The following is a 60,382-nucleotide window of genomic DNA, read 5'->3' as shown; positions in this document are numbered from 1 at the left end:
CAGTATGACCGGTAGTACCTTTATCTCCATCTGAAGGTCTTCCACGAGACCTCTCTGAGTTGCTGGCCTTCTACGAGGACCTCCGCAGTACCAGGATGCTGCTTTCAGTGACCAAATCCTTAGAGGCCACCATGGGGACAGACCTCATGGAACCCCTGCTACACAATCTGCATCTCCATGTGCAGGTGGCGGAGTCCCCTTCAGTGCTCCAGAGGTTGGTCCTTGCAGAAGTCACCAGGATTGGAGACATCCTGAATTACAACCAGAGAGACTGGGTGGATCCTCTAGCGCTTGTCCAGAGCATGGGGCTTTCTACCTGTACTTCCTGGAGTGTACTTCAGGAGGAAGGGACACTTTGTTGCCTGCTGCTAGGGTTTATCTGGACTGGGTCCTAGGAGAGGGTGTGCCCCAGCATTCACTCCGGCTTTCCAGATTTCTCCCTCAGTTCCCAGCCCTGTGTGCCTTCTCAGCCACCCCACCCCCTTATCATCTGAGCTGGCTGCATGGATTGCAGCCAGTCCCCTTTCGAGCCATGCCAAAATGTCATCTATACGTACTCATGCTTCACACTCTTCACTTCCCCACCCTCATATCCCAACCACGTACCAAAGGGAAGGAACTCTTGCCACCAATAAACAGTTGGGAGCCCTGCTGGGCCAGTTTATACTCCCCCCTTGGTTCTGCGATCCAGCAGAGATATTAGCTGAAGAATCCTCCACAGTGCTGTGATAGAAGGCATGTACTAAGCATGGTTCATCCATATTTCTGACACTTGCCCCTTCTGTGATATGAGGGAGACGCTGGTGCATGTCTGTCTTGAGTGCGCCAAGTTGCAGCCCCTCTTTCAGCTCCTCCAGAACCTCTTTTGAGCTTCGAGCTGCACTTTCCCCCTCACTTATTGGTCTTTGTGGGGTTACAGATGGGGTGTGCAAAAATGTGGGATTTAATCATCCACCTTCTGGCTATGGCTAAGGAGGGCATTTATAATACCAGGGAGCAGAAGTTGGCTGAGGGAGCGACTGTGGGGCCTGTTTCTGTATATATTTGTGCATCCAGTGCAGAGTTCCACTGGGCAGCTTCCACTGGCTCTCTTGTTGCCTTCAAGGGGCAGTTGGCGTTGTTGGGGTGCTCTGCTCGGTGTTCCCGTCCAGTTCCCTCGTTTTAGCCCTTTGACCTTCACACCCTCTGCTGTTTTTTCTTTGATTTGTCCCATGAAATCATTTGGACTCCAGGATTCTATGGATCCTCCCTGTAGGATGGGAAAGAGTCCGTTAGATATGGGCTGACTTAAACCTGCCCACGTGCCGGACCCCAAAAGGAGCATGCAACAGCTTGCTTTTTCCAGAGAAAAACTCCATTTGCTTCAGCAGGGGCTGTAAATTTGGAGCCTAGCAGGGAACAGTCTAAGTGAGACAAGTACAGGAGTCAAGTCACTTTCCTCAGCTGAATTGCATGTTGGCAGCACCCCTAATCCAATGATGGAATTCTTCCAAAGAGCAACAGGCCTGCTGGTGAAGGAGGAACTCTAGCACATATTGCATGGGAGTGCAGATTAAAGGAAAACGTGGCTGCTGGCTATCATTTCTGGCAGCAGAGCTCATGAGGTCATGGCAGGAATAGCATTCTCTGTTATCTGTGCACTGGGCACGAGCATAAATCGGGATCCAGCTAGATGGGATATGTGGCATTGATGTAGTTGCTGAAGCAGTGAAACCAAAAATCTACCAGAGGGGATAGGACATAGAGGCTGTGTCTATATTGGCACCCTTTTCCGGAAATGCTTAAAACAGAACAGTTTTCCGTTATAAGTATTTCCAGAAAAAGCGCGTCTACATTGGCAGGATGCTTTTCCGGAAAAGCGTCCGTGCCAACGTAGACGCGCTTTTCCGCAAAAAAGCCCCGATCGTCATTTTTGCGATCGGGGCTTTTTTGCAGAAAAGAAATCTCTGCTGTCTACACTGGCCCTTCTCCGGAACAGTTTTCCGGAAAAGGACTTTTGCCCAAACGGGAGCAGCATAGTTTTTCCGGAAAAGCACTGATGATTTTACAGTACATCGCCATTGCTTTTCCAGAAAAGCAAGCGGCCAGTGTAGATAGCTTTCAAGTTATTCCGGAAAAGTGGCTGCTTTTCCAGAATAAGTGGCCCAATGTAGACACAGCCAGAATGTATTACAGCTGCATCTTGGATCCTCTTATTCCAGGATAGGGGAGAAGCAGTCAGCCCTTAAGCCCTCTTTCTTTCTTTGCCCACATTGTGAATTGTGTCTCTTGGAAACGAAGTTACTGTTCTCCTTTGCCCCATTTCTGGATGTTTTAATATGATAATGACTGATGGTGGAGAACATTGATCCCTGTTCTAATCAGGTGCTGTGATTCCCAATGTCCAGATTCAGGCTGTGTCTACGTTGTGCACCTTACAATGGCATACAGAGGCATCAGCATGGGATTGCAGGGTACTCCTCCCCGAGTTGCACTCACTGCCAGCCCTGCCCCCAGGGACTATAGAATAGTAGAATAATCACTAAGAATTCACCCGTTAATCAAAGATTTTATTACCCTTTATCTAACTCTTTGTAGACAAAGCTTTGGTGTTGCAGATGCTGCTAGGCTTGTAAAGCCTTGTTTGTAGTTTGGAAATTGCCTGCTGCTGATAACGCAGGCAGCACAATATCACTTAGATGCAAGTGTGACACAGGGCTAACTGTTAAGGCATCTCTTGTAGTGCAAACAAGGTGAACTACCCATTCAAAGCTTAGTTTCCTGCCTGTCACTGCTGCAGCTGCAACATACAGCTCTTATTGGTGCAGTTCTCCTTGCAATGAGGACAGTGCCCTCAATGTAACTGACCTTGCACACACACACACAACAGCCCAGAGGTGTTGGCCATTTAAATATATAGACAGTGACAAGCGGGGTAGAAAATCTATGGTCTATGGGCCGGATCCAGCCCGTTGCTTAATTTCATCCAGCCTGTGGCAGGTTTTGGTATACTCTCTTGCTCCAGCCCCATGGGACTTGAGCTGGTAATGCCAGCTTCGCCTGCCACAGTCAGGAAGTCGAAGCCTGCCCTTCTCCCCTATGGGGGTGGAGCTGTGGGTACTAGCTTGCCCTACTGGGTGAGTTTAACATTTCATATTTATCTGTCTCAAAACCCCCTCCCCAGCTAAATTATGTTGATTTTTACTTGTGTGTGGCCCACAATTGATTGATTTATATCTATGGGTCAATGGCCTGTGAAAGAAAAATGTTCTCTCCTCTCATCTTTCCCCTCCTCTCCCCCACTATAAAGCTTATAAGCGTTTTTAGTTTGCTCCACTAAAGGCTGATCTGCTGGTGGCCCATTTTTCCCTAGCTGTAGGTGTTCAAATACCATTATTTATTTTAAGGGGAAGCTGTACATAACAACTATATGATTAACACAGCTGCAAACTGAAGGAAAATGTCTCTTTGGACTCTTGCTCTCTCTCTTTCAGGAGGGGAAAAAAGGTTCCTTTTCAAACAGTGCAGCAGAGTTGTGGTTTGCTCTTCCTAAAAGAGTGTTCATGGAACAAGCAGTCTGTTACAATAACCCTGCTGCAACCACATTGTCAGGCTTAGCAAGTGAGGGACTTTAACCCAGGAGTTCAACTGCTATCTTGCTTCTCCCTCAACGGTTTTTATTGCACCATCATTTTGAATCTCTGAATTACTCATTCTGCTCTCATTTGTATAGATGAGCAGATAATGGCTACAACAGGAATTCAGCTACTGATAGCTTACGTCCTGGGGTGGCTTTGCTTTTTAGCGTTATTTCCCTCAAGACTCAAATTATGAGCATGGGATTTAAAGGAGAAAGTATAGCTAAGGGATTTATAGCATATCCAGATGCCAAATAAACAAAGATTGTGGCCACTTTTGTTATTTTTAATGTGTAATGGTTTGTTTCTGTCTTGGTGCTTCACTCATTCTTCACCATCACTAAAATGCTGCTAACTCATATCCACCTCCATTGCATCATATAGCACTCTGTAGGTATATAAGCAACTAGTCAACAGTCTGAAAAAGATTATTGGATAGTCAACTAGTCCCTCAACTAGTTGCTTCCTCCCCACTTGCTGCCTCTATTAGAGGAAGCAAGGAGGGTGAGCAGGAGCCGGTGCTGGGGGGAGCCGGCTCAAAATTCAGGTGCCCCCAGCACTGTCTCTGCAGGGGCCGAGGAATAGTGGGGACCAGGCGCGAACCAGGAATCCGATGATTCCCAGCTCATGCCCAGTCCCAGATGCTGTAACTCTGCTTTTTAAACATGTTAAGAACCTACTGGCTCTTAATACATTTAAAAGGCTTGTGCGCAACAAGTGGGGACCTGATGCAAGCCGGGAATCAGATGGCTGGACTGCACCAGGTCCCCTCGCTGCATACCAGACTTTTAAATATATTAAGAGCTGGCAGGCTCTCAAAACATTTTAAAATGCAGAGTTGCAGCAGAGTTAGCTCCTGGGAGCGGAAGCTAAACCCACTGCAGCTTCCCCGTTTATCGACTAATTGACTAGTCTATGGAAAATCCATTGACTGGTCGATTAGTTAATTAACCTATATATAACATCCCTAGCATACTGTAGCATACAAATGAATTAGTTGTTTGTGGGATTGGGTGATTTCACTCTCATAACCACTGTGACACTGTGCCCCCATATTTTTATGGAAATAGGTTTTTTTAAAATATGAATATACATAGAAAAAAAGGGACAAATAACCAATCATTCAAGAGCTGAGTGTGTAAATTCCATTTGTGTGCATGAATCATTCTTGTATGTGAAGTTAGAAATATAAAGTGTAAACTTGTTTATTAATCTAGGTTGTCTAGTGAAAGTCATTAGTGGTACTCAAGGAACATAATGGCCTGGTGCTCATGACAAGGATCTGTGAATAGTCTTGTTTTTTCCTATAAGCTTAAACTGTGGTTGGTCCTACAAAAACGTGACAATGCCACATGGTTCTGGAATCCATCTTGAATTTAGTATTGCACCACAGAGGTGAGGGAGGTGGGATAAAGACTTCCCTCTTTGGGGAAATTGTATTTAAGCAATGGGAAGCAAATTGTGACTACCTTTAGCTGGTTTCACTGACTGCTTCCCACCTCAAAGGGACACATGAAAGGACCTGGAAAGAAAAGAACTCTGACGAGAGGAGAAGCTGTTAGACCCAGGTCAGAGAAAAAGATCAGCTCTGGCCAGAAAAGACTACCTGAAATAAGGACCAGGATGAGAAAGTATTATTTGTAATAATCTCTGATATAATTAGGCTTGGCTTAGGCATGTTTTGATTATTTTAGTTTAATAACTTACTTTGCCTGTCATCACTTGCAACCACTTAAAACCTACTTTTTATATTGAATAAAATCAGTTTTGTTTATTATAAAACCCAATTGAAATGGTTACTGAGAGGGTAGAGGGAGGGAAACAACAGCTATGTATATCTCTTTCAGTAATAAAAAAGAGTAAACTTTTATACAGAATAAGATGGCTTTATTTGGGGTTTTGATCCCACAAGGCCTGCAGTTCTGGGTGCTATCAAATCCCTGTCATTGAGCTCTTAGAGCTGAGCTGTTCTGTGTGTCTGTTACTCTGCTGAGGGGCTGTTACCCCTACTCTGTGCCTTGGTTGTGGGAGACCAGAGCTTCTGGCTCAGCAGAACAGGATGGTGACGTACCCCAGAGGGCAGAGATGAATGATAGGTTCCTTGCTCCGTTTTGCTATGCATATTCACATTTAAAAACATGTTTCCATCAAAAATAAGGGGGCCAGTGTCACAGCAACCATCAGAGTGAACTCACCCAATCACACACGGTCTCAAGAGGCTCTCTGTAATCCAACCTATCACAAGCTCTGTACACTTGTTGCTAACCTGCTGGGATAAATAGGAGTTGAGCTAGTGTTTATGAGCTATTTGAACAACTATAATTAGTTAACGTAACTGGAAAAAGAGAGGAACAGTGAGAGCTCTTCACCTCCTGTGATTGTGATGATCAAAGCTCCGTGACCTTCACTCACGATTACAGAACAATAGCAGTTTTACACCAGGGTTCTCTCAGTGTAGCTATTGAGCTGTAATCTCAGTAGCATGGTAGGTGTGTCACTGAAGATTTAGAACTAGTGTAAGTTTCCTCTCTGTCATGTCCATTGTCTTGTACATTGGCACTGTGCAACTGGGTAGAGCTTTTGGCCAAACCAAACCAATGTCTGTTTCCATGGAAATAGGAGTGGAAATGGCAACTATCGGCTGACAACTGAAAGCTTGGGTCAGCTTTCGTGGCTGCCTGGAAGTGCTAGCTGTGCAGATGTCATCCAGCAACTCCTCTACTCAATGTGATGGAAATAGCTTTTTAGATAGTAAACTCTTTGGGGCTCATTCCATCTTGTGTGTTTGTGGCATGCCCAGTGCAATACGGCTCTGTTGTTGATTGAGGCCCTTTAATTCCATTATAAAACAGATATTAAACAAGGAAGGATGAACAAGTGTTTAACCTCCATGGTGGCTTCAGAGACTGGCACAGCTGGAAACATTCTTAAAAGAGTCATCATAGAATAATAGGACTAGAAGGGACCTCAAGAGGTCATCGAGTCCAGCCCCCCGTCCTCAAGACAGGACCAAGCTCCGTCTACACCATCCCTGACAGATGTCTATCTAACCTGTTCTTAAATATCTCCAGAGAGGGAGATTCCACAACCTCCCTTGGCAATTTATTCCAATATTTGACCACCCTGACAGGAATTTTTTCCTAACTGTGCATGGTGCATGGTGTACAGATAGCAGTCACTGCACACATGTGGCTCTAATGTATAGCCCACAGAATCATAGCTGGGGTAGTTTGCATGGTCCTCAGAGCCCACATGTATGTACATCCTTATTGATATAGGTTCCCCACCTGGTGTTTGGAGAATTAGCAAAGAAAAAAGGGTTTTATTAAGATCCCTCTAATACATGCCCCATGCTCCCAGACTGTGTGTTTTCAATGGAGCATGGCTTTTAATGTATTTTAGGAGAAATTGTAATGAGAATTTTAATTTCAAGTCAGTTGCAGGGGAATGGGATTATATTATCTGAGGTGACTCAGTCCTAGATTGACTTCATTTCATTTGTGCACTGCATCAGGCTGTTTAAGACATTAGAAGTTCTGCCTGCTCCTTCTCTAGAAAAGTCGGATTTCATGGCCAAGTCCTGTGATGCAGTAGGCCTCACCCATGTCCAGCCAGGCTTTATTTCTTAGAAGAGAGGATTAGGGAGGTAAGTGGGTCAGCAGGCTAGAAACAGAATGTCTGTGCGAGGTAAGATAAGGGGAATGCCCAGGGAAACACTTAGGATGGGCAGGGTAGCAATGGATAACATAAACCTGGCACGTAAGCTGAGGTAGTGTAAATTGTGAATGGACTGTGAATGCTGTACAGGATTTGATTTGTACAAAGCGATTTAAGCCAGTTACAAAATGGCTGATTGAGAGTAATTTGTACACCTATATAAAGGAAGAGATTTGCTGTGTAAGGTGTGATCAACTCAGTCTAGTTGTCAAATAAAGGAAGCTGAGTAATGAGACTGGAGCTGAACTCGGACTGTGGGGAACTGAGTGGAAGAGATATGAGAGAAACCCAGTGTACTCAATCCATGAAATAGGCCTCTTCTCTGCTAATTGGCTTGGGGCTGGTTGCTATACTGTTAGCAATGTGTTAAATGCTCTGTTTCTGTAGGATTTTGTTGGATTCTGGGTTTCTTCCAGCCACTGTCCATCCTGTCCCCCCATCTGTACTGGATTCAAAAAAAGTATGCTGTTGGTAAAGTGGGAATGGGAATTTTTGAAAGCAGTGCCTCCCACTGGTCAGAATTAGGAGGGAATATGGGGCCTCAAGAGAATTGGTCCTTTTGAAAGAGTTTGGAGGTTGTTTACAGAGCTGTCTTCTGCTGAGGACTCAAAAGTTAACCCTTTCATTCTTGTTGATTTATATTTGGAACCCAGCCTCTGACTATGGCATGAAGCTGCCAATCTTGCGGTCGAACACAGAGGATCAGATTCTGTACCAGACCGAGCGTTACAATGAGGAGACATTTGGTTATGAAGTCCCTGTCAAGGAGGAGGGTGACTACGTTGTGGTGTTGAAGTTTGCTGAAGTCTATTTTGCACAGTCCCAACAGAAGGTAAGCCAAGTCTCTCCCTGACCCACGAGCCTTTCTTGGTTATTTCTGGTGGTGCTATTTTCTGACTAGGGCTGTGTGTGCCAAGTTCTTGTAAGTAATTCAGGACTGAAAATCACCTTGTTGCCCCCTCTGCTGAGGGTGAGGATCTCGTGGGAGCTACACTGTGTGAGTTCCCTGCACTCTGATCTGCTAACCACCTAAACAACCTCCCCGAGTACTTTGCAGGCCTTTACTTTACCTTTCAGGTAATCCTCACTCCCTGAAATACCCTGTGAAGCGTTCCTGTACAGCAGTGGTCCCCAGCCATTTAAGGTTGCCGGGCGCCAGGGGGCGTGGCCGTTCATCCGCCGGGCGCCGGAGGGCGGGGCTCCCCCCATAGCCGCGTGCCCGGGGGCGGGACCCCCCTCCCATAGCCGTGCTCCTGGGGCCGGTGCCCCCTCCAAGGGCTGCACGCCCCCCAAGCGCCGCGTGTCCCCCCCCCCTCCAAGCACCGTGCCCCCGGGCCTGGCGCCCTCCCCCAAGTGCCGTGCGCCCCCCCCCCTCCAAGCGCCGCGCGCCCGGGGCCGGCGCTCCCCCTATGCGCCGTGTGCCCAGAACGCGGGCGGTCAATCCACGGTGCTCCCGGGGCTGGCGCTCACTGTGCGCCATGTGCCTGGGGCCAGGCCAGCCCTGAGCACTTGGCGGGCACACACAAATGCCCCTGCGGGCGCCATGGCGCCCACGGGCACCGTGTTGGGGACCACTGCTGTACAGCAACACTTTTCAAGATTGGATTGCGAGCCACCAGGGGACGCTGCTGGCATGCCCATGCTGCTTTGTTTACTTAATGTGTCGGTGGCTACAGAACCTTGCAGCTCCCTTGGCTGGAAATGGCAACCATAGCCAATAGGAGATGTGAGGCTCTGGCTACAGACATGTTAAGTTAATAAAGTGGTGCAGGCCCACCAATGGCTTACCCTAGTGGCCCAACAACCCAAGTTTGAAAAACACTGCTCTGCAGTATCTAGCCCCCATCATTGGACATGCTCAGAAATTACCAAGTTGGTTGTGTTGAGGGATGCATATTACACACCAACCTGTTAACTAAGTTGAATATTCATACTTTACTTCACAGCACTCAGGTTAATGTAAAGCAAGCCCAAGAAAAAGTGGATTAAGAGCAGAGATGTAAATATTACTTAGTAAAAAGTTAGTGGAAACAGATACATTTACAAATAATACAAAAGATTAACATGCTTCTGAGAATCTAATCATAACCTTAGTGAGCTATAGTTGGAGCCCTGAACAGATACAACATTTTCTCTCTGCATCTGTATTTGCAAAAAGGAGCTGCAAATTTTCTCAAATTTGCAGGGCTCTAGCTCTAGCCCTTTGGCTGAAGCATTTTTCTTACCTTCAAAATCCTTTCACCGCGTTTATAGATTTTTTCAGTCAAATCAGGATCCATATTTTCCCCCTCTATCAGGAGTGTTCCTCAGTAAAACAGGTCCCCAGAGCAAAGCTTTGAAGGGTATTCTTTTGAAGGGTAGCCCTAGGCAGAGTTCTTGTCCCCTGCTAGTGTGCAGGTGTTGTGGTGTTCATGCTGTCTTTCTCATCCTTTTGTTAATTTGCCTTTTCTGTTGACTTAATATGCAAATGAAGCTTGATTTACATCAGAGACTTAGGCAGAAAGGTTAATCAAAATTCCGTTGTCTAGGAAAATCTTGTTTATTAATCCTGCCTGATTTGCTGGGTTTAAGCATGTTTTCAGTATATGCATGCCATTTCTTAATTGTTCTTAATTATGATAACCAGTGTGATGTAAGTTTTCATTTGATACTTTACACTGCTTACAGGGCATTCTTTACAGATAAATACCATGACTGCAATGTGTTAGGTATAGTGAGTTTGTCAGGCCCAACAGGAATTGCTGTTACATGATAGTGAATCCTTTGCCCCAATGGCCATTAAGGGGCTCTTAGGGCCACAGCTCCCCTTTGCCTTCTGCCATATAAAACATATAACAGATGGTGAAGTGCTTGAGCAAGAGAAGCCACAGAAAGGGGTGAAAGAAATGTACTAAGGGGTTATAGTCATCTCTAACATAACTCCACTGGTGCCCTGGGGATGAATTTGCTCTTAAGTATGCATTCCAAAGTGATGCTGAATTCCCATATACCTTTCTGATATAAAGTAGAACTGGATGTACTTGTTTGTAAAGTCATGCCTTCAAACATGAAATGTGATTTAGGGATGGCAGTGTGTAAACAACTACATGATTAACTGTTAATCTTGGGCTCTCTATCAGAGGCAGCAAGTCGGGGGGAGGCAGGAGCCAGTGCCCCCCCCCCCCCCATACTGCAAATTCTGATAGGAAGCAGTGCAGAGAGTGAGGGGGGCAGATGAGAGCCAATATGCATGGGAGCCAAAGCCAGCTCTCTGCATATGCCAGCTCCATGGACCCACCTGACCCCTCCACCATTGCTACCTCCTACCGAGGTGGGCAGGGGGGAGGGAAGCAGGAGCCAGAGCAGGGGAGAAGCCTCCTTAAAAGCTGGCTCCACCAGCTCTGTGATGCGACCTGCTTCCTTCCTACCCTGCGCTGCTGCCTCTTTCATATGCAGTGGCACAGGGCAGCAGGTGGGAACTGGTCTGCACAGGAAGCTGTTTTTTAAATTGGCTCCCCTCATGGACCAGCTCCCACCTGCCACTCTGCACTGCTGCCCCAATTCAGAGGCAGCAACACGAGGTAACAGGAGGCTCCCCGCGAATTGGGCTGGGAGCGCATTGGCTGCCAGCCACACCCCCAGAGAGTATTGAATAGTTGTGTAACCACTAAAATTTGATGTGATTACATGACTATTCAGTTACACACTATCTAATATCCCTAATGTGACTGACACTTAATTTTTATACAGCATCTTTCTTCTGGAGACATCAAAACACATAATGATTCTTGCCCACCTTTGTAATTCGCATTTTGCAATTTGGGAAACTGAGGCACATGGGGATCAAGGCCACCCCATAACTCAATGGAAAAGCCGGAATTAGAACTCAAATCTACTGATTCCTAGTTTGTGCTGCTTCCCTATTTAGTGATTATTTCAAGCAGCAACATTAACTTATAGAAGCTGATCAGGAGCATGGAAATAATTGGATGTGAACAGAAGCCTTTCCTGATCAAATAGAATTCTGTAGGATTTTCAAGGACAAACCTACTTTATTTGCTTTCACTACACAGTTGTGATGGTATCCCAAGCTTGAGTCACTACAGCCCAGAGATTAACTTCCACTCTGTCAGCTATTCAGTCTTTTTCTCTAACTCATCCTCTTCCTTCTGCCCCAGTCTCATCAACATTTGTTTAAATAAGAACAGCCATACTGGGTCAGACCAAAGGTCCATCTAGGCCAGTATCCTGTCTGCCAACAGTGGCCAATGCCAGATGCCCCAGAGGGAGGGAACACAACAGGTAATCCTCACTTGATCCCTCCCCTGTCACCCACCTCCAGACAAACAGAGGCTAGGGACACCATTCCTACCCATCCTGGCTAATAGCCTTTGATGGACCTAACCTCCAGGAATCTATCTAGCTCTTTTTTGAACCCTGTTAAAGTCCTGGCCTTCACCACATCCTCTGGCAAGGAGCCTTCCTCTTTCTTTCCCTCACATCTCTCCCTCCCCCATTTTACAACCAAACTGGAATTAAACAGGCAAGAGCACAATTTTCAGAGATGTTGAGCACAGCTCTCACTCAAGTAAACCAGAGGTATGGGTGCATGGTAACTCTAAGCATAGGGCTGAGTAAAACTCCATGCAGTTCTCAGTACTGAACAGCAGTGATGGAGACATGTTAGAGGCAGGATACAAATTTATGTATTTGAAACCATTTGAAGGGCTTAAATGTTTAACTTCAGTCTATTTAAGGGTGCTGGGCCCTTCTCATCTAGGGGGTGGAGACGCTTCCATATGGACAGAGAATCTGCATTGGCATGTGCAGTCATATCTCTTTGAGGCTTACGGATTCCACTTAACTGGTGTGGGCTGGATCAACTCCTGGCCTGCTGTAGGCAAGGGGCTGTTCTAGCTCTATGGGGTGTGCTGCAGATGGAAGAGGGTGTTCCAGCCTGGCTGAACCAGCCCTTGTTGGTGACAGGCCCCATCCAGCCACGTCACAGGTGGAAAGGTGTTCTAGCCCAGCCGTCGGGGGAGGCACTCCATCTATCCTCTTTAACTGGTTAACCAAGTAAACATTACATTTAACCAGTTAACCAATTGCATGGGATTTTACACCTCTAGTTGCCTCTTTCATGAGCCTGGTTCCCCTCTGAGAGCACGTCTTCACTTGCTGCTCCAGAGATCGACCTTCGGGTGTTCGATTTAGTGGATCTAGTTAAGACCCGTAAATAGAAAGCTGAGGGCAGCTCCAGCCAGCGCCTGTACTCCTGGCAGTTGCATGAAGTAAGGGAAGCCAACGGGAACATTTGCTCCCGTCGGCCTCCTGCTGTGGGGATGCCGCCATGCTCAGCTTAAGGTAAGTCCACTGCAGCTGCGTATTCTATGTACCTTAAGCCGACCTTCTATGTGAGGTGTAGACCTGGCCTGATAACGCTCTGCAATCTCTTCCTTCCCAAAGGTGTTTGACGTGCGCTTGAATGGTCACGTGGTCGTGAAGGACTTGGACATTTTTGACCGAGTTGGACATAGCACAGCCCATGATGAGATCATTCCCATCAGCATCAGAAAGGGGAAGCTGAGTGTCCAGGGAGAGGTTTCCACGTTCACAGGGAAGCTCCACATTGAGTTCGTCAAGGTAATAAATCCTGACTAGTGAAAATTCTCTTCTTTCTCCCCCCTCTCATCTCCAGCTAATCCCTCCCATGTGGTGCAGTTGTGCATAAGGAGAGGGAAAGGAGGTGACTCTTGTGGGCGGAGGTATTCCTTTCTTTGTCCATGCAGCCCTGACCTCTGCCTTCCATTTCTCTAGGGATACTATGACAATCCAAAAATCTGTGCACTATACATTCTGCAAGGAACAGTGGATGGTAAGTTTAACTGAAAACCCTTCCTTTAGCTTGGGTAGCAACCCATTGCCTTTTAAACCATATGCATAGAGGCAGCTTTCACTGACCTGTCTCAGCCAGGCCCATCTCCCTCAGCTGTCCCCTGTAAAGACTTGTTCTAGCACATCACAGATATATTGTCACTCAAGGGCAGGAGGCTGCTTCATTTGGGAAGTAGGATGCGTGTCTGTTTCATGACCAAGGGTAGGGGTGTGTCTGACAATCAGTCAGTTTCATGATTTCAGACTTTAACAACTGACTCAACTTCAGGGTATTGTAACTGGGGGGGTCCTGATCCAAAAGGGTATTGTAGAGGGGTTGCAGGATTACATACTCACTTCTGTGCTGCCTGCAGAGCCCAGCTCTGAAGGCAGCAGTGGTGGAGTTTCCTGCAGCTGGAGGAGGCTCCCAGAGGTGAGTGATGTATTGTCCAGGGGCCCCTGGCCCATGTGTTAACTTAAAAATAATGAGTGCCTCAGTCCTGGCAGGAGATATGAGATGATAGCCCCAAGCCCCAGTAGGCGTAGTGGGGGCTAAAGCCCTGAACTTGGATGCTTTGAGTCCCAACAGGAGCCATTGAGGCTGAAGCTCTGAGCCGAGTCACCCCAAATCCCAGCTGGAGACAAGGGGACGGAAGCTTGAAGCTCAGTCAGGAGTGTGGGGGAAAGCGGGAAGCCCCCGGGGCTGGCAGCCCCATGAATCTAGGAAGGAGCCACAAGCTCTGAGTCCTAGCTGGAGCCCAGAGAGTAGCTGTTAGGAGGGGACAGAGCCAGAGCAGGAACTGCAGCAGGGGAAAAAGGAACTGAGAGCAACAACAGCAGCAATACCAAATCCCAGGTGTCTTCCTGAGCCGTTAGCAGGAACCTCAAGGGAAGGAGGGAACAGAAGTCCCAGCAGAAACCACCAGGAAAAGAGAAAGGGGATAGCAGCAGCAATCCCAGAGCTGGAGTCTTAAGTTCTGGAGCCATTGTGGGAGGGGATCTCCAAACTGCGCAGAAACATCAGGGGCTGGAGCTGCAATGGGGTGGTAGCCCTGAGCCCAGAAGTAGTTGTGAGGAGTAGCAGCTCAGAGTCATCGCAGAAGCTGCAAACTGCAGCAGCAGCAGCCCCCAGTCTGGGCTCCCCAAGCCTGAGCAGAGCCTGAAGCTTGGCTTTGGGGCTGCTGCAGCACAGAAGTGACCTAATTTCTGTGCTGCCTATAGGGATGGGTCTGATCTCCCTTCAATAACAGCTGAGCAGTAGAAGGAAAGATCCTGTCCCTCTCCAGTTTGGCTGATTTCCAAGAGATCGGACTTCACTAGGCAGGGCTAAATTCATGTGAAATTGGTAGGGCCCAACTTATCACAGCATTTTGAACCACAGGACTTGCTAGTCAGAGCACTCAACTGAGATCTTTGTCCAATGGTGGGTCTGCCTGTTACCCAGTGGGCAAGGAATTGGCCCAGTGGTCTGGTGGCAGCATTGTAACTTGCTGTGTGGGTATTTGAATTTAGGTCTCAGGCCAGAAAAGTCTGGGCTGTAGGTAGGGATATTAAATATTGGTTAATTGAATAGTCGATTAACCTCATGAATTCTTACCGGTTAGTCGATTATTCTATAGCCCTTTGGGAGTGGGACTGGCAGCCAGTGTGCTCTGGCCCTGCTCCCAAGGAGCACCTTGCTACTGTGTGCTGCTGCTGCCTCTGTATTAAAAAACAGCTCTTCTCGCAGAGCTCCTCTGTATTAAAAAAAACGCTCCTTTGATGAAGAGGCAGCAGCGCGAGCAGCCACCATCTGGGATGGGGGAGGGGGCCTGAGTTCCCAGACCCGGCATAAGCCAGAACTGAGCCAGGCTGCCTGCCCACCTAGTTCCTAATACACTTTAAATGCAGAACACAGTGGGAGTAGGTCCCAGACTTGGCACAAGCCGGGATTGAGCTGGGCTGCTAGCCAGCCTGCTAAAAAATTTATTTACCGGAGGGGAAGGGAGGGGAATGCATGTAGTTTATAGCATTAACCTATAAGCTTTTGCTTATTGTTTAATCAGTTAATCGACTATACTGTTACATCCCTAGTTGTGGGTTGGGATTCACATTGCTTTGATAGATACGCAGAGTGCCAATGGCAGATTATGGGGAAACTGCTGGGAGATAGGTCTCCCTTTACTGACTCGCAAGCACCTGGTTATCAAAGCAGTAAGTCTTGGTCCTGCCTGGGATCTTATAAGGCAGGGGTGGGGAATCTTTTTTGGGTTTTGGGGCTGCGGACCCACAGAAAAATCAGTTGGGGGCTCCACTCAAGTGAGAAGCAAAAAACCTCCCAAAAACCAACAAAACAAACAAACCAAGTCCTCACTGATGTGGCCCCCAACTGAAAAGGAGAAAGACACTCCCCCCCCCCCATTCTCCTTGCACACCAGATCCGGGGGGGCCCAGCCTAGTAGATTTTGTGTGCTCCAGCCCCCAGAGAAGATGGCAATGGGGCTGGAGTGCCAGTGCGGGCTCCCCAATTCTGGAGGGGAGCCCTGAGCTTTGGGGGCTGGATCCAGGCAAGCGGCGGATTAGGTTCCCCACTCCTTTTATAAGGCCACCAGAAGCAGTAGAGATTAGGGCAGATGTGCTTCTGTGGTGTAAAAGCTCTTCCTTAATAAGAGGCTGGAGAGTGATGTTGCTTTGTCCTCACAGGCAGGTACTGCATCATATACTAATATTTGCTTCACTTACTGAAAGGAGCCATCCAGGTATCTATGAATTAGGGCACTTACATTGGAGTGAGCGCTTTTGGCAGTGTGGGACTGTATTCCAGCTGGTAGGATGTGGGATGGGGCAGATCACAAAGGAACAGCTGGAATCAGTTGCCTGTTGCGATCCTGACAGCTCCTTGCAAAGTTCACAGTATGGAATTTCTTTCTTCCAACAGATGTTCCAAAGCTACAGCCTCATCCTGGCCTTGAGAAAAAGGAGGATGAAGAAGATGAAGAAGAGTATGATGAAGGCTCCAGCGTTAAAAAACAGGCCAATAAGAATCGGGTTCAGTCAGGCCCCCGGACACCAAACCCCTACGCCTCGGACAACAGCAGCCTCATGTTTCCTATATTGGTGGCCTTTGGTGTCTTCATTCCTACCCTCTTCTGCCTCTGCCGGTTGTGAGGGCAAGCCCCATGCAGAGATTCAGTAGCAGGGGCCGCAGGCCAGGAGGAAAGGAGTTGGACCAAATGCGGTTGCTTTCAGTTTCTCCATATGTTTCATAATTTAAGGGAAAAAAAAGTTCATTTGGAATGAACAGCAGGTACAGATTAAGGGGGGTGCTTGCCTTCCCCCAGCCACCGAGCAGCGAGGCCTTGGCTTCCCCTGTTGCACCATAAGCAGCATCCCCTCCTTTCCAAGGCACTTGAGATTAAACTGGATCTTTGCTGTCTGTCTGGGCTGTAAGAAGCTGATGCTCGCAAATTTTGATCCATATCCCACATGGAGAGGAAGCTGCGTGATCCAAGCACTGGGCCCTTATTCAGGGGGATACTTGCTCACAGTTTAAGAAGCTAAGCAGGGTAGCACTCTCTGAATGTTGCTTGGAAAACCAGCCTCTGACATGAGGCCTAGATATGTGCTTTGGTCAGAAGTGTGCACAGATGTTCTGGTGCCTTTGAGTGACTAACAGTGACAGGGGAAAGAGACTGGCTTTTCAACAGCTACCTGAATGTGTGTAACTAAATGCATGGTACTTCTCTGTCCTAAAGATACACAGGCTCAGACTTGCTGATGGGAAAGGCTTCAGCTTCAGAGTGAGAGTTGCAGAAAGAGCTGAGGGATTTATTACGCCTGATTTTCGGCACCTGTTGGGAGAGACTTTCCGAGTTTGAGAATTGCAGTGTTGCTGGGTTTTTTTTGCTGTGACCTGCAATAGCCTGGCTTCTTGCTGCAGTGTCTCTGCCCTAGAGGCATCTGGTTGCTGTATCAGTTGTGGCTTTTATTTCCTTTTTAATATTTTTCTGTGCAATGACTCACTTCAAGCCCACATTGCCCTCTAGTACACAATGTCTCCCATGACGGAGCAGAGAATTGGGTGACCAAAAAATGGAGGCTCTGAACCCCAAGTGCTTGTGCAACCCTGTTATGATCAGCCATCTGGCAACCATAAGACAGGGTAGTACAACCCTACCGGTACTTGGCACTGGCCCTCTACTCTTTCTGCATCAGCTGCAGTGACCTGATCCACTCTGCAATAATATGAGGCTGCAGTTTGTACCTACCCTTCACTATCTTGCATAGGCTTCGGAATATTAGGGTTGTGCCAGACAATTGGAGGTTGACAAGTGCCTCTTGAAATGGAAGAGCATGTCCATCCAAGGTGGAGAAGCACACAGTTGGAAACTGCTGTAGATCAATCTGATCAGCTTCCATGGTCAACTGGTGATGGGTTTGCGCTACCCTGTTTGCTTCCCACCACTGATAGCTTAACAAGTCGGCTCTGCTCCAGCCTGGAAATTATGTGTTCTCAAAGTGGAGGTGGCAGGAAGGGCTCCTTGGCTCTGGGTCTGAGCCTGGTGTAATTAGGAGAACAGTGTGGAGAAACAAAAGCCTGCAATGTGCCATCCACACAATTCCTGATCTGAAACTGGAGGACCTTGGGCCACAGGCTCCACTTAAGATCTGATTCTGCAAGGTGCTGAGCAGCTTCAGCTCCCATTGACTTATGGGAAATGTCAGTGCTCCCTTCCTCACAGGAAGTGCCCAGCAACTTGCAGAGTCAGGCTAGGGGGTACTCTTTGGTGCTTAAGTCTTGAGGCACAATCCGTGTCTGCTTTCATTGTAATAACATCCATCCTCTAGATCCTCAGGGCAGAATTCTCTTTGCCTTGGGCTAAATCTGTCTCTTCTGCCACTTGACTGAGTGGTAATCCCCCAGCTGCTCCTCCGTGGATTCTGGCTTTTCCTATCCATTGCTTTTGAGCACACCTGCTTTACTCACACCTGGCCTTTTGATAAGCTAGACAGAGCCTCTCTGCAAAGGGTCAGTGGCACTCTGTGAATAATCTGTTTACAGCTGCCAAGGTCTTTGCTTTCTTCCTATTTTCAAGCTGTGGAAAGTGTTGCTCAGCCATGAAAGGCAAGACAGGAGTGAAGAGCACTAATAGAGCATTGGTCTGCAAAGCAGCCATCTTTGTGAGCACGTGCATTGCTGCTTTATATCTAACCAGAATTCTGATTATGCCAGGCCAGTGCAGAATATAGGATCTAGCTGATCTTTCTCCCGTTGCACACAAGTAGTTGAGTTCGTAAAACAGTCAGAGAATGCTTGGCTCCCCACTGGGAGGAGAGGCCCGTAGTAGATCTCCAGAGCAAGCCAAGCTCTGAAATAGTGGGAGGCCTGGGACTAGCAACTTCATTCAGCTGTATCTTCCTGGACCCTTATCACTCCTAAATGCTTATTTTTTTTAATGTATGAGCCAATTAAAGGTGTATTTTGAGGACAATTTCTATTCAGAGTGACAATGCCTCTAACATTTTATCCTTGTATGATTTCCCTTTATCTCTCTGCCCAGTATGTGGTCACTCCAACACACTAGAACAACACAAGATTTGGGGCCTTAATCAAATAGCAGGAGCTTTTTGGATTCATCACAAACTGCCCCTAGTCAATAGACAAACCAAGAACTTAGTCTTGAAAACAACCCCTCTTCCAATTGAGGAGTATGCTCTGCTCTTCCCTTCCCCTGAAATACCAGCATTTCTTAGACCTGGGCCGCCTTCAGTACCTCTGATTTCCTGTAACTTGAGCTCAAGGGGTGAGGTAGGATCATAGGAGTTAGAGATGAAGAGGCCTGTTTCATTAGTTCTCTGCTCTGCAAGGACAGGGAAGGGAAGTTTCTGCTGGTAGGGGCAATGCACTGATTCTGTGCTAGACTCCCACGTGAGGATTAAACAACATGTCTTTAAGGCTTCTGCTTTGTGTTGCAGCCCAGGGCTCTTAAATAAAATTAATTCAGTTTTATTCTTTTTTTAAAGTGATATGTGATTTTCTCTGTTTACCCTTAGGTTAGTTATCAGGCCTTATCCTGTGTACTAGACATGAGGTACTTACATGGGTTTGTGCCCTGACCCCTTATCTTTTTGCTGGGTACACTGGCACCATTATGGTACTATAATGAGACAGTTTTCCTTTTTGCTTTCCTGTTCCAACTCTTCCCTTTCTGGCAGCTTCAGATTTCACTTGAAGGATCCTTTTGGGATAAATGAAGCAAGTGCTTTATTTTTTTTAATTTTTTAAATAGGGACTATAGAAGGCTAAGGTGGGATGGATTGCAGAGACCAGAGGGACCCATCCAACATATGAATGGATGCTGAAGTCTGATTATTGCTCACTTTTACATAGCTCTCTTCATAGCTGCATCTGCATTTCGGCTGGCTAAGACTGGCAAGAGGTGCACACACTACTTGGGGGCTGGGCTTAGGGTGAGTTTAGGGCTACTTTATTTTTCTGTTACGTTGGATTATCATTGGGCCATTGCTTTTCACTGATGTTGATTTCCATTTGTATTTAGAGATGGAGGGTGGAGCAAGAACAAGTAGTGTGAACCATGTTGCATGTCCAAGCCTGTAACTATTAATGCAGTGCTACTTGTGACATTACCGTAAACCTAGATCCCTTCCCTGGGGAACCCTAAATTAGCAGGAGAGACTGCTGCTTGGTAGAAATGAGGGGCGAGGCAGTGAATGCTTCCATGTCATGCTTCAAATCCTGTCTGTTAGCTTTTGGAAATGCTGGTCTGCTCTTCTGCTTCCCTAAGCAACGAGTTTTCCCACAGCCTTACACTCTGCTAGTCTATAATACAGGCTAGTGCCTGGGAAGGTTGGGAGACCAGTTAGGAAACAAGGAAGCATAACAACTCTATATCACATGCAAACAAACAGCAGTAGGCAGATACGGACCTGGTCCCTCTGTGTGCATCCTTGCAACAGTGGGCAGGGTGAGGTGAGTATGTGGTGGCCACAGCTCAGTGCCCCTTCAGAAGCCTGAAGACAGGCAGTTGAGTTCTGTGGAACAGATTGTTTAGAAAAAAGGCTTAGTCAATGTTGACCCTAAAAACAGAAGAAAAGCAATGTGATGATATGGCTTGACTTGAACCTTCCCAGCCCACGGTATTCAAATTGTAGGTGGAGATTCTTTGATTTTTTTCTTCCCCACCTGCTGTGCCTATTGTCTGGTATCTCAGAAGAGCAGGCATCCTTGCAAGGCTCTGGTGTGTGTCTTCTGCAGTGCGGTTGGGAGAGTAAGGACCTGTTTCATCCTTAACCCTGGATCTAGTGGTCTTTGGTAGCGTAAAGCCAGCCCTGGAACTTTGTACTGTCGTGTTTGTGCGAATGGAATGATAGCTAACCTTTCCCTCTGGAATTGCAGGTGGAAGCAAAAGGAATGCCAAAGCAAATTCTTATTTCATTTTTGGTGCCTTTTTGTTGTGGTTTGGTCAAAAATCTGTTTGAAGAAGCTTCTGTTTTAAGGAACTTCTGTTTCCTCTTTAAATCTGTCTCCTGGAGGAGATGGTCCCTAATCCAGGCACATCCCCCTCTAAAAGCAGGGGGCATTATCTTGCCATCCTGGAATGCTCTGGAATGTCCTAGCTGAAATACGGAGCTACTTGTAAATATCTGCTGATACAGTTTTTGCTGTCTGGATGTTTAGTAATGGATGTGCTAGGGGAACTGGTGGGCTCCCTTCAGGCTTGCTTGCCCCAAAGAAATCGCTAGAGGAAAGGGGAGCTCCCAGGAAACTTTGTGCTCATCTGTCCATTGTTTTCAGGGGCTCGATGAGTCAGTTGGATTTTGGGAAGGAGCACGGCCCTCAGCATGCCTTCAGTCCTGCTTCTGTATCACCGGTATCGTTTGTGGCATGAAATTCACCCCATCCTGTATAAAGACCTTGCTAGCAAAGGGCTTCCCCCAGAGTTGCTATTGCGGCAGGGACTCTAAACCAGGAGCAGAATACAGTACTTGATCTCTGGCCTTGCTGTGCTTAAAACTGGACTAGCAGCAACCCTGGGAAACATAGTCCAGTGTCAGCTGTAGCCTGAACAGTCCCTTTGGAAAGAGAGAGAAAACTGCTGCAACTTGCATCTGTAACATCTGAAAAAGTCTATGTGTTTTGGGATTTAAACTTCTACAGGTAGCAGACCCTCTAAGGCATCTGTCTGCTCCTTGTGCCCATTAGAGCAAGAGAGAATTCAGCTTAGTGGGATCCCCAGGGAGAGTAGGGTCTGGAATCTCACTGAGTCAGTTCCACCATTCAGGCCATGCTACATCTCCGTGACAAATGCATACACAGGTCTAATGGGAGTAGGTTTGAGGCTTTATTCATACTTGCCTCTGTTTCACCAGATTGTCTCCAGTGATTAATTCTAAATAGGCTTAGGCATGAATTCTCGAAGGGGGAATGTATAATGTGGGTTGGAACTGAGAGCTCCTCCCAGGAAAAGATGGAGCTTAATAAATAAGCCCCTTTATACTGTGTTCTTTGTTCCTGATTGTGATGTAACAGTTAGGGGGTGTTTCAGACCCATGAAACTTGTGATTATTTCACATCAGAATTGAACAGACTCATCTCAAGAATATGGTAGATGGTAGCAGCTGCACTTAGCTTCTGGCATTGGTCTGTGAGAAGGAGGTTACAACCAGGGTAGGCTTCCTGGACTCTGGCATGCTCAAAGTTTATAGGTATATATTAAAGCACTGTTTCTGAAGAGATCAGGGAAATGCCATGGGGTGCTCTGCGCCTAGTCTAGCCAGCACGACTCTCATTGCTGTTATTATTTGCCTCTCCCTGAAGTGTTTCATTGGGGACGGGGGAGTGCTTTCTTCCCTCCCAGAGATAGTGCTGTCTGCTCAGGAAATATGAATAATCCACAGCAAACAGCAAGGGCTCAGAAGTCTGTATGGTAGAGATTTATTCTAGGGATGGGGAAATAGCAGCTCAGACAGATGTCAAGCAGTTTTTTAACAAGTTTTGTTTAACCAGAAACTCCTCTTAGTGTGTGTGGATCTAGAAAATGCAGAATCTTTGAGCCATAGTTATTTCTTATTCATCTTTGTTAGGGGTGTACTTATTTGTTCTGTCAGTGATTCAGTTTCAATCCAAACATGTTCAGTTGGGGATCCTCAAGTTAGTAAAACACCCCCTAGAGGTTAGGGCTGCTCCTAGGGACTTCTTCCACTCAAGCTCTTCCTACTTAAGAAACTAACCAGTCTGTAAGGTGGTTCCAGGTTGCATGAAATAAAAGTAGCGTTCTCAGGGTCTTCAGAGCAGAATCCTGGTTTGCATGAGTTTTTAGCTCAGTTATAGTGGCAGTGTTTGGGTCGCAACTGCACAGCAACTCTTAACTGTGTTGAAAGTGGGTCTCAAGACTTGGGTATGGTTGTTTTGACAAGGCCTGAATGAGCTCCTTGCATGTGCCTTCTTGCTAAGGGAACACTGGCTTCATGCAGTCAGCTGATTTTTTGAGCACAAAGGGCTGCACAGTTGCAGGTTACTCAAGGCTGTAAGACTGGAGTGACCATGAAGGAAATAATAATATGGGGAGAAATATCCATTTCTTTTGAGGTAATTCTTTGTCTGTATTCATAATCAGTACTAATGGGTTTTGAAGAAGAATTTTTTTTCCTGTCCTTTGCTTTGAGTTATAACAACTTGCAATGACTGTATCAATCTTGGGCCCTGGGTTAAAAGCACAGATCTGTTTCTGACTAGACTGGCTTTGCAGAGACTCGTTATTTTGGAGAGAAGAGCTGGGTGTGTGGGAGGGTTATTTTATTTTTGGTACATGTAGCTGTTTATTTTTTAACTTTCCCAGGATGTTTGGTTGAGGGAATGTTCTGAAATCGACTGCCTGGCAGTTTTAACCAGCAGTGTATTAAAGGAAAATAAACAAAATTATATTGTCACTCGGATGATCTAGTACTTAAAGAAAACTATAACGTCTCTCTTTGCGTTGAGGGAAGGGGCATATGATATCTTGTTACTGTGCTGGAGCCTTGACTGCACTGAACAGTGGATTGGAAGCCACCGATGAGATACATTTGAACATCCTGCCGCTACTGCAACTTGAATCCTTGAACCCCCAAAGCTACCATGGCTCTTCTCTTCCTGCTTTCCACTGCCCAGCTCTGTCGCAGCTGGGTTATTCTCACCCTCCCCTCCCCATCTTCATTAAGATAGGGGGAAACTGTGACTTGTGTTTATACTGCACAAGATTCCCTGAAGTGCTGAGGTGGGCCTAGTTATTTCTGTCTAGTTCCACCTGTAGAAGAGGCTCTGGGCTCAGATCAGGCAGGGTGAAGGCAGATTCTGCCTCATGGATGTCATTTGATATATGTTGATCTTAGCTGGAGATGGAGGGAAAATGGGACCCAGCCTTGAACCAAGAGGTTGTCAGGGTATCCACTTATTCAGGGGGTTACCACCTTCCCCCCATTCTACAGGGCAGCATTTGTGGCATGGCAGTTGCTATTAATCAACACATAGTGTGTAAAGATCCAGCAGCAGGGTCCAGATTCAGTAAAGATTCTTTGCAGCACTAATGTGCCTGGGTGTTTGAGCTGAGTGTAAGGCACTTTCTTGGCTGAAGCTGAGGGGTGCAAGCAATATCTGGGATTTTGGGTGGATAATTTGGCACAAGGCAACTTTACCCAAGAGATGCCCAGAGAACCACTGCTGGGAGAAGGTGTGGGTGTATGGTGGATCCCACCATTGTGTGTTCATATGGAGATAAGTCCTCATTAAACATCACAGACAGCATTTTAGGTGAGGCCTGTGAGAAGGAAAGGAAAAGCTCTATCCGTTTCCTACACACAGCAACTTGCTGCAGGAAGGGAGAAGGGTGGTGAAATGAGAGGACAGAGCCTCTTGCACTCATCCTTTTAAGTTGGAGGTGGCTTCTGAAAGATCCTTAATATTGTCCCATCCCAGTCCTGTCCCCCCCAAAATGAAGAGGGAGGGTTGTTTTCACTGTCTTTGGTGACTCTTCTCTTTTTCAGGATGATGCTCCCATGAACCCTACCACAGATGACATCCATGGGCCAAAAACACTTATGTCTGAAGTACACATAGTTTGCCCCTCTTGTGTCCCCCACCCCTTCACCAAGATCAACTGCACACTCATCTCAGTGACTTGTGAACACCTACATATAGCATTATCAAAAGCTAAGAAGATCAATCTTGGTTAGATTCCTTTGCATTGGGATGTCACTGCTGTGCCTGATGGTACAAATGGCACAACCTCCCATGAAGATGTAGCAGCTGCCACATGAAATAGCTGGATAACATTGTCTATCTGCAGGATCCTGAGTCAACCTCTGCTATGGATAAGTTGTAGTAATTGATGGTAAGTTTGAGGGAAGGGAAGCTACTGGGGACCTGAAAAAGGAGAAGGCAAGAAGATTTGGGTACAGCAGAGTACCCTGCCTCACTTGCGGTATAGGCATTTGCTCTTTTTTGGGTAGAAAAGCACAGAATTTATGCTTTCTCTTTGAAGCAGTATCAACCATTGGCCCAGATAACTATTATTCACTTTCAGGAGGTATGTTGGAGGCTTTACAGAGCTGTAGGAAGTCTTGGCTCTGTCCCATACAGCTTACTTCCTCAATAAACATGCAGAGGAAGGATGGGAGGTGTAAAAAGCAACGCCACTTAGTGTGCGGTCAGGACAGGTGCTTGGAGGCTGGTGTAATGAGTGGAGGTACCCAACTGTAAATCTGCTGCTGAGGTGGTCCTTTACAAATATAGAATATTTAAAGGTAGGGTTCAGATCTTGCCATGGATATTTTTAATACAAGTCTGAGAGGCAGGGGACAATACATTCATGGAAGTCTATGACCTGCCTGTCAATGATTTTTACTAAAAATACTTTTGGAGGGACTAACAGAGCTGTGCCAGGGGCTGATCCTGGCAGCTGCTCCAGTACTGCCATTATTCCTCGGGGGCTGACTGCTGCTGCTCCAGATGGAGATGACCCTACCCTAGGGCCACTGCCCTGGCAGCAGAGGCTGACTATTGGCCCTGGCCGCTGCTGTTCCTGGCTGAAGTGGAAGAGGTCCCAGAAAGTCACAGATTCCATGACAAGATCATATTCTTACTCAAGGGTTCAGACATCAAGTGGCTGCCTGAATCAGTGCTTGAGAGATCGAGAAAGTATAATTTTGTAACCAGTAGATTAAGTGAAATGATTTAACATTGTTCGGTGAAAGTACATATTCCTCTCTCTACTCAGGGCTGGAAGCTACCTGTGTTCTGTAATTATATTGCCCCAGAAGATACTTTCCTTAATTAAATTAACAAGTAATATAATAATGCTTCTGTTTGCTATAAGCCTCTGCTTGCAAAGGGCTGGCTCTGCCTCTTTAACAGCAGCTACTGGGAGGAATAGGGCCTCATGACACATCTTAGTCCCTGAAGCTTTGTGTGTGGGAGCAGTGCTGTTTTCATCTCTAACTAATTCCTAGGAGTCTGCACTGCCAGCCCAAATTCATCAGGCTTAGAATCTCCGCAGTGACTTACTCTGTGACTGCTGGAAGCAGATGCTTCCTCAAAAAGTACGTTAATGTTAAAATGAATGAACTGCAGCCCTGTGCTGACGGGTCCCAAGGTGGTGTTCAGAATGAAATGTCATTGTGAACCCCACCTTCCATGTGCTCTGAAATGTAAATGTGCTCTGGGCGCTCCGGCATGTTGATCGTTATTTCTGACCCCTGGCTAGCTGTGCTATGTCTTGCTGGACATTGGGGTAGAGCTGGAAGAGGCATGTTTGTGCCTCCAATGGGAGACAGAGGAGAGGTGATTAAAGCAGCTACAGTGCAGAATACAAAGCTGTTCTTGGGCATGAAGAAAGGCCCTTATTCCTAGTTTTCTTGTCACACATTAGATCCCCCATCAAACTAGTTCTGATGACCTGGGGAATGTCTACACTGCACACTTATTTTGAAATAAGCTATTTCTTTGCGCACTTAGTTTGAAATACTCCAAAATAGCTTATTTCAAAATAGCGCATCTATACTATAGGGAAGCCTGCAATTTAGTCGGAGGCAGGCTTCCCTTATGTGAACAGGCTACTGCAACTTAGAGCCCCAGGAAGTACGGGGGAGTAATTACTTTGAATGGCCCTGGGGTGGAGCTATTTTGAAATCGCACTGGCGCATCCACCCTACTGCTATTTCAAAATAGGCGTTATTCCTCGTGGTATGAGGTTTACGGAAGTTGGAATAAGCTGTCGGTTATTTATAATGTATTTCAAAATAACGGAGTAGCGGTGGAGACGCTTGCATTATTTCGGAATAACCGTGCTGTGGAGAGACACCCCTGGTGTCGGAGTCCCAGAGTGCGGGCGCCTCTTCTCTCCCCCTCCCCTGCTCTCTTTGCTGCTGGTCCTTCCTCTGCCAGTTGCTCAGCGCCCCTGCCCCAGACTGGCAGCGGGGCAGTGAGCCCCCTATGTGCGGCGGAAGCGCCATCGCATCGCTTTGGGGGCTCGCCGGAGTGGCTGGGTCCCCGGCAATGGGACCCAGCAGCAGCTCCTGTCCTGTGACCTGCCCTGTAGCCTGGAGGGGGAAGGCAGCTGCTGCTGAATAACGTTGTACAGCGGGTTAGGGAACGGGGTGCTGGCAGTAGGGACAGCCATCTCCAAGGCACCCCACCCTGCATGCCTCAGCTCAGCGCCCCGGGCACGCTTTGACGGCTCCACGCGTTGTCCTATGGGGTCTCCCTTCCAAAGCGCCGCACGCCACGGACCATGCTTAGCTTCGATCCCGGCCTGGGCTCTGCCCGGGCGCCGAAGAACTTCCGGCGTCGCTGCCGCCGCCCCCGTTGCTAAGCATCGCGCCGTTGCCCTCTGACCCCGCCCCTCGCTCCCATAGCTACGGAGGCAGGCGGCGGCCATCTTGGCAGAGGTGGCGGGGCGATGAGCGGCTCGAGGCCGAGGGCGGCGGCGCCAGGGCCGGAGAAGAAGCCGCCGCCGCCGGGGTCCGGGGGGGTGCTGAGCCGGCTGCGGGGGCGGCGGGGCTCCGGGGACGCGGCGCCGCGGGCGGCCCTGCCCCGCTCGGAGGCGGAGCTGCTGGCGCTGGAGACCGTCCGGCCCGAGCACGTCCTGGGGCTGAGCCGGGTCACGGAGAGTGAGTGCGGGGGGGGGGGGGGGGCTGCTGCCGCCGGGGGGCCCCGCCCCCCTCCCGGGCGCCCCGCCCCATCCCGCGGGACCCGAGTCCGTTTCCCCTGGGGCGCCGCTCGGGGTTCACCCTGGGGCCCCCCCCGGACCCCTCCTCCGCGGGACCCCGCAGCCCGGCGCCGTTCGGACACAGCCGCTCGGAGAGCCGGCCCGCATGACGAGCAGCATCCGTGACACAGCGGACCCGCAGCCCTCCCGGCGTGGGACTCCCGCTGCGCCTTTTCGCTCCCCTGTCTTTGCAAGGGACATCGCTCGTCGCCTTCTGCTTCAGGCCGTGCAGTCAAGCCGCACGAGCGAGGACACGTTTTTTTTTAAATGTTGAAATTTTCGTTTTAATTTAAAAAAGTTGCCTGTGTTTGGGGAATGACGAAAAGAGTCATAGTTGGTTCTGTACAGAGCCGTGTTTGGCTGGAGAACAGACCCCTGCCATAGACCTTAACCCAGTTTCTCTCAAACTGTGGGTCCTGACCCCCTGGGCGGTCAGCAGCAACTGAGAGGGGTGTCTCAAGCAACTGAGAGGGGGGTCGCGGTATCACAAGTTTGAGAACCCTTGCCTTAACCTTTTTGTTGCCCCAAGTGTCTGCAGAGCTTCATACCATCTCCTGAGGACACCAGAAGTAACCATGACAGGGAGCCTCATTCCTGGGGGCCTCAATATCCCTTCCAGAAAACATCCTTATCAGGAGTAGGTGAAGGACGGCTCTGATTCCTAGATTCAAAGGTTTAAAGGCAGAAGTTGTCAAGCAACAGATCTGTGTTTTTCAGTTGGGTTCATCTTAGTGCTCAGGTATCTAGCCTTTTCTTGTTTAATAGCACCAGGCAGACAGAAAAGTAGGGGGACACATTTTGTCAGGGTCTGGAGTATTGAGACTGTGTTGGTCAATAGGAACCCAGATTTGCTTGTGAAATTCCACCAGCATGACCATATAGATGCTATATCTTTGGTTTTAGGTTCCATGTTAGCTAGAACCATCAAATTTTGTTTTTACTTGCCTACCTAAGACAAATATCCCTGAAACTTTGAGACTGCTTGGTAGCCATGTTCAAATCTACTTCTGGAGTTTGTTGGTCTCTCACTTTTCTGTAGTTTCAGATGATGCAAAAGCCAAGATCTTCTTTGCTTTGGCAATCTGTCTTGTTTGCTTTGTTGCAGGAGTGATGTTGCTTAGGTGGTGCTTGTGTTAAACTGTGGTATAGTAAATGAATAATCTTGTTTTCCCTCTTTAATTGGATTAGTTTTCCCTCTTTGATTGGCTCAGTCGATACTAAGTTCAAATGCTGAACTGCGTTGTCCTGTTTAGTTAGTCTAATTAGCAACTTTCTTTTTGGTTTCCTTGCTATTTGCCCTTCTCAACTCTCCCAAAAATTTTTTGGGAAATATTCCTGAATGTTCTTAAGTGTTTGGACTCAGTGAATGCAGCTGAAGGACTTTTGATATCTAAGAGGAGAATCTTTGGCTATGTGGCCATATTTTCTCCTCCTCATCCAGATTATTGTAAGCAAAGGATCTCCCTAATATATTCCCCTCTTTCCTAGATTATTTATGCAAACCTGAGGACAACATCTACAATATTGATTTCACCAGATTCAAGATCCGGGACCTGGAGACAGGGACAGTTCTGTTTGAAATTGCCAAGCCTTCTGCTTCAGGTAGACTGTTCTGACAGTGTGGAATTGGCTAGCTATTATGCGATCTGGTTGGATGCAGGGAAGGAGACATGGAGGCCAAATACAAAGATACTCACTATTCATAGTGAACTGAGTTCACCTGTGTTATCCCTTAGACTCCTTGCAGGACTGAGACCTTCTCTGCCTGCAAATGTTCTAGTTACAGTCTAAAAAAAGAATATGAAGTGAATATAGTGATAGAGAGAGGTGTCTTGGGAGTCTGAAATCCTCTTTCCATGGGATTGGTGTAGCACAGAGCTTTGTCCATATAATCCTGTAAATATGCCTCAACAATGACCATGAGCACCTGCTGTAGGGGTGAAAGGGGAGTTCATTCGCTGTTATCCTTTCAGTCTTGAACTTGCCAGCAGTGTCAATTATATTACTGGCATTTGGTTGTTAGGAAGTGATCTCATATAGGCAATACATTTCAAAGTCGCAGCTGAGTAGCTGCAGTCAGGTACTGTTTTTCCTCTTCTGAGCTAGATGGAATGTGAATACTGTGCCTGAAGAGCCCTTATCCTCTTGGCTCAGCAAGGTGATACAGATGGTGCCCAGTGTTTGGTGGGCTTTCATGCTCCCTTGATGTGGTGCTGTTGTTGTGGGCTGATATGATTTAATTTTTTCCCCTGAACACTAGACCAAGATTTATCTTTATTCCATTATTAAGTCCTACCAAAAGTCCCTTTATGTGCAGGTAGCCAAAGGAAATCTGCAGTCCATATCCTGGAAATAAAAAACTAGTGGTTAACAACTATGTACTTCTGTAGTTGATTCCTGGACATGCATCTTTGTGAACAGGGTCTCTTGGTCCGTGTAATCAATTGTGAATGTTTGCTATGAAACTGTTCTCTGACAAGCCAGCAGCATATCAAAAAAAGTTCTTTAATATGGTAGTGTTAGGTGTTTGAGCAATGTCTTGGATGGTTTCTGTACCTCAGCTACAAGTTATCAGCATATTACTCCTAGAACATCAGAAGATTAACTCTGAGTTGGTAAATTCTAGAGCAAGATTATGAGGATGAAGATGACAGTGGAGAAGTGGACACCAGTGCAGGCCGCTTTGTTCGCTATCAATTCACCCCAGCATTTCTCCGTCTGCGGACAGTTGGTGCAACGTGAGTAAAAGTTCATACAAGGAGGGAGGAGTAACAGTTATGTGGATCTTTAGATATAATCTTGTTAGTTCATAAATGAACTTAAGAATGCACTGATGAAAACCCAGTCTGCAATGCAGATGAAAAAGAAGCTAATAGTGACAGGAAAGATTCCAAGATCTGACTCTGTTTAGGAGAGATATCAACCCTGTTTTTAGATTCTGCATAACCGCAGCTCTGTGTCTCCACCAGTCTGAAGTACTCTCACGAGGTGTATTTCTCCTGCCCTGTGTCTGCAGAGTGGAGTTCACAGTGGGAGACAAGCCAGTGTCAAACTTCCGAATGATTGAGAGACATTACTTCCGGGATCGCTTGCTGAAGAACTTTGATTTTGATTTTGGTTTCTGCATCCCCAGCAGCAGGAACACATGTGAACACATCTATGAGTTCCCCCAGCTCTCAGAGGACCTCAGTAGGTATCTTTCTTCCATCACTGAACTAGTGCTTATTCAAATGCTCTCCTTGAGAGGATAGATCAGTGTTTCTTAAACTTTTTGAGACCACGGAACACCAAATAGTAATATTTTTTATGCAGAACACCTATGAAAATTTTCTTTAAAAAAATGTTTGTCAAACAAAAAAAGACTAAAACAAAGAAGTAACAAAAACAAAGAAGAGGTTGCAGCACATCTGAGAGTTGTTCATAGAACATAGTTTAAGAAACACTGGGATAGATGGTCACGTGGTAGGGTGCGAACTAGGAAGAGGTAGATTTCAATTCAGTTTATGGCTCTGCTGATGGCTCACTGTGTAGTCTTGAGCAAATTGCCTTCATGTGCCACATGGTTGAAGTCTGGTGTTTTCTTTTATCGGCAGCTTGTGACCTTAGAATCACAGTGGCCTTAGCACATAATGCTTCAATACATAGTCAAAGAGGTAACCCTGGTAACTTGAAGAGAATATTTCCTTAAAGACCAAAGATATATATTTATATTACCCATTGTTTGGGGTTTGAGCCTGCCAGCTGTAAACTGGGGTTGTTTCTTTTGTGAGAGCCTGTGGAGAGCCATCTGCAACGGCAAGATCTGAATATTCCCAGTATGGGTTTGTTATAAGATGTGCTCTGCCATTGAGAGCTAGACTGGGCAGGAACAGTTGAATGCTTTCTACTACTCTCCTGGTATGTCTGGCAAAGGGAGGGTGAACTGTGTTTGTATATGACTTGAGTATGCAATCTGGGTTGTGCAAATGTTACTAGTTTTTCCACTTACTCTACACCAGCCAGGTCACAGAGGAGGAATGTTCTTGTTTAGTGCTGCTGAACTGAGCCTGACCCAGGTTCCAGGATATCTGTGTGATATTGATCCACCCTCTTCCAGTTTGCTTTGATAGCCTGAAGACCTGCATTCTTTGAATAGGCTGAACAGAGCTTCTGTGGTTCTCACAATTACACAAGTTTGCTTCTCTTACCTCTCCTTGAGGGCAGAGCTTCAAAGTGGCAAAGGGGTTATTTACCTCGTGTGTTTTCCTCTGAAACGATGCTGCCCGTTGGGATGTTGCAAACACAGTACTCATGAGTGCAACTGACCTTTCTCTCCTACAGTCCGCCTGATGGTTGAACACCCTTATGAGACCCGCTCAGACAGCTTCTACTTTGTGGATAACAAGCTGATCATGCACAACAAGGCTGACTATGCCTACAACGGGGGACAGTAATCATTGCGTTCATGTCCACAGGATGATGCTATCCCTAACTATTCCAGACGTGCAAGAAGGGAGGAGTACTGCTGTCAGGGCCTCTTGCTGAACCTTTTCTTCCCCCATGGACTCAGAACATGAAGTAAGAAGGCTTGAGGTGGCAGTAAAGGAAATCACCCTACAGCGCTCCCCTCCCTGGCATTCTTATGTACCTTGACTCTGGCTTTCTCTCTGTTTCTGATGATACTTTGGTGAGATTTTGGACTGGGGACTCTAAGGCTCTGCTAGCAGATTATTGGTGTCATGGTTTTTGTTGTTAGGTTACATTCTGTGCCATCCAGTGGGCATACTGCCCCCTGCCCAGAGTGCTTTCTTTAAGTAGCCAGTGGAGCCTGAAAGGCAGATATCATCTTCACTGTATGATGGTTCAGTCTGTATGCATGACTGATACTGGTTCCCAGTGTGTGTGTGCACACACCCATTCCTCAAGGGAAGAGTTATAAGAAGGAATGAGTCTAGTGTTAAATTATGTAGAATCTTCCTTCTGCTTCCAGGGACCTGGGGCACTGCTAAAATTCCTTAATCTGTTACAAATCTATCTTGCAAGGGATTTGAATTGAAGTGTAGGATGTTTGAAAGAGAGATGACACTAAATTGACTGCTAAATCAACCTGACCAACTCCCTACTCTTTGAGCTGTTGTGAGAGAATAACTGGGTTATGAGTGGGGCTTGGCCATAGGGCTGTGGTGAATACTGCAATCTTCATCATTTCTCTTGCATTTATGTGCAAGAGATTTTTCTGCTCAAGCTTCACTGTCTGGAGAGGTCTGTCTATTTAGCTTTTGTTTTGGGTGTGTGGGGGAGGGGAGTCACCTGAAGAACATTCTGCTGAACAGGCAACTTCCTAAGCTTCAGTTTTTATATATTTTTAAACCCAAGTGACACATTAGAAGTATTCTAATACGAGGCAATGGTGTAAACCTCTCACCTACTTTGAGTTACTTGGGTCAGTGCTTAGGTTTGTGCTAATATTAAACTGGGCCCTAAATACTGCCCAGACCAAAACATTCAGGCACTGTTGGGAGGTGGCTGTTTGTAGTGACCCAACAGAAAGAACTAATGTGATATTATCCTTAAACCATGTCAGTGTGGGCCTCTGCCAGTGTTTTGATTATTTGCTTGGATCATTTATATTTCTGATATAGAAGACTTCTAATGACTTCTTCTGTGGAGATAATTACAACAGCTATTAGAGCAGCCAAACCAAAGTGTGTGTTTCAAACCTATGTAGCGCCTGTAGCATTGAAGTGGGAAGAAATATTTGTGTCAGGCACCAACACAGTGTGTGTCTCTGGCAGTGAGGCGGGTGTCTAGCTCTCTGCCACGCAAATTTGCACTAGTGAAATGCTTCTCTCTGGGTGTCATATTGGATATACTGATATCCCACCATTCATTTTCATTCTAGCCCTACTGCTGATCAGGTCTGCCTCTTTTATCTAACAGCTTGGCCTTATTTATGCTAGACAAGTTGACTGGTGCCAGCAGTGGTTTTTTTGTGATGGTACTGGCCGGTACACAGTACGTGAACCTCCAGTGAGAGCTTACCTGGAAAGAACGATGCGTACCGGCACCTCTGTACACAAATGTCCAACAGTCGGCTGGGCCACGTATCTTAAAAGGGCTATTCTGGCCCCACCCTGTATGTTTGTTTTTTTCTCAACAACTTTTTCCCTTTGAGTACCAGCACCTTTTTTTTTTTTATTAAATACTAAAAAAGCACTGGGTGCCAGTATCCCCTGCCCTCAAACAGTTGAAATACCTCTTGTGGCCCTACTCACAGTAACTGCACTTGGTTACCAGTCACGCTAAGAAATATCCAAAGTAAACTATGCTTTAACAGGACTAAATATTGATTAAATCACAGTTGTGAGAATGCACATGTTATTGCCTAGGGCCTGTTAATAGATAAACAGTTAAATGAAGTCATTGTTCCATTTGTGTAACAGAAGATAAATACTGTTAGCACTAAGTATAAAGGACTAACTAGCTACAGAGTAATAAGTAAGAATAAATGTGGAATAAGGATCATGAAAGAATCTTCAGTTATAGGGGAGGATGTTAATTATTAATGATACCACAAATGTCTTTTTGTTTTGGAAAGGGCATTTATAGTGAGCAACCACAACATATACCTTGGGAGCATGATTAGGATAAAAGTGACCGTGGTCAATGGGGGTGTTTGGCTGTAGTATTTGAATGCTGGGAGATTAAAAAAAATTATTCTCCTGCCATTTATACCTATCAGCTTCCTCAGAGATGTGTAACTCTATTTGCTTGTTAGTTAGGAATTAGTAGAGCTAGTGTATTTTAAGAACAGTATCTAATTCTCCTTTTGCTGGGGCTGTCTCCAGAGCTCCTTGCACAGTGCCATGATGTTACTGACAGATCTTTTTTCATACAGTACTCCATTACTTCTCTTGGCAAGACATAACTGCCCCCAGAAAAGTGGTTTCTGTCCTAACGTGTTCCAGGATGCTCAAGAGAGCAGTCTGAGATAACTAATTAACCTGAGGAGCTGGTGGCAAATCTAGCTGAACTTGAGTATAGTATAAATCCAGGTGCCTTTAAATATGACTTTTGTCTAATTATCTGTTTAAAGCAATTATTTCTTGTTTGTTCTTATGAATGTGATGGTATGTATTTGTTCCAAGTCTAATGGGTAAGGAGTTAGATGGGATGTGTTATCATCTGAGCCACCAAAAAGGAATATTTTGTACACCCAAATCCCAGCATGTACAAGATGCGTTATCAAATTTTTTTATGTAGTATCTAAGGCAGTTAGGAGAATTTGGCAGATAGTAACTAACTACTAGCTTCTGTAGAAAAAATTATTCCAATCTGTAGTGATCATCTTGAGCATCAGAGGTCAGGGAAAAGGGAAGGACCTATGCTTTGAGTGGCTCTCAAGTGAATGTGCCATCTCTTCAGCAACAAGAAAGCGAATATGGAAGGAGATCATACCAGTTGGGAAAGAGAAGTGCTGTCAGTTGCATTAGTTCTTTCAGATTTAAAAGGCTAGCCACAGAGAGGCATGCTGAGGAGAAAAACTCATATTAAAAAGTTCAACACTATTCAGAGAGAGTTAGTCAGGCCCAACAAGTCATGGATATGAAATTCTTGTTGAGCACAATCTAGTGTTTCCTGTCTCCTGGTTGCTGTTTGCTTCTCCATTTAGAAGAGGGTCCATAAAATACTTCTTTGCCCTTGGTACATATGATCAGCAGAGAATCTTTTTCATTTTCAGTCTGTGTTCTCTGCTTCTGAAAGTGTGTTTGGGAGGTACTGAATGAGAATCTCCACCCATTTCCCCCCTTCGCCCTTCAAGTTTACTGTCCATTTGTGCTATGTATGTGTACAGAGCTGATGATAATGAGATGAGGCAAACGTTTCTATAATGCTGGCTAAGGAGTTAATAGGTGGGAGATCAGAGTGAGACTGGCCTCCCTCAGTTAGTATACACTAGTCTGGAAGGGGAGTACGGAGATAAACTTACACTGTAATTAAAAGGGCCAAAAATGCAAAGAGAAACTCTCTCTATAAAGTATTTGTCCTCTTGGGACCAGTCTGAAGCATTCTCAAGGTGAGTGTTTCAGGCCCTTGTGCTGAGCAAGAGAGGAGAGGAAACTTCCTGGATTACTGTTCCCTGGGTGACTGAAGACTTTGTATTGCAGCTGGAGTGGTAGTGTTTTGTAGTATTACTTGACCAGCTATCAATGTCCCTGTTTTCTATGTTAGTTATGAACTGTTTTCCTTTGTGTATTCTCTTGTGGTTTGAAGTGCTTCTCATCAGAGAGGAAAAGAGCAGGAAGTCTCTTCCATTGCAGCTTCTTTGGGCTGGGATTTTCATTCTGTTTCTCTAGTCAATATTCAGGTATAATGCACAAAGTGTTTGAAAGCAGGATATGTTAGTGAAAATGGATCAAGAAACTGGTGAATAATATTTTATGATGAAGTGATGAAGCAGCAAGATAAGTTTGCCCAAATAGTTTGTCTTCTGGACCACTATTTTGTCACGTGACTTTGGCTTTGTAATACCCTCCTAATGCAGGACTTTTCACTTAGGAGCCCACATCCACTCTGCCACACACAGAGATGACTGCTGTCAAATAATGTGTGATTCAAGTACCAGTTGTAATTCTTGGAATCACAGAACATTGCCCCCTCCCTGAGACTTAACGGTGAGGACAGAGCTAATGGATAGCTTGCAGTGCCTGACAAGTGATTTATCTTAATGTGTCAAGAAAGATACCAACCAGTAGCAAAGGTGGTCATTGGTATTGATTTCTGTGTTGTTTCCGGTTTTTTTGGTTAATGAGGTAAATTTTATAGACACATTAAATACGGACTTTGGTCTGGTGGCAAGTTGCCAATGCATCTCTGTGCCCTAGAGCATTTGTAACAGGGCATGGGTGGTATGACAGTTTCATATGAGCAGTTTGCCTGAGGGAAATTGGAACCCAGCATCCATACTTAATTCATTTTGTGAATCAGATATTTGAACAAGTCCAGCATTTGCTTGTACTTGAGACTGCCTCTCCACTTGATCATGCCCTTTATCTGGGAGTCCTCCAAGTGTTGGTCCATTATATTGTTTCCATATCTTCCATGTCTGTCCCTTTAGATCCAAGAATGATCTTTGGGTGCTGCAGGTTATCCTTAGTTTACAAAGGACAGCAGCAATTTAGTGGAGATTTAACAGAAATATATTTTTTCTTTGTAAAGATATTTTTCACAGAGAATGCAAGAAGCATCAATGAAACTGCTTGAGATATTTCCCTCCCCTGCTGTCCTACTTTGGATCCTCATTCCGCTGTATCTTGTCATTTCTCTCCTTGTCAGAGTAAACTAGCCGACTTGATTGTGTAAAATATTATTTTGTCCCAAGCAATAGTAATAAACCGGAATTTTCACAAGAATGGAACTGAGTGGTTTCTTGGCTCACTCGCATTTCACCAGCTCTAAACACAGGGGCAGACTCCCCAGTTCAGACTCACATTAGATCAGTGGTACTCAAACTTTTTGTACTTGCAACCCCTATCAAGTAGTAAGCCTCTGAGTGTGACCACTCTTTAAAATGGAGGTTAAAATGTAATTAACAGGCTCAGGCTCTCAGTCCCACACCTGGTGGGGCTGATAGCTTATGACACCCCAAGTTGTAATTTCCTGACTCCCTGATAAGTTGCAACCCTTCTATTAAACTCTTAAAATTCAATACTCACTTGTATCTTTGGACACACTCGACAACAGTGAAAACCTGGATATGTTCCGCCTTGAATCTGTAGTGCAGAATTGCAACTGGCAAGAAAGCTGAGACTACGGCTTCTACTTTCCAATGCACATTGAAACTGCTGACCTCCAAATGAAGCACTGCATGATGGAAAGAAAAGACAGGACTGTGCAGCACTTTAAAGACTAACAAGATGGTTTATTCGGTGATGAGCTTTTGTGGGCCAGACCCACTTCCTCAGATCAATTTGTGGAAGAAAATTGGCATGACCATATATATCAGTGATACAATTTAAAAAAAGTGAACACATAAAAAGACTAACACGGCTGCATCTCAGTCACTATTCATGATGGAAAGTGATAGAGATGCAGCGGTGTTAATCTGGTCTAGTTGAAACAAAAGGCAGAACTATGTAGCACTTTAAAGACTAACAAGATGGTAATTTAGGTGATGGGCTTTCGTGGGCCAGACCCACTTCCTCTGATCAATATGTAGAAGAAAATCGGCACAACATATATACCAAAGTGATACAATAAAAAAAAAATGAAGGCATGTGAAACTGTCAAATCAAATTTTAGAACAGAGTGGGGGTGAGGAGGGAAGGTTAGTGTCTCTGAGGTAATGACATAGTGATAATAGGGGAAGTTTCTGTGAGGTAATGACATTAGGGGTGATAACTGGGGAACCTATCTTTGTAATGGGAAAGGGTAGTCATGATTTACTTCTCTTTATAGTTACTATAGTGCTGCGGTTCTAAAACTTTTTGGCTGAGGCTCATCTTGCTCAATGCAGACCTTTCTGCAGACCACCAGCCAACCACCCAGGATGATAAAATGGGGCAGGTAGGAGTGCGAGGTCTGGGAGGGAGGGTGCAGGAGAGGGCTGAGGGTAGGGGTCTGGGTGGGAGGAGAGGTGGGGTCTGGGCATGAGGGGGGTGGTTCTCAAAGTGTGGTCCATACACCTCTTGTGGACTTTGGATTTGCCCTGGCCCTGCAGCAGGGAGCCTCTGCTGGTGCACCAGCCCTGCAGGCACCCCCCTTGTGAGACTGGAGTGGTAGTGCTGGTTTCCTGCTGTGGGAGGGGGGACCCTTCCAGATCTGGCTCACTTGGGACTTTCCCTGCTGCTCCTATTGGCCGGAATCACAGCCACAGGGAGCAGAGGGGTGCCTGGGAGGCAGCGGGGGTACTGGAGTGGAACCTGTGCTAGTCCTTATCTCCATCCCATGGCCTATTCCCTTGGATAATTAATCCATCCCTAGCCCAGGCCCTGCAGCCGCTTCCCTCCATGTGCACGGGAGAGGGGGAAATCCGGTTAGACCGAGTCTCTGCAGCGGGCCGGCCTCGGGACAGCTGCCGGCTCACGGGGCTCCGCTCCCCCCGCAGCGATCGCGCCACGGTGCGGTCAGCGGCCGCAGCTGGGAGCTGCGCTGGCCCCGCCCACCCCCGCGTGGCTCCGCCCAGGAATCTACAGGGGCGGGGCGAGGGGCTCCTGAATATGAAGGCAGCGGCGTGCCGTTGGGGCGCATGCGCGGCGGGGGGGGGGGGGGTGCCAGCATGGCGGCGGCGCTCCTGGCCCGGCGCGGCGGCGCAGCGGCCCGAGGTGAGGGGGCCCGCGGGGTCGGAGTCGCGCGGTGTGGCCCGCGCAGGGGGGCAGGGGGCCCGGAGCGGTTCCCCCTCAGCTCGTGCAGCGCCACGGCCCGCGCAGCCGGAGGCAGCGGCCCCTGGGAAGGGGCGAACCTGCTGCGGGGGCCCGGCCTGGCCCGCGGGCCGGAGAGCGCTGGGCCCGGCCTGGCCCGCGGGCCGGAGAGCGCTGGGCCCGGCCTGGCCCGCGGGCCGGAGAGCGCTGGGGCCAGGCTAGCGCGGCCCTGCGGGGACCCCTCCCCCCGCTCTGCTGGGACATCCCGTTGCCAGGGCTGGGCTAGCGAGGGGCGCCCCTCACCCGTCCCCTCGCTCCCCAGCCCGGGCCTCGGCGTGCTGGCGGCAGCTGCACAGCGTCTACCAGAGCGCGGAGTTACCCGAGACCCACCGGATGCTGTGCCAGACCTGCCGGGACTTTGCCCAGAAGGAGCTGGCTCCTATTGCCGCTCAGCTGGATAAGGAGCACCGCTTCCCCGCGGAGCAGGTGAGGAAGGGGCTGGGGGGGGGGGTTTGGTTTCCACAAAGATACTTGGACAACGGAAAAAGCTCAGAAAGGGTCAAGAAAAATGATCAGGGAGATGGAAAAGCTGCCCTAGGAGAAGGGATTAATAAGATGGGAGCTTTTCAGCTTGGGAAAGAAACTCTAAAGGGGGGATATGACAGAGGTCTGTACAGTCCTGACTGGTGTAGAGTAGGTGGGTATGGAAGTGCTATTTGTTTACTCTCTCATCACACAAGAAAAGGTCACCGAGTGACATTAGTAGGCAGCAGGTTTAAAAACAAACAGAAGTATTTCCACACACAGTGCACATTCAGCCTATGCAGCTCTTTGGAAGAGTATGTTGTGAAGGTCAAAATTAGCATAGGGCTCAAAAAACAGTGATGTTCATGGAGGATCCATCCATCAATGGCTGTTAGCTGGGATGGGCAGGCATTGTGTCTCTAGCCTCAGTTTGCCAAAAGCTGGGAATCCGTGAAACAGGATGGATCTCTTCATGATTCCCTGTTCTGTTCATTCCCTTTGGCGCATCTGATATCGGCCAGTCAGAAAGCAGGATACTGGGCTAGATGGACCTTTGGTCTGACCTCGTATGGCTGTTCTTATGACCGTGTGCCCCAGCCTCACCAATACAGTGCATGACCTCTACATGTCTCCCTACAGATACACATGGCCTAGCCCTGACCTCAGCACAGAATATGTTCAGTTTAAATTGGGATCGTGCATGTGATATGCTGCCTGATGTATCATATTGGGTGTGCTGTTCTCCAACTCCATTGTGGTGGGCAGTCTCTGTATGTGACCATTGCACAAATCAGCACGATAAAGCTTAGAGTGACTTTCAAGGGGTTCTGTCAGGCATACTTGGACTCTCAGTGTATAATACTGCCTCTAGGCCATGCTATTGTTTAGCTGAAAACCATACAATATACTAGCTGTTCATGTTGATTGCCCTTCTTTGTCTTCCCCTCTGGGCTTTGGTACTACTGAGTTTTCTCTCCCAGTGACATTCCCCAAGGCTGCTGCATGTGATGCGTCTGACTTGGAAAATCAATAAAATGTTTTAGTGAAAAGAGACAGGTCACACATTGCAACAAAATACTGTGTAACAATAAAATGTGCATGCACTGAGCATAATTCAGCTGATGAAGTGAATGAAAATTAGAGTTTGTGTTGCTAAAGAGAAGCTGCACATCTTTATTTTTTGCCAATAGAAACAGGAAGGGATTGTTTGGGGTTCCATTGTACCAGTGTCCTATGTGTCACTTTTGTGAAATAAGCTCAGACATCATTTGCTGCACTACTGATGCAGCTGGATCACTTAAAACACTAATTAGATTTTTAGTAATCAAATAAGTTGACTTAAAAAGCAAAGTTTTATTGCCTTAGCCCGTAGGCTTCAAACTGAATATATATGAAATAAAAGGCACTTTTTTTCTCTCTCTCTGTAGTTTGATTCACTGACCATCTGAAAAGGTCATACTCTAAGAAAATAAATTAAAAGGAGTATCGTTGCCTGACTTATGGATCGCACCTGAAGTTTTTATAACTGAAAATACTTTGACTCAAATGTGTTTTCCTCTATTGTACATTTTCCATTCCATTCTGTGGCATTGTAGATAAAATAATCAGTGTCATTTGTTCATGATCATCTTATAGTCTCCCATTCTGGATTTCATGTAATGGCTAAAGACTACAATATTTGGGATGCAAATACAAGAAGGGGAATTTTTTTTATCCTGTCTAGATTTCAAATATTTAATTTTTACAGCAGCTAAATGCTATACCAGATTGCCAGGCAATGTCATAAAATGCTAACTCAATCCTGTTAATCCATGACAGTTGCTTAGCAATGTACAAGATACACACCCAAAATCATTGCCCAAAGACATTAAGATTGATATGGCAGAACATAAGTACCCAATGGCAGGGAATATCTTGTATTGTGCTGGTAATAATTAACTCCTTGTAAAGACAACTTCAGTGAGACAGCTATAAAATTGCTTTTCTGTGAACTATCCATGGTTCAATAGCTTTGTAAAGCCCTTTTCTTAAGCACGTTTTGGATGTTGTATAAAGTTTGAGTAAAAGATTAAAGGTGTAGTTGCAAGGACTGGATATGCTAGGTTTCTCCTCAGTCACCTCTGTACAGTGTAATAAACAGCTTTGCTAGAAGCAAGAGAATAAGCTAATGTTCTGGTTCACTCATCTGAAGTGGGTTGTGCCCACAAAAGCTCATGATCCCATCTACATGTTTTGTTAGTCTTTAAGGTGCTGCTAGACTATTGTTTTTTAAGTTATGATTCTTGGTTCAAAAAGGGCTAGTATTTGCTGCATAGTCAACCTGAGGTAACAGCAAGGGCAGTATCAACACGGAGCACCTGTAATTCCTCTTGAAGCCACTATGAGCTGAGTCTGCTCAGCAGCTATTGAGATCTGACTCTCCAGCCGAATCAGAGGCAAGGTGCCTACATTGTGTAGGCTTACTATGGCACATCTGTGTGACCAGGAGCTGACCCAGTAAGAGAACGCTGCTATTACCAGACCTACCATGATTGGCTAGTATGTGCATAGATGGGAGCTGGCCTGGAACCCCAGCAGGGGGTAGAAATAGTTGCTTCTGTTGTTTGCATTAGGTGAATGACCAGGGACTCTGAAGTGTGCTTGTGCTCAAGTACACCCCTGATGGAGGCTCTGCATGTTTCTGCACATATGTACTTGGGGATTTGCCAAGGCATCATAAAGGCAGAGACTCTTTGGCTTTGTCTATGCTGCAGGGTTTTGTTGACACAGATTATGCCACTTTAACTGCTGTTGTGTGTCAACCCTGCGCTCCTTGTGTTGGCTGAGCGTAGCCACTCTTGCATCTTCATCAGAGAGCAATGCAGGAGGTGTAGCTATCTGACTGTGGAGCTGCCCTCATGACACTTTAGGAAGGGCTTGCTGTGCCTCATGCAGCACGTACAGCACATGATGCAAGTTACTCAGTCCCCTTATTCCATGGGCATCCTACCAGATTGCCAGCCATTTTTCAACTGACATCTGTGTGTGTACGCGTGCATGAGGACGGGATACAGAGTGTGTGACATGCTGTCTCTTTAAATTCAGACAGCAGCCTGGACAACCAATCCTGGGGAAAAGACACACCCCCATATCAGCCCCCAGCTCTGTGCAGCAGTTTCTCCTCTTCCCTCCCACCAGGAGCCCGCTCTGCCTGCCCGCAGTTCTGCAATTCCTTCTCCTTTTTCCTGCAGTTACCTCAGCAGCTCCAGGCTTCCGAGAGCTTTGAAAGGGGAAGGGTGCATGTCTGTAGTGTTATGGTGACAATGAACATCAGCATCTATACTAGCTCCTTGGTGATGGCCTTTGCAGAAAAAGCACTAGCTCATATCGAGGTGGCTTTGATTGACAAAACTGGAGAGTTCTGTTGCCAAAAGGGGCCTTTCCATGTGTGCGCCTCCATTGTTTTGCTACCAGAAGCTGTCTTTGGCTGACTATACTCTGCTGTGTAGACACGACCTCTTCTCCATTTCTCCTTGTGCAGGTGAAGAAGATGGGTGCTCTTGGGTTGCTGGCCATGGATGTGCCGGAGGAATATAAAGGGGCGGAACTTGATTACTTGGCCTATTCCATCGCTGTCGAGGAGATCAGCAGGGGCTGTGCGTCCACGGGCGTCATCATGAGTGTCAATAACGTAAGACTCTTCCACTGTCTTGGAAACGGGGGTGGATGTGTGTGAAACCAGTCCTAGCAGTGAAGTGTAACTCTGCCAATTGAGTAATGTGAATCTTAGTGCTGATGGGGAATGGCATTTGCCTTCCCTGAGCCTGAAGGGTGGCTCCTGGTATGCTGGTCATGATGGGGCTGGACATTTGGGAGTTATTGGTCCACCACTCTCTTTGCAGTGTAAATTAACATGACTCCTGTTTCCTTGAAGTCTCTGTATTTAGGTCCAATACTGAAATTTGGTTCTGAAGAGCAGAAGCATCAGTGGATTTCCCCCTTCACCAGCGGTGACAAAATAGGGTGCTTTGCCCTCAGTGAACCAGGTAACATGCATGTTAAAGTTCCTGGGATGTTGACAGAATGAATTCCCTGTGTAAACTTCCCTCCTTTTTGCAACATCAGCCAGGGAACAGGGGAAGAGATGGGCACTTGGAGTAGAGAAGCCTCTGCAAAGGTGGCATTTCTCCTTCTAGGTTATTGTGAGGGTAGGTGAGCTGGAGCTACCTCCATTAAAGCCCATGCTGCTATTACTAGTGTGTGTGTATGTGAGGTCAGGACCTATTCTGGAACCCTGGGCCCAATCCCCTGGATGCAGAGGTAATTGGTTCTGTTGTGACCAGGAATATTTTGGTTTGGTTTTGCATGGTACCTTGCTCAGGAAATGGCAGTGACGCAGGAGCTGCTTCCACGATGGCACGGCTGGAGGGCAGCGAATGGGTCCTGAATGGCACCAAAGCCTGGATCACCAATGCCTGGGATGCCTCTGCTGTTGTGGTGTTTGCCACTACAGACAAGTCCCAGAAACACAAGGTGAGCTCAGTGGGCGATAGCCTGGCATGCAGTTCTAGAAGCAGCATGTGGAGCACACTTTGGTGGGGGGGGGGGGAGGTGTAGAGCACTTGGTAAAGGGTTACATAAACTTACTCTAGATTGTGGAGTCAGGACCAAGAGCTGGGAGAAGCCTGTGCCCCTCAGAAAAGCAGTAGTGGTGGCTGAGATGGCCACAGTGCTGTTAGAAGGGTGCAGACGCATGGCCTATCCCATAGGGCTCTTGAGTTCATCTGAGACCAGCTGGAGCAGAGCTTCCTGTTGGGAGGATTCTTTCATTGCCCCTTAATCTCCCATCCAATGAATCACTTTCCTTCTGTCCCACTGCCTTCCCATGGCCCGATGGAATGGGGGGTTGAGTTGGGATTAGCCTCATGTGCTTCCTGGAAGAGCTCTGCCCCGCTGCATGATGAGAGGTTGGAGGCCATTTTAAAACCCTGGCTCTGATTGCAGGGCATTAGTGCATTCCTGGTTCCTATGCCAACACCTGGACTCTCGCTGGGGAAGAAAGAAGATAAACTAGGAATCCGAGCCTCTTCCACAGCCAATCTGATATTTGAGGACTGCCGGATCCCCCAAGCCAATCTTCTGGGGCAACAGGGGATGGGCTTCAAAATTGCTATGGTGAGAGCCAGCTGGAGTTGTGGGAAGACAGTCTGGGTGCAGGACAACATCTATAAACCTGTTGTCTGGTGTATGTAGTGACCCTTCTTGGCAATCGAGGAGCACCACTGGTACACTCCAGAAAGGCAAGACCTATCTGACAATCAACAGGTGTAGAAACTGAGCACATAGGAAGCAGAAGGAGGGCCTTCCCTCACACCTGTAATGTAGAGAGAACACCAGCTGGAGTTCATCCAGACATATAATATATCTTATGCGAGGAACATGTGTGACTTCTGAGGAACTGTAGTGTTAACAAGGAAGATAATGTATGGGGAATACAGGAGGGCATTGTCTTTTGAGACAGTCTTGGGCCAAGATCTCCAGAAGTGAGTAGAGGTGTGTGTGTGTGTGTGTGTGTGTGTGTGTGTGTGTGTGTGTGTGTGTGTGTGTGTGTGTGTGTGTGTGTGTGTGTGTGTGTGTGTAAAATACTTGACACCATAAATGAGCCAAAGGCTCAGAAGTTGGAACTGTTGCACTTTCTGAAAATTGGGTTCCTCTAAGATGTCAGATTTGGCATCCAAAGTCACTTATCCTCTTTGGAGACTTTAGCCACAGTGTTGACTCTAGGGAGAGAGAGACCGACAAGCACTAGTGCTGCTAATATAAGTAGGGAAACAAGGAAATCTAGTTTTGTATCTCTCTATTGTCTAATTTCTCCCTTCTCCCTCCCCCACATTCTTTGCAAAGCAGCCGTTTCTCCACTATATTATTTTTTTCCTCTGTTGTGTTTTCCTTTTTTCTGACCTTGATAACTATCTGGGATGTTGTAATATACTGAGGCTTTTTATTTCCATATATTGTGGGATTATCCAGGGGATGCCAACATGACTGCAGATTGCCAGCTCACCCTGGTCTGGAAGGCTTTGGAGGTAAATTCACCTTTCAGCCCATGGCACTAGAGATATATAACTTTTTTATGTGTGTGTCTCAGCAAACCTTGGATTCGGGCAGGATAGGGATTGCCTCACAGGCACTTGGAATAGCTCAGGGAGCTCTGGACTGTGCTGTGGATTACGCTGAGAAGAGGATGTCCTTTGGTTCACCCATTTCTAAGCTGCAGGCTATTCAGGTATGATTTAGGCTGAATATACTATACCATCCTTTGTCTGGTGACATTAGTTCTGAGAGTTTTGATAAGGGCACTGCTGTGTTAGCACAGGCACCAGCACAGTTGCTGGTCTGGAGAAGACAATGCCCTTTGAACTCTGGACATACCATGTGTGCAGGCAAGCTAAATTTATAGCTACCTCCATGCACATGCACAGGTCTAGCTCAGCTGCTTGGGCACTTGTGTGTTAAGTGATGTTCCCCTTCCAGTGGTGAAACTGCTTTAGGTTTCAGAGGTTTGTCAACACAGTCTGAGGTAGAACATGCTGGTATGTGAAGCAAATGAGCATCTGCTCTTACGTTTGTCTTTTGCAGTTCAAGCTGGCAGACATGGCACTGGCCTTGGAAAGTGCTCGCTTGCTGACCTGGAGAGCAGCCATGTTGAAGGACAATGGGAAACCCTATACAAAGGTACTTCCTGCTTTCTGTAGTCTGCTGTTGATCTAGCAACAAGAGGCACAAGGCACACATGTAATATCTTAAACCAGGGCTACTCAACACCCAGCCTCAGGGTGGTTTGGATTTACTCAGGGCTCAACATGTGGTTCACAGGTGGGATCCTTTGAAGATGGCCTCTACTGGGAACACGCTTCACAACTGTAAGACATCTCCCAGGAGGGGTGAACACTGAAAGACACAAGCGGATGGGCTGGCTGGAACAGACAAGTACAGGGTATTGACATTTCTAGTCCCAGGAAGAAGGTGCCAAGAGCACCAGGGCATTTGTATTCATTCCTGTCAGTGAGAGAAGCTATATTTGCATATATATATTTGCGTGCACATGCAGCCCTTGGCATGTGCTGTGAGTATCATGGCCCCCAGGGCTTCCACAGTGAGTAGCCTTGTCTTAAACAGTGGAAACCCTAAGGAATTACCTGGTCTGTGGGTTGTCTCCTACAGTTTTTATCTTCCAGGCTGTGTCTACACTGGCACACTCTTGTGCAAAAACATGCTGCCTGTCTACACTGGCCATAAACTAACATTGTACTGTAGAAAATCAGGGCTTCTTGCGCGAGAACTCTGATGCTCCCTCTCAGGAAGAAGCCCTTTTGTGCAAGAGCTCTTCCAGAAGAGGCCAGTGTAGACAGGCAGCATGAATTTCTTGCGCAAGTAGCCCCTATGGTTAAAATGGCCATCAGAGCTTTCTTGCAGAAGAGAGTGGATGATGTATGTTAGATCAAAGCTAGATCATAACCAGTGGGTGGTCCAGCATATACCCAAGGTTTCACTACTGGTTTTGAGCTATCCTGGCTGTGTGTGTATATGCTGCCCTTGAAAGGTAGTTGACAACTGGACTAGAAACCTTGCCCTCTAAAGTGCACCATGCACACCATGCACGTGTGTTAACAGCATGTGAAAATGGGATTCTGCCCTCTGCCGTTGCTAGTCTTGACTGCTTAGTGAGAAGAGCTCACTTAAAATGCTTGCTAGGTAAGCATGGATGCGAGAGCCTCAAGTAGCACCTCTTTGTACATCTGGCCAAGATGGAGACTCCATTGCAAAAAAGAAACAGGACAGTTAGTCTCTAAAGTGCACAGGACTAACATGAGTTTTCATGGGTAAAACCCACTTCATCAGATGAGGTAAGGATGGGTTTTTGCAAGGAAAACTAGTTGACATCACTCTAAGCAAAAGCGGTGAGGAGTCCTGTAGCACCTTATAGACTACCAAGTGTTTGGAGCATAAGCTTTTTGTGGGCAAAGACCCACTTTGTCAGATGCATGCATGTGTCTGACGAAGTGGGTCTTTGCCCACAAAAAGCTTATGCTCCAAACACTTGGTAGTCTATAATGTGCCTGAGGACTCCTGGCTGCTTTTGCAGATTCAGACAAACACGGCTACCCCTTGATATAGTCTAAACAAGTGCAACTGCCAGTTACTTAACTGTTGTTATCATTGCACGAGCCATGTACAAATTTGAGCCAAACTACTGCAAAGTGCATAATTAAAAGCATGTTTTAGTCTCAGGTTCCACTTGTAATCTTCCCTACCAATTTTTATTTTAAAGTCACACTTTTCCTATGACAAGCTCGAATAAAACTCATTTAAAAACTGACGAGTTCAAGAGTTGTTGAATGCATCATGTACATGTAAGAGAAAGAAAGAGCCTGAAGCATGGGCCCGGTGCTTGAGCCAAGTAAGGAAGAGTTATACTTGGTAAGTAACAGACAGGCTGTATCAAAAGCAGATGTTGGCTGGCAAGTCAGTATCTCTCAGCACTAGCACTGCTGCGACTCATATAAATACATTCCACCAGGTCAGTATAAGAACATCCAGCTGATTAAAATAGTTTGAAACGAGTGAAAACATAAGAATGGGTAGTAAATAGGAATGCTTTGGAGAAAAGTACAAGGGGCAGTACCAAATGTGTCATTAGTGCATAAGATCTATGTAGTGGGTATCAGATTAATTTCTATAAATATTGGGGCACTTCAACTTAATTCTGTGGACAGCCTAGGGGGCAATACTGAAATCCATACTATCAAGTGAGCCATGTCCATTGTCTTAGGTACAAATATGGAGGGGCTCAGAGGCCATCTGGCTACCAGCAACTATTCCTGTACTTTTCAATAATAAACATGTCTGGGGTGCCTTCATATCTTATCTGAGTCTGTGGTCTTTGGGGGGCTCTCATGAAGTCTCTTATGCTAGCTACCTGCGCAGCGCTGGCCTGATATACCGAGGGAGTCCTCAAATGCATGCAGCCAAATGTTTATCATCACTAATGGAGAAAGACATGCCAGTCTGCCACACCTGTAAATTGTATCACTGTCTTGAACTACAATACACAAAGGAAGGTTTTTTTTCTTGTGTCCCATATTTCAATAATACAATATAGGGAAAAACTTTTCATAATTGTATTAAAAAAAAAAACAGTAAGTTATAGAATTCACTTGCCACAACAATAGCAAGGCCAAGAGATTAGCATGTTTAAAAAAAAATAGAAAGATTATTAAATGACTACAAAAACCTTTTGCTTGAGGACATAAGCCAGCCCCCACCTGGGATGAGGAAGAAACATCTTTGGACATAATTTCTTATCTATTGGAGTCTTATAGCTTCCGACTACATCTAGACTGGCATGATTTTCCTGGAATGGTTTTAACGGAAAAGTTTTCCATTAAACCATTTTCGGAACAGAGTGTCTAGATTGGCACAGACGCTTTTCCACAAAAAGCACTTTTTGCAGAAAAGCATCCGTGGCCAATCTAGGTGTGCTTTTCCGCAAAAAAGCCCCGATCGCCATTTTTGCGATTGGGGCTTTTTTGCGGAAAACAAATCTCAGCTGTCTACACTGGCCCTCTTGTACAAAAGGGACTTTTGCCTGAATGGGAGCAGTATAGAATTTCCGCAAAAAGCAATGATTTCTTACAGTAGGAAGTCAGTTTTTTTGCAGAAATTCAAGCAGCCAGTGTAGACAGCTGACAAGTTTTTCCAGAAAAGCAGCTGATTTTCTGGAAAAACTGGCCAGTCTAGACAGTCTCCTAATCTAGACCTCTGTCAGCATAAGATGGACTACTGTTCTCATCTAATATGGCAATGCCCATCTTCAAAAGTGCTGCATAATAATGTCTAATCTTCAGCTTTCCATCTTTATGGTTACTTTTAACCGAAGTTTATATAAAGTTAAGTTGGAGTCTGCCAAATGGAAAACTTGGTAAAGACGACACAGACTATATCTGCACTGGCAGCTTCTTGTGTGATTAATATGCAAATGAGGCTAAGCATGGAATATTGCTGAGCCTCATTTGCATACCTAATGAGCCACCATTTTTTTCAGAAGAGGCTCTTGCACAAGGAGGAGCATCTACACTGCCCCTTAGTGCAAGAAACCCTCTTGCGCAATGCCATTCTTCCTGAAAAGTAATAGATGTAACGGCATTGTGCAAGAGGGTTTTTCTTGTGCAAGAGCCTCTTCTGAAAAAAATGGTGGCTCATTAGGTATGCAAATGAGGCTCAGCAATATTCCATGCTTAGCCTCATTTGCATATTAATCATGCAAGAAGCCATGAGTGTAGACATAGACATAGCTATGTTGTACCTATGATTTGACTAACTTTTTTAAAACTTAGTGGTAGCATAAAAAAGAGCATTGGTTCTGCTGTTTAAATCATGTTACATAAAAAAATTCAAAAGCTGGCAGACATGGTAATGGCTAGATTTAATGTTAATTAGTATGCATTACTTAAAGATTGCTAAATTTAGAGGTGTGATTAGGTTACAGAATAACACTTGGATTCTGATGTTAGAAGCCTCATCACCCATTAATATACACATGCAAAGATGGAGTATCATTGTAGTACCTATGTAAATGGTAATTGTAGGTCTGCTTGCTTAATCATTTTTCTGTTTAAATGAAGTTTTGGTTCTGTCACCCAGAATCTGTCACTTACCTATCTGCTATAACCAAAGTACAGCTTGTTGCATCCTAACAATACTTACACTAAAAAAATCAAGATTAGTCAGAAAAAGAAGCTCTCTTGCTGCATGGGCAACCCAAGTGTGTTTCCTGTGTGTACTGGAACCACAATATGTTTTTCATTCTCTTCAGTGTCACTTTGTTCTCTTTGGCTGTCTGTCAGCAACACCAGGGTTGGCTCTAGCTCCTATCTACAGTTAAGTCTTCTAATCAAACATCTGGTGATTTTTTTTTTTTGGAAGGGGACATGGCTTGAATGCTCAAATTCCAGCATGTGACTATTATGAGATGTACATTTTAAACACATTGGGTGTGAATTCTAGCTTGAGGGTGTATACACAAACTTGAGCTTCAGGCAACACATACAACTAGGGCCCTGCTAGAATAACCCTACAAATAGTTTTTTGTTTTTTTGTTTTTAAAGGAAGCCGCAATGGCCAAGTTAGCTGCATCAGAGGCTGCAACTGCCATTTCCCATCAGGTAACCATCTGTCTCCACTCAGATTAGCCTGAAGGAGGTAGGGTGGGGGGAGTCTCTACGCCTTCTGTAACACACAAAGGGAGCTTCGGGGATAAGCTTGTCCAGTCTCCTCCTCTGGATTACAATAAATAGGCTTGGCCACATTGAACTTATTATCCATCAATTATATTTACAGCGGCTCACTTTGAAGTTTTATGATCTAAGGAAAGAGACAATGATTTAATGACATTAAAAAATATAAAACAGCAATTGCCAACATGTGCCAAAATATAATAAGTAAATGTTCTTAAGCAGCATTTTAAGTCTTCTCAATAAAAATATTTTCATTGATATCAGTTGGAGGGAGGTGCTCGGTAAAATGCATATTTACTCACTTGAGAACCTAATCCTTCCAGTCTTAAAATCTACTATACATTTGTCTTTTCAAGTACTCCTCCTGAACAGTAAGAACTAGAACCACCAAATTTAGTATTCAGCTTCTTCTTAAACTTAAAACAACATAAGGATTTGGCTGTGTCAGGAATATTGGATGTTTGGATGTTAAATTTTGATTAATCAGCTAATTGAGTAGCTAATGGAATTTCCATCATCTACTCAATTACTCGATAAGGGGGGCACTTGCTATCCTGCTGTGCCTCTCTCTTTGAAATGTACAAGAGCCACCTACAGCTCTTGTACATTTCAAAGGAAGAGGCACAGCAGGGACAAAGAGTTCCACACATGCACCATTTCCCCTGCTGTGCCTCTGCTTCTCCTGCCCCCTGGTGGAGACGGTGCTGGGGGGAACTGGCTTTTAAGCTGGCTCTCCACAGCACCAGCTCTTGCTCCCTCCCTTACTGCCTCTGTATCAGAGACAGCAAGGGAGGGGAGGAACTAGTTGAATAGTGACTCAGCTAGACACTTATATCCCTAGCCTGGAATAGGATTGCTTCTCATAAAATAAAATAGAAATGAGACCATCACCAAGCAGATGAAAGAGGATGACTGGGGATGCTCTCCAGCCTTCTATGCCCCAAGAGACCTATAGAGATGGTAGGAGGGGCTGAGGCTTCCCCCCAACTTGTATGGAGACATTTCTGGCTGTTCCCTTTCATCAAGAAGCGAGGGAAAGTGCAGAGTTTGCTGCAATCCTTGCTCTGGCTGGGGAGCTTGGGGCAGAGAAGCTATGCTATTTGCTTTGCTCCTTGACAGAGGCAGGAAGGGGTAGAGCCAGCAGCCCCAATACAAATCTGGCATGCACATACTCACTCTCCCCTGTCCAGAGCCCCCTTTAAGGACCCAAATCATGCCGGGTAAATGTGCTGGTTAAGTAATGTAAAGGAAAGATCTCAACTTATATGTGGAGGAACTGCCATAAAGAATTCCCCTCTGCCTTTGGTGCTTACACCTATTTAAAGGCAGTGCGCTACTGGGTCCCCTCTGTAAAGTCCCTTCATCAGCCAGGCATAGAACTGTCTGGGAGCAGGGCTGGCTTGACGCCCTAGCAGAGTTATTCAGGGCAGTGGGGAAATACTCTGCTACTTACCCAAACAACACTTCAGTTTCTTTGCCTTTCTGTGCAGCTGGTAACAGCGTCAGTCCCTGGAGTATGGCAAGTAGTGAAAGGAGGGAGGGCAAATCACAACAGGCTGCATCCTTTGTGCAGTATAGTTTGCCCCCATCTTGCATCATCCTTACTGCTGTTATACTAGGTGACTGATCAACGAGTCTTGCTAGAGAGGAGTCCACTAGGTGCCTGCATGACTGAATCCGAATGGATACATCATGTGACTGCTTGCCCTTCTGTGGGTGCAGGTGACAAGGGTCACTCCCATAAGGATTGTAGGATGATGGTAATGTCCCTTGGAGCAGTGGGAGCCCAGAAGTTTGAGTGGAAAGGTAACTTATTGGTTTTATTTCAGGCCATCCAGATCCTGGGAGGGATGGGCTATGTGACGGAGATGCCAGCGGAACGCCACTACCGGGATGCACGGATCACAGAAATCTATGAGGGGACAAGTGAGATCCAGAGACTAGTGATAGCAGGGCAACTGCTGAAGGCCTATCGTGGCTGAAGTAGTGTGCAAAAGCAACCTCAGTGCCTTATAACCGCTGCAGAAGAGCCTCTGGCCTTTGTCCTGGATGAACCGAGGCTGACAGAAGATGGAAATTCCCTCATATCTATAATGATCACTCCTCTTTAAGAAAGGGGATTGACCAACCCAAGTTAATTGAATTGCCTTCTGTGCGTTTGTAAGGGTTTAGGGGGACACACAGGGAGAAAGCGGGAAAGGAGCAGCACCATCGGACTATAGCCCAATTTGCTTTAAGCAGGCCTAGTTTCAACTCTCTTCTCTTACACACACACAATCCACAGAGCCAGGCTTTATTTCTACTGGCTGCTATCTAAGATTTAATTCCCCTCATAGGGTGCTTAGTAATTAATGAAATTACAGGAAGATGACAGCCCAATTTTTCTTGTGGATGTCTACTGTCAAGTCCTTATGCAGGTATAAATCACAGGCAGGATACTCAGAATTATTACTTAGGGACAAGAATGTGGGCTATGTTTTCTAAGAGGGTGTGGGTGATCTGGTTGTACTGCCTCAGAATGATTGTTACACAACCTCTTCAGGTTTGGTCCCTAATGAATTCCAAGTGTTTGACCTTGCTCGCTATGAGCTCTCTCATGAATTTTCCCTTCTTGCAGCAAAGAACAGGTAGTAGGCGGCTTGTTCTCACAGGATGGCAGCAAGAAGAGCTAATGTGCTTCCAGTTTCAGTGTGGCTTTTTTTTTTAAGCACTGCACACCTTGATTACATAAAGAATGTTGCCTTTATGCTTGGTTACTACTAAGTGACATTAAAATTCATAGAGAATGAATAGTTACATGCATTTTCTCAATCTCGGTGAGTCATTGCTTGAGAGCAACCTCTTCCTAAAAGTAAATCCATCAGACCTTATTTCATTCATGTTAAGGTACTGTTGAAAGCAGCAGCTGTGTTTCAGTGAGTTTCTGCTCTATCCTAAATATTTTTAAACTGCACAAACTCTAACCCTCTCCTTGAAAAGGATCACAGCACTTGTTCCTAATTGCTAACCTCGTGGAATAATTCTTGTTGAAGGTTGTGCTGCTTCACTAATTATACACTGATCATCCATACACAAAGGTGACTGAAAACCTTGCTACAAGGCTAGATGGAAGGATGCAACAGCAGCTGGTCTTAGACTTAAGAGTATTGTCCTTCCTTTTTGAAGAAAGTGTCACTAATTAAAGAAGTACTCATTATTAATGATAGAAATGTAGCCGTGTTAGTCTGGGGTAGCTGAAGCAAAATGCAGGACAATTATTAATGGGGTTGGTATCATTGCTTACTTGTAGAACATTACAGCACCTGTAAACAGCTGTGTTCTTTTTTTTAAAGAAAGAACATTGGAACTTTGAGGTCAGATAAGGGTCCTGTGCCATTATATAAAGGTGGATCACAATTCATGCCCATTTTGGGGCAATACTGCCTGGTAAAAGCTTTTTTCAACATCCCTCACTGTTAGCCTCAGTTTATGAACTGTGCCTCTTGGAGTGGCAGCAAACACCATGGGCAGGAGCCTACAAGCTAATATCAAATCCCAACTTTAGTAGAAATTGAGGTTGAACCTGAACTGTAGTGGGTTAAGCTCACATGAAGATTTTAGTTTGTTTAAAAAAAAAACTAAAGAAATATTAGGTGGGTGAAGGCTGCTGAGTGCTGTGCTGAGATCCAGTGAAGCCATGGGATACATTTCTTTAAACGTGTAGAGCGGAAAAGCCATCAGACTATATGCACGTCAGAAAGGTACAGCATGACACATTGGTCATTACACAAAATTAAAAACTATGAAGGGTCAGATTTCCACAAGCATATTTCTAGAGAAGTGTAATGCTGTGTTTCACTTCAGGATTGGAGAAAGGTTCAAGTGCTATCAGCTTTCTTTCCTGCCAGAGACTTAGAGGAAAGCAGACGTGGGCACGGTCAAGACTGATCTTGATTACCCCAGTACGAATGCAGAGTAACCTTGTTGAAGTCCAGTGGAGTTAACTCCAGTCTTTCCTTAGACATACCAGATCAGAATATGTCTCATTTTTTTCTTGCTTTTGCATGTACTACTGCAGATTTTTCAGTGGTCCTAGGAATTTATACAAGGATGTTATTTTCCTGAAGGCCAATAGGGGGCAACTGAACACTGGGGAAAAAAGAAAGCCTGAGCAAAAATGGAAGCTTAGGGAGACTAACCAGGCACGAAATGGAACATACCTGATATTTCTGGTTAATTCCACATAAATGTAAATATTAATCAGGTCAGTCAAGTGAAGGCTGCATGTTTATTCCACAGAAGTCGCATCTGGAAGTTCAAAACCTGTTCAAGGGAAACAATTTACTTTAGCAACATGCAGAAATCAAATCACTCATTTGTGTTAGGACTTATGGTGTTTGTAGCTTTCCTGACCCTGTCAAACTTTTAGGCTAGGTCTACACTGGCAGGTTCTTGCGCAAGAAAGGCCGTTCTTGTGCAAGAATCCGCAGAGCGTCCACACTGCTCGCCTCCTCTTGCACAAGAAGATTTACAGTACAGTGCGCTAAGAGAGGGCTCCTTGCGCAAGAGCTATGCTCTTTTTTAACAGGTGTAAGCCCTCTTGTGCAGGGGCTCTTGCACAAGAGGGCAGTGTGGCCATGTGCAAGAGAGCATCCACACTGCCATGGATGCTCTTGTGCAAAAGCATAGCTCACCCATGGCAGTGTGGACATGTTCTTGCACAAGATATTCTTGCACAAGAAGCCGTCAGTGTAGACATAGCCTTAGTGTGCAACTCTCCAATTTCTTCTAACTAGAAGTAGAAAACAGTTCTACAACATTTGGGACCCATAGGTTCTGGCAGGGCCATTTCCACAGATCTGTTTTTCTTACAATTGAAACAAAGCAATTCTTGTAGAAGTTGCTTCTTACAGTTTTAGGACTGAATTAAGTCTTGTGGCTGCTGTTTTCTCCTAGTTTATCATGGTTGAATTCCCCAGCCTCGCACATGGAGTATAGGTACTGGGGGCAGGCTAGTAAAATAAAATGCTGTCAGAGCCTGTCTCTGCAGTTCCCAGAGACCAAAAAAAAAGATTTCCTGATTTCAGTTTCCCCTGACACCTATTCAGTATTGCCACCACCAACTGTCCAAATCTTTTTCCAGAGAAGAAATTGCTTGGAATCTCTCCCCTAAGGGCAAAACTACCCAATCTCCTTTCCCCAAGGAGCTGGAAAACAAGCATACTTGCACAGAGAACAATGAACCTATGCTCTCTATCTCAGTGGTCCCCAACGCGGTGCCTGCTGGTGCCATGGCACCCGCCGAGTGATCGGAGCTGGCCTCACCCTGGGCGCGCGGCACATAGGTGGTGCCTGCCCCCTGGGCGCACAATGTATGGGCAGCGTCGGCCCCGGGCGCACAGCACATGGGCGGCCCCACCCTTGGGTGCGTGTTTGGGGGCCCTGCCCCAGGGTGCACCTCATACGACTTGCCTTCCTGGGCATGCAGTGTTTGGGCGGCCCCGCCACCGGGCACGTGGTGCAAGGGCTGTGCCAGCCCCTGGGTGCATGGCACAGGGGTGGCGCTGGCCCAGGCATGTAGCACACGGGCGGTGATGGCCCCGCCCCCAGGGGTGCAGCACATGGGCTGTTCCAGCCCCCGCACACGGCATATAGGCAGCCCCACCCCTGGGTGCACAGCACAGGAGCGACCCGGCCCCGGGCATGTGGCGTATGGGCAGCCCCCACCCCTGGGCATGTGGCACAGGAGCGGCACCAGCCCTGGGAGTGCGGCGAATGGGTGGCGCCAGCATCAGGCACGTGGCGTATGGATGGCCCCTCCCCCAGGCATGTGTGTGGCCCCTCCCCCTGGTGCATGAGCAGCCCCGCCCCCATGCACCCAGCAGCCCCAAAAGGTTGGGGACCACTGCTCTATCTGATAATGTGTCTGCAGCCAGGCACTTAAGTTTAAGGCCACAAAAGAACAACCAATACCAGTTAACCGAACAAAAAAAACCCCACACTTATTATCAAAACAAGACCATTGTTGCAAGGATAGTAACTTTTTAAATTTGGTGTTAAAAAGCCATGAATTGGAACAAAACTCAGGGGCTGTGTCTACATTGGCATGATTTTGTGCAAAAACATGCTGCCTGTCTATACTGGCTGTGAGTTCTTGCACAAGAACACTGACATTCTAATGTGTGAAATCAGGGCTTCTTGCGCAAGAACTATGATGCTCCCACTCAGGAATAAGCCCTTTTGCGTAACTGTTCTTGTGCAAGAGGCCAGTGTAGACAGGCAACATGAATTTCTTGTGCAAGAAAGCCCTATGGCTAAAATGGCCATTGGAGCTTTCTTGCGTAAGAGAGTGTCTACACTGGCATGGATGCTCTTGCGCAAAAGCACATTACTTGTGCAAAGGCACATGCCAGTGTAGACGCTCTCGTGCGCAAATATTTCAACACAAAACCTCTTGCATTAAAAGTATTTGCGCAAAATCTTTCCAATGTAGATGTAGCCAGGGATTCTCCCTGGGATTAATTCTTGGTTACAAGAGAGAAAAACAATTAACCAGCTCAGACAATTTCCAAACCCTAAACAAAAATAAACCTGACAGACTACTTAAACTTTTCCCTATTCCCCCATTCTGATGAATACACGGGATCTGTTTTGGGGGAGCTGATTTCTTCTCTCCACATCTGGAGAAGATTCCCCTCTCAAATAAAGAAGACTGCTTCCCCTAGTTTGAAAATCTTTATTGCATTTCATTGACCAGCCCTCTCCCTCAGGTGCAGAATAGCTTAAGGTTAGCTTAACCCTTCCCTCACTCTCCAGGTAAGTGAGGGTCTCCTTTGCAGCTCCCATTCACAACATACTTATAGCCCTGTGTATTACCATACATTATTTCTCTTCATCCTTGCCTCCTGGCATATTCCAAATGGTTATAGACCCACCATGTCCTACCTTGTTTACTATAAGTTACATGTATTGGTTCTTACAATGGGACAGTCAACATAAACAGTCACTATCCAAAAGCGACTTCACCTAAAATTACTGAAATTTGAGAGGAGAGTTTCTCTACTTTTTCTTCCAAGTTGTTGGCCTTTTTGTTTCATTTTTAAACTTTGTCCACATGACATCACTTTGCATGGACCTTTCCCACTGCCACAGGGTAATAGTATTCAACATCTGATAGGAGAGCATGTGAATAAAAGCAACAAATGGGAATTTTGTTGCATCAAACTGCCTTCTCTTCCTTCTGCAGTAAAAGGACAACAGAGAAGTCCAGGGATTAAGTTATGACACCCTAATATTGACGCTCCTAAACCAGGAACTTTCCTAATACTTGCTAATAACTTCTTTTCAGCCAAATCCCCTCAAATGTCTAATTTACTTTATAGTCTCATCCCACAAATTCTTCTTTAGCACTGCCTTGTTCTGTTTTCCATTTCTGATCTCCTTATCAGTTTATTTCCCCCCCCCCCCCCAGTGCTTTTACATTTTCACCTTCCCAAAATTAATTAGTTTTTGTTCTTAGCTATGTTTCTAACTTCTTTAAGCTCCTCGGTGTTATTCAGTTCTCATGTCTATTCCTCACCATTTAGTATCATTAGTGAATTTTAACAGGAATCTATTTCCACCAACCTCTTTTAGAACATTCATAATGATTTTGATACATGTAGAGTCCTAGGTCTATACACTCTGAGGTTGAAGTGTCCTAGGGCTCATGCAAGCCCAAATAGCCACATAATTAAACAACCCCTTAACCAGAGTCAGTGGGCACAGGCCAGTCACAGGTGCCTAACAGCAGCACAGACTGACCTACCATCATGATCTGCAATGTCACATGCTACAGTTTAAACTAATGATTGGAGGACACTAGCAGCACATCGGATCCCACACTGCTGGGCGCTGACCAGAAAAACCATACATCAAATGATAAGCTTTTGCTGTGGATAGGTTGTACCCAGTTTGGAGAATGGCTGACTAATCATGTAACATGAACATACTCACACAAGCCAGGTCCGTGCTTATGAGACTATGAGTATTTAAAATATGCTATTTTACTTCCCCGTTCTGATACCTCCCACATGCTTTACAGAGGGTGGGATGAGAAAGGGGCTGAAAAGAGCTTTCCAGCTCTCCCTGCAATAATTTTAGACTGGGACCAGTGTATCTTAATTCTTACAATACCACTGCTGTCCCAGTATGCTAGCCAACTGAATATACTTGGACAAGTAAACCACGAAAGTACCGTCATGCAAAACCTGCCAAACAGCTCCCATGGCAATAATCTGACTGGAGAAAGTGACCCTCATTTTCCTTAGCAGCAACTGTTTGCAATAAGCTGCTTTTTCAGGTAAGTCTGCTCTTCAGCGTGTGTTACAGATAAAGCAAGAAAAAAACTGCTATATACACAAAACAAGTTTTGCCAGATTCGGGGTGTTAAGAAGAGGTATAATTCACCCTCCCTCAGGGTGCACTGACCTATCTGGAACAAGCATAGGTGGGTCCAGGCAGCCTTTCAGAAGAGGCTCTGTTAATGGGTGAAGTCATATGTTTGTCAGTTTATGAACTGAGCTGGGGCCCTAAAAAGGGAAAATCAGGTCATGGACAGGTAACCCAGGAGGCGGAGAAAAACACAGATATGCCTTCCATTCTATTTTTTACAAGATTTCGGCTTTTTCCTCCAAGAAGTTGTAAATGAACAGAAAATTAGTTACTAGGCAGATGACTGGGAATGAGGGACAACACCTGAAGAGATTTTCATGCCCAGGATGAGGAACATGTTAGCAAAGAGGCAGAGGTGCTCCAGATAAAAACAGCTGGACTGCTCTTGCTTGCCTTGTGTTTGGGAAAGGCCTTAGAAGGTCTCCTGGTTCTGCCCTGGAAATGCTGCAGAAACTTCATCCCCTTCCTCTCAAGCTGCTTGTCTTCAATGTTTTCCCTCTCCTCGTGCCATGGAGAGTACGTATACCCATACATGCAGAAGGCAGGCCATTCAGCTGGAGCCAGAGGCAAATGGCTCTGGTTCATCACATCTAAATGTGGAAGTGTTCATCACACATGAGTGATGACCCCACCGATCTTACTCTCATTTCTATTTCTTCCGGTAAAACCCAGCTACGTCTCCACTGTAGAGCTCACTGGGGTGATCAGCGCCTGGGTATGCAAAGCCATAAAGGAGTTACCGTATCTTCGGTGGAGCTGCACTGCCCTGTGTGGCTCACTAGGGCTTCTCAGGGCATGTCCTATATTGGTGCTGCAGCAAGCTGCTGATCCTCCCCAGTGAATTGTGAGGAATGTCCTCTGAGCACGGGGAAATTGTAGGAAAGGATAATCAACATGCATGTGAATAAAGTTGTGTGAGGGAGCTGAGTGTGTGGACACGATCAATACTTGTCCTAAGTTAAATCTGTAGTGATTACACCCCCCCTAAACGTCTGGTCAGCATGAGTGATCCTCAGCAATTGAACAGCACCCCCATGACAGAGAGAAATGGTCCCATGGGTAGAACAGAGGCCTGGCAAATCAAGATGATGAGTTCCCTCTCTCCCTGCTACTGCCTTGCTGAATTGCCTTGGGCAAGACACTTAACTGCATGGCTCAGATTAGAGATCTGTAAAGAGAGGAGAACACTTACAAACATCTTAGATTTACAATGTGGGTGTAAAGGGCATGAGAGCTTCAGATGTGAGTCACTGTAGACATTATTTTTGCACTTTTGTGGCATTGTCTCATCAGCAGTTTGAGGAGAATAAATGTAAACAATTCTCATTGTGACCAAGCTGAAAACACCACAGGAGGAATATGTTTTAATCTACCTATGCATTCTCCCCCAAATGCAGCTT

The 60,382-nt window shown here is 46.1% G+C and overlaps 3 protein-coding genes across 6 annotated transcripts in view; all 3 read left to right on the top strand.

Moving 5' to 3' along the window:
* MLEC (malectin) overlaps window positions 1–23,133 on the top strand; it is a 25,145-nt gene extending 2,012 nt beyond the window's left edge. Inside the window, exons 1-5 of one of the 3 annotated variants that reach the window (XM_075898074.1) lie at window positions 5,976–6,133; window positions 7,988–8,166; window positions 12,780–12,956; window positions 13,131–13,188; window positions 16,105–23,133. In XM_075898074.1, the coding sequence (XP_075754189.1) occupies window positions 8,002–8,166; window positions 12,780–12,956; window positions 13,131–13,188; window positions 16,105–16,334 (630 nt within the window). In that variant the 5' untranslated portion in view covers window positions 5,976–6,133; window positions 7,988–8,001 and the 3' untranslated portion in view covers window positions 16,335–23,133. Of the gene's footprint in view, window positions 1–5,975; window positions 6,134–7,987; window positions 8,167–12,779; window positions 12,957–13,130; window positions 13,189–16,104 lie in introns of those variants that run through there. The other 2 variants (XM_075898073.1, XM_075898075.1) reach the window with 2 other exon arrangements.
* A 3,934-nt stretch (window positions 23,134–27,067) lies between these two features.
* On the top strand, window positions 27,068–36,822 carry UNC119B (unc-119 lipid binding chaperone B). The gene is made up of 5 exons (XM_075898076.1): window positions 27,068–27,332; window positions 28,919–29,032; window positions 30,057–30,168; window positions 30,447–30,619; window positions 31,751–36,822. The coding sequence occupies exons 1-5, from the start codon at window positions 27,122–27,124 to the stop codon at window positions 31,861–31,863; spliced, it is 723 nt and encodes a 240-aa protein (XP_075754191.1). The 5' UTR covers window positions 27,068–27,121; the 3' UTR covers window positions 31,864–36,822.
* A 1,754-nt stretch (window positions 36,823–38,576) lies between these two features.
* On the top strand, window positions 38,577–53,372 carry ACADS (acyl-CoA dehydrogenase short chain). Of its 2 annotated transcripts, none has more exons than XR_012895940.1 (10): window positions 38,577–38,733; window positions 39,092–39,255; window positions 42,815–42,964; window positions 43,208–43,319; window positions 43,655–43,806; window positions 44,278–44,448; window positions 45,422–45,559; window positions 45,913–46,008; window positions 46,150–46,270; window positions 50,442–50,459. XR_012895940.1 is itself a non-coding variant. In XM_075898072.1 (10 exons), the coding sequence occupies exons 1-10, from the start codon at window positions 38,658–38,660 to the stop codon at window positions 52,550–52,552; spliced, it is 1,269 nt and encodes a 422-aa protein (XP_075754187.1). In that variant the 5' UTR covers window positions 38,577–38,657; the 3' UTR covers window positions 52,553–53,372. The 2 variants fall into 2 exon arrangements, 1 of the variants encoding a protein (XP_075754187.1); XM_075898072.1 differs by lacking the exon at window positions 46,150–46,270 and adding an exon at window positions 52,400–53,372 and having other exon boundaries at window positions 50,442–50,498.
* Window positions 53,373–60,382: the final 7,010 nt, after the last annotated feature.

Source organism: Pelodiscus sinensis, chromosome 15 (assembly GCF_049634645.1).
Source record: "Pelodiscus sinensis isolate JC-2024 chromosome 15, ASM4963464v1, whole genome shotgun sequence".
NCBI lineage: Eukaryota > Metazoa > Chordata > Testudines > Trionychidae > Pelodiscus > Pelodiscus sinensis.
This window is presented reverse-complemented; position numbering and strand designations above follow the sequence as displayed.

Bases quoted from the DNA above. Each gene is read 5' to 3' on its own strand.
- ACADS (XM_075898072.1), top strand. From the start codon at position 38,658: ATGCGCGGCGGGGGGGGGGGGGGTGCCAGCATGGCGGCGGCGCTCCTG. The intron at 43,320-43,654 runs GTAACATGCATG...TACCTTGCTCAG, and splicing joins CTTTGCCCTCAGTGAACCAG to GAAATGGCAGTGACGCAGGA. The intron at 50,499-52,399 runs GTAACCATCTGT...GTTTTATTTCAG, and splicing joins CAACTGCCATTTCCCATCAG to GCCATCCAGATCCTGGGAGG.
- UNC119B (XM_075898076.1), top strand. From the start codon at position 27,122: ATGAGCGGCTCGAGGCCGAGGGCGGCGGCGCCAGGGCCGGAGAAGAAG. The intron at 27,333-28,918 runs GTGAGTGCGGGG...CCTCTTTCCTAG, and splicing joins GCTGAGCCGGGTCACGGAGA to ATTATTTATGCAAACCTGAG. The intron at 30,169-30,446 runs GTGAGTAAAAGT...CTGTGTCTGCAG, and splicing joins CTGCGGACAGTTGGTGCAAC to AGTGGAGTTCACAGTGGGAG.